Below are 72,089 nucleotides of genomic sequence, written 5' to 3' on the forward strand. Positions count from 1 at the left end.
GTGGGCGGGGCGGGGGGGGGGGTGGGCGGGCGGGTGTGTGTGGGAGGACGGGGGGGCGGGGGGTGGGCGGGGGGGAGGGCGGGGTGGGCGGGGCGGGGGCCGTGTGTGGAGGGCGGGCGGGCGGGGGTGGGCGGGGGGGGAGGGGGTGGGCGGGGCGGGTCGGGCGGGGGGGGTGGGCGGGGGGGAGGGCGGGGTGGGCGGGGCGGGTCGGGCGGGTGGGATGGGCGCGCCCATCCCACCCGCCCGCCCCGCCCCGCCCACCCCGCCCTCCCCCCCCGCCCACCCCGCCCGCCCGCCCTCCCACACCCCCGCCCACCCGGCCCCCCCCACCCGGCCCGCCCGCCCTCCCCACCCGGCCCTCCCCCCACCCGGCCCGCCCGCCCTCACCCGGCCCTCCCCCACCCGGCGCGCACCCCCCTCGCCCGCCCTCCCCCACCCGGCCCTCCCACCCGGCCCGCCCGCCCTCCCCACCCGGCCCTCCCACCCGCCCGCCCGCCCTCCCCCCACCCGGCCGCCCGCCCCCTCCCCACCCGGCCCTCCCCACCGGCCCGCCCACCCCCCTCGCCGCCCTCCCCCACCCGGCCCTCCCACCCGGCCCGCCCGCCCTCCCCACCCGGCCCTCCCACCCGGCCCGCCCGCCCTCCCCACCCGGCCGCCCGCCCCACCCGCCACCCGGCCCGCCCACCCGGCCCGCCCGCCCTCCCCACCCGGCCCGCCCCCCCCGCCCCCCCTCCCCACCCGGCCGCCCTCCCCACCCGGCCCGCCCGCCCACCCCGGCCCGCCCGCCCTCCCACCCGGCCCGCCCGCCCGCGCAGGCCACCCCCGGGCCGCCCCGCCCCGCCCGAGGGCGGAGCGTCGATTCCCGGAATCGACGCTCCGCCCTCGGGCGGGGCGGGGCGGCCCGGGGGTGGCCCTGCGCGGGCGGGCGGGCCGGGTGGGGAGGGCGGGCGGGCGGGGTGGGCGGGCGGGCCGGGTGGGGAGGGGGGGCGGGGGTGGGCGGGCCGGGTGGGGAGGGCGGGCGGGCCGGGTGGGGAGGGCGGGCGGGTGGGGTGGGCGGGCGGGGGGGGGCGGGTGGGGCGGGTGGGGCGGCGGGCCGGGTGGGGAGGGCGGGGGGCGGGTGGGAGGGCCGGGTGGGGAGGGCGGGCGGGCCGGGTGGGAGGGCCGGGTGGGGGAGGGCGCGGCGAGGGGGGTGGGGCGGGCCGGGTGGGGAGGGCCGGGTGGGGAGGGCGGGCGGGCCGGGTGGGAGGGCCGGGTGGGGAGGGCGGGCGGGCCGGGGTGGGAGGGCCGGGTGGGGGAGGGCGGGCGAGGGGGGTGCGCGGGCCGGGTGGGGAGGGCGGGGGTGGGGAGGGCGGGAGGGCGGGCGAGGGGGGTGCGCGGGCCGGGTGGGGAGGGCCGGGTGGGGAGGGGCGGGCGGGCCGGGAGGGCGGGCGGGCCGGGTGGGGGAGGGCCGGCCGGGTGGGAGGGGGCGGGCGGGCCGGGTGGGGAGGGCCGGGTGGGCGGGGGTGTGGGAGGGCGGGGCGGGCGGGGGGGGGGGCGGGGGGGGGAGGGCGGGGTGGGCGGGGCGGGGGGCGGGGCGGGTGGGAGGGGGGGGGGGCGGGGGGGCGTGGGCGGGGGGGGGGGAGGGGGGGTGGGTGGGCGGGGCGGGTCGGGCGGGTGGGATGGGCGCGCCCATCCCACCCGCCGACCCGCCCCGCCCACCCCGCCCTCCCCCCCCGCCCACCCCCGCCCGCCCGCCCTCCACACACGGCCCCCGCCCGCCCACCCGCCCTCCCCCCCGCCCACCCCGCCCGCCCGTCTCCCACACACCCGCCCGCCCACCCCCCCCCCCGCCCCGCCACCCCGCCCTCCCCCCGCGCCCACCCCCCCTCGCCCACCCCGCCCGCCCTCTCCCCACCCGGCCCGCCCACCCGGCCCACCCGGCCCGCCCACCGGCCCACCCCGTCCACCCGGCCCGCCCACCCGGCCCACCTACCCGGCCCGCCCGGCCGCCCGCCCGGCCCACCCGGCCCACCCACCCGGCCCGCCCGACCCGCCCACCGGCCGCACGGCCCGCCCGCCCGGCCCGCCCGGCCCGCCCGCCCGGCCCACCCGGCGCCCACCGGCCCACCCGACCCGCACGGCCCGCCTACCGGCTCACCCGGCCCACCCACCCGGCCCGCCCACACGGCCTGCCCGGCCCGCCCACCGGGCCCACCCGGCACACCCGGCCCCGCCCACCCGGCCGCCCAGCCCAGCCCAGCCCAGCCGGCCCGCCCGCCCAGCCCAGCCCAGCCCACTCGGCCCGCCCGGCCCACCCAGCCCACCCGGCCCGCCCGCCCCACACCCAGCCCGATTCACAGTTACCGATTCACCATGTGGTATAAAAAAAAAAAAATTGGCTTGGAAAATTTTCGGTTTTAAAAAAAATATATTTTTCATTAGCGTAATTTAATATGAAAATTTCAAAAAAATAATTGTACTTACTTTCAATTGCGACAATTCTTCGTTGTATATATTGTTCTAGCAATATCGCTGCCTCCACAAATTCACGAGTCTTTCAAGGAATTTCAGAAAACCTAGATGTGAGGCGAGTAATAGTGATAGCGAAATTTATTATATAAGTAAAATTACGAAGATGTTTTTCCATACGATTAATGTGGGATAATTAGTTTATGTTTTTCAATCAATTGTAGAATAAAATAATAAAGGTAAATAAATCTAACAAACTTTTGGAGGGAAATATTTTCGCGAAAATTTTTGGAGGGAAATATTTCGCGAAAATTTTTGGAGGGAATAATTTTGAGGGAATATTTCATTCTTTAAGCTATATAATACGCTCAGGAGACTCCATTTGTGTCATTCAACATTTTCTATTTGAAAGTGATGGATTGCTCTGATGGTGAAGTTTCGGTTTATACACCATCAACATCTTCATCGCGTAACAACTCTATTCATATTGATGAATATAGTGGGAATCCTTCCACTATGAATAGAAAGTCAATTCTTCCACTTAGTCCCGATTCTAAGGACTACGAGAGCAACACTGATGAAAGAGGGGATGGAGGAGAATTTAAAGAGTCACAGATTCCGCTTAGTCCAAATTCTAAGGACTATGAAAGCAGCGATGATGAGGAGCTTGATGGTGAAGTTTCAAAAGAATGGGGTGTCACAATGTCCACTCAGTCCTAATTCTGAAGACTATGAGAGCAGCAGTTTTGAGGTGCATGATGGAAAATTTCAAAATAATGGAGTGTCAAAGTGTCCACTTAGTCCTAATTCTAAGGACTATGAGAGCAACAGTGATGATGAGCATGATGATGAATTTCAAAAGTATGGATTGTCACAGTGTCCAGTTAGTCCTGATCTAAGGACTATGAGAGCAGCGGGTGATGAAGCGCGGATGGATGATAATTTTCAAAAGATTGGAGTATCACAATGTCCTCTTACTCCTAATTCTAAGGACTATGAGAGCAGCGGTGATGAAGCGCGGGATGATGATTTTCAAAAGATTGGAGTATCACAATGTCCTCTTAGCCCTAATTCTAAGGACTATGAGAGCAGCGGTGATGAAGCACGGGATGATGATTTTCAAAAGATTGGATTATCACAATGTCCTCTTAGTCCTAATTCTAAGGACTATGAAAGCAGCGGTGATGAAGGGATGATGATTTTCAAAAGATTGGAGTATCACAATGTCCTCTTAGCCCTGATTCTAAGGACTATGAGAGCAGCGGTGATGAAGCACGGGATGATGATTTTCAAAAGATTGGATTATCACAATGTCCTCTTAGTCCTAATTCTAAGGACTATGAAAGCAGCGGTGATGAAGCACGGGATGATGATTTTCAAAAGATTGGAGTATCACAATGTCCTCTTAGTCCTGATTCTAAGGACTATGAGAGCAGCGGTGATGAAGCGCAGGATGATGATTCTCAAAACATTGGAGTATCACAATGTCCTCTTAGTCCTGATTCTAAGGACTATGAGAGCAACAGTGATGAAGAACATGATGATGCAGTTTGTCCTAATTCTAATCAGTATAAAGGTAGCAGTGACAAAGGACAGGATGTAGCATCTTCAATAAGTAAACAGCCACATTTTCAACATAGTCCTAATTCTATGGACTATGAGAGCAGCACTGATAATGTACATGAGGAAGAATATCCATTAAACATCGAGTCAGATTTTCCATTTAGTCTGAATTCTAAGGACTATGATAGTAGCACTGAAGAAGGGGAAGATGAAGGGTATCCTCTCAGTCAAAATTTGAAAATCAGAGCAGATCATAGTGTGGATAACGTTCCTCTTAATGATGAAAGTCCTTATAAAAGTGAAGATCCAATGATGGAGATGTTGCCAAGAAATATTGTATCAAGGAGTAGGAGTAGACCTTTTCGTATCAATGCAAACTATTCTAGTTATACAAGGGGTAGAGCAGAATATCTGACGAGAAGAAGTTCTATCAGCGCTCTCATTTCAAGTGAATGTTGCCAAAAAAATTGCTTGAAACGTATGGATTTCACATTTGCATTAGAAAGAAGGAAGAGATATTTGTCAATGAATAAAAGCATGCAAAACTCATATTTAGTTGGCTGCATGCAATCTACATTGTCAGGTTATGATTATCATATTAGGAATTTTTTATTGTGTAGAAAAGCTTTCAAAATGTTTCATTCACTTGGGAATTTTCGTCTCTCGAGAATTCAAGAAAATTTGGAAAAGGATCCCACATTTTATTCAGAAGTACGTTATAAAAGACAGTTTGGGCCATTATCAAATACTGCAATGTCATGGATGAAAGATTTCTTTTCAAAGCATGGAGGAGTATGCCAAATAGAGAGACAATACATATTCCAGATAATTTTTCAAGACGAGAAATCTACAACTTATACAAAGAATATGCAGAAAGTGCTGAGGGACAGGGCCATTTTATTACATATCAATATTTTGTGAAGCTATGGAAGAAAGAATTCAATAATGTCCGTATTCCTAAGAAGACAAGGATGGGGATTTGCAGTACATGTGCTTCTCTTAAATCAAAAAGGGACAAATGTGAAGGCTCAGAAAAGGTAAGTGTTCATAACTTTTACTTTTAAAATTGTATAGTCATCAACTATGAAAACATATTTCTTAATGAATTTCTTTTATGTTGTGTAGATTTAATTGTCAAAGAACTTCAGGAGCATCGCGAACAACAAACAAATGAAAGGAAGAAGTTGTACAAGCATCGAAAGAAGTGTTATGATAATCCAAATAAATATTTGGGTTTGATAATTGATGGTATGGACCAGAAGAAAACACTTTTACCACATTTTGTTCGCACACCCAAAAATCTACAAGAGGAAAATTTTATTCAGTTTCACTTGGTCGGTTGTATGGTCTTCAATGGGAAAATGTTGCCAAGGGTGTACTTCACAGCTCCAAATATTCATAATGATGCAAATCTGACCATAACCATAATTCATGATGTCATTTCTCATTGGTCTGGTAATCTTCCTGAAGTTTTGTATCTACAATTGGACAACACTTGCCCTGAAAACAAAAATCAGATTGTTTTTGGGTATCTGAACATGCTTGTTGAATTGAGAATTTTTCAAAAGGTAAAGGTTGGTTTCCTTCTTGTTGGGCACACTCATGACCATATTGATCAGATGTTCAGTCGTTTTTCAGTCACATTGAGGAGGAAGGAAGTTGGGAGCTTGCCATCACTAATTCAATGTATTAAGAAATCATACATGCCAGAGCCTGCTTTTAAAGTGTTGGAAGAAACTGTTGACATGCGAAGGTTTATTCTGGGATCATATGGTGAGGGGAAATGCATTGAACAACTTAATGACATTAGCTTCCAACATCAATTTCGTATCAAAAAAATTGATGGGAAAACACTAATATGGGGCAAGAAGTATTCAACTACTACAGAGTGGGCACCGTCATCAGGATTGCAATTTTTGAAGTTCATTCCAGATCATCCAATATTTGCATCAAAAATATTGTCATTACAATCAGTTGGTGAAGTTCAGAATGCACGTAGACAGAACAGGGCTATAAATTATTCTGATTGCCTGGAAGAAATTAAAAAATGTATTAGATATACATATGAGTACTTTGACATTGCTGATTCAGTTTGGTGGGAGTCGTTTTTCAATAATCAAAGTGATCTCATTTCGACAACAATAAATGAAGATATACCTTTGAAAAATCCATTTATTTGGCCACAAAATGTGTCGAATGAACATGAGGAAGTAAACATTGTTGAACAACAACAATCTCAGGGTATTATTAATTCTTCACAGGCAGAGGAAAGAGAGATGTATATAGGTTCCAGAAGATCTCGTGCACAACGTGAAGCCATGGAAGACCTTTATAGGGGTTCAGTACAGGATATTAAGGAGGGTTGCATGATTGCAGTGCTAGCAGATGGAGATCCTAATGGATATCCATTTTGGGTTGCTAAAGTTTTAAAGGTCTTTACAGAAAATGAGGATGTTACAGGTGTTGAAGTACATTGGTATGCCACAAATACACACCCATTCAATGGTGTGTATAAGCCAGAGATGGTAGTTGACAAAAAAAATGGTGGAAAAAGAAAAAGAAAGGGTACAAATATAAATCGCCGCCGCACAGACATATTACAATTGAAGGATGTTGACATACTTGTTTATGACTTCAATTTAACAAAGAGAGGAACTCTTCGCTTCAAGACGACAGAGATTCTGAAAAGGTTGTTACCAGAAGGAACAGTGTTGACATGGGACTCTGCTGAAACCAGTCGTAGATCTAGAAGACTTTTGAAACCTGGAATCTTGGGCATGCATGTGGACTCAGATGGGGCACTAGTTGATGACAGAGAAGAATATGGAACATCTTCGTCAGCATCCAGTCACTCATCTGAAGATGTGAATTCTGATGGTGTGCAAGAAAATATGAGTGATTTTGAATAATTGTTTAAGACAGTTTATATAACTGATGTATGCATCGTATCTTCAAATAAAATGGATGTTTTCCATATTTTGTTAAATGAGAAGTTATGAAGCATTTTTATGTTGTTGGATTATGTCTTAAGTATGATAAATCTTATTGTTTAAATATCTACAATGCAATATCAAATTAGAGATATAATGTCTCTTTTATTCAGTGTACAAATAAAGACTTTTGAATTCATTCAGTGAAATAATTTGTTCATAATGTCATGTTTTTTTAGTTTTGTGGTTGAAAACATGTTAAATTTATACTTAAGAAAGAAAAATGATATTCTACCAGAAACATTAATGTGTTTTTCCTTAAAAGTTAACTTTGTTTGAGACATAAAAAATTGGTTTTATTAGCATTGTTTAAAAAGTATGAAAATTGACCCCTAAAAAAAAAAACATTATTCCAGAATCAACACTTTTTTTCTGAAGCTATATTTTGCAGGAAAATTTCGTAGAAAATTTCGTAGTCGCTGCCATTTTTAAAACAACCGCAAAATTGACACCTAAAAAAAAAAACCTTCGTTCCAGTATACACACTTTTCGTTTTGAGCACTGTTTTTGTGGTTTTTTTGGGGTTTTTGGGCCAGAGTTCTCGTTTTGAGTTTATAGTTCCCGTTTCAAAGTTTACATTGTTAAAAGCATTACCAAGTGAATGAGATTGCATCTAGAAAGAAATAATGAAATTGAAAATATGAGAGAAAAAATTAATTTAATCTTGTCTATTAGATGCATAATCCCATTGGTGTACAAAAAATTAGTCAAGCTAACATCAATATGTCTTCCATCAGGTGCCTGTTTAACATTGCTTATTTGACCAACATCATCATCAACTTTCAAGAGCTTAGGAGTTGTGCTCTTGGAGGCATTCCATAAATAAACCGTATTGTTGAGGGCTATCGATAAAACATTATTGGCACTCCAATCCAATAGGAGGCTGGCTAATCTTTGAGCTAGGCCTGAAAATCGTGAAGATAGGCAGTTTATTCTTATTTGTACGGAAGCTTATTAATGGAAGCAAAAGTAGTTAGTTTATGCCAAAAACTATGTAAGTGATTTGTGTTGAATGAGTTTATGTAACATGTTGTTACAGTATTTTGATCGATTAGTTTGTACATGATTTGACAATGAAATTGTGGGTACTTTGAGGTAATTAACTATATTGATTATGCATTGTAATTGGTTTTGGTTCATGCTTGAAAATGAATCCCAATCAGTATAAATAAGGGTGATTCTGTGTGTATGTGTTTGGACTCTATACAGAAGATAGAGTATGAGAATAATCATATGGTAAAACGTTTTGTGTGAATGCTGGAATAAGTTTGCTTTGGATAAGTAGAGGGTGTGTATTGTTTGTGGGAGAAATAGAAAAACATCATCGATTTGCCTAAATGTTATCATCAATTAGGACTAAACTATTACTAAACAAAGCAACTAAGCTATTTTAGAACAATTACATGGAATGAGACTACAGGGAAACAAAGATAATTGAATGATCTCATAATACATGGGAAACAATCCTCCACATAAGATTTCTAGCGCTTAAAAAAAACACAATTAGTTGATGGAACATTGATTTATTGGAGAAGCCATTAGTAACTATCCTTAGAGGTTCCAAACCATTTGGTTGGGGGGATTTTAGGTAGATTGGACCCTCAAAACAGCAAATAAGAAAAACATTAGTTTTCTACCCAACCAAAAACTTATGATAATCTGCACTTAGCAGCCTCAGATTTTGCTTTTGAAGGAAATAAATTCTGAAAATTGCATCTACATTCTCTTGAACTTTTGATTGCATAAAAATGAGAATCCTTAAATAAAACCTAGAAATTAAACTCAGAAATTAGCAAGGAAAATAAAGAAACTCTAGAATTGGAGATCTGAAATATTAGTTCAAATAACCCCTTGAAACTAGAAAATATTCGAAGAATCAGATTCTGAAGCAGGTTGGAGCAATTTAGGAAAGTTAGTAAACACTAAAAATAGCAAATGAGAAAAACATTAGCTTTCCATACAACCAAAAGCCTATGATAATCGACACTCTGAATCCTCAGACTTTGCTCTTGAAGAATACACAAAAAAATCACTCTCAAAAAATGCATATACATTTTCCAAGCCTTTTGATTTCATAAGAGCAAGAATCCTGAAACAAAACCTGGAAATTAAACTCACAAATTAACCAAGAAAGTAAAATTAGAATTAATCATCTCAAAAACTAATGCTAACAATCCCTTGAAACATTAATTTTCCCCTCACCCAAATTATACCTGGAAGCTAAACCCACAGAAACCACATAAGTTTCGATTGGGCATCTGAAAATTTAGTTCTAATAACCCCTCGAAACTAGAAACCCTTGATCGTATGCACTCAAATATTTATAGTAAAACCTTTAAGATAAATTCATCAGGAAAATTTTTAGAAATACTAAACTGTCAAACCCTACGAAGGACCTAAGAAGACAATGAAAACAAAACCTGTAGCACTACAAATGTGCCCAGAAAAACATCAATTAAATTGAAAGAAAACCATATAATTTGGGCACCTAGGAAAATAATTAAGTTAACCATTAAACATGAAAAACAAAATGTCTAAACTTTAAGTACAATCCAATTGAGCATATTGTCTCAAATATGGAAACCTTAACCAGAACCCAAAAAATTTCATTAAAAATATGTCCTTCAACAATATCCAGAACACAAGAAGTCCAATTAGGAGCAATGGAATAAGAGAACTATATTCTTTTGAAGAAATTAGGCCCAAAACTAAGCAAATACCAAAAATAAAGAAGCCTTAAATTGGGTGAATGAATGATATAAATGAAAAAAACACTCGAATCTAGTATTGAAAAGAAAAACTTCAAAAACCTTTTAATTCAAAAATCTGTCCAAATGGATTGCAAGAAACCTTGAAAATTTTCATAAAAGTCTCAAATTGCATGCCCCAAAATATCCATTAAAACTAAGCTCAAGATTATTAAACAATTCCAATATTTCAAAAACCCTGAGATATAATGCATAAAATAGGCCAGTAGTCCACAAACCATGCAAACGGTCCCAGAAATCCCCAATCATAGGTCCACAAGAGAAAATCTAGAAGGTAAACACAGAGAAAACTTGAAACCCTAATTAAATGGGTTTCTTGAGAGATAGCAAGCCACTGAATCCTGAAACATAGTAACAACAAGTGTGAGGTTGTTACTATGTTTGGGTTCAACCTTGTTGTGTATTCCATGTGATCCTATTCTGATTCATTTGAGTGAGCTTCAAGTTATTTTCATAGTCTTTCATGGATTGGATGTGTGGTATTTTGTGTTTTTGTAGTGTCTTATGCATACTTAGTAATATGGAGAGAATTTTATTGTTTTAATAGTTTTCATTATTTGTACATTTATGATTATTTTGATCTTAATATTTGTGTGCAAATTCTTGGTGGGAGCTTTAGCTGCACCTATTGCCCATTCATTGCTTCAACTTATGCTATGTGGGTTGAAAATGGTGAAGAGGAAATCTACTAGTCCGAGTAGGAATTCATGGCAGGTTTTTTTTTGGCAGGAAATTTGGTATCCTTCAAAAGTTGTATTCTTACTTTTGAAAATTCATGTTATTAAAGACATGATTTAGACATAGTCACAAACACAAATATATGTCATTGCAGGTTGTTTTTTTTTTGCAGGAAATTTTGTATCCCTCAAGAGTTGTATTCTTACTTTTGAAAATTCATGTTATTAAAGACACGATTTAGACATAGTCACAAAGACAAATATATGTCATTGAAGACCTCTTTCCCAGGATGGAAAGGGATAACCTTCCTTCACACATATAAATATCAATGAAGTCTTTGTTGCTCAACAAGAAAAGGGATAACATTCATGTCTCTCACACATATATTATTTCAAGGCCTCCTCCTCAACAAGGAAATAGAGAACCTTCATTAATTTGGCTACCTAAACTTTCAAGTGAAAGGATGGACTTATTCGTTAGAGATAGGTAAAATATCAATGTAAGAAATTTCTTCTTCTAGCTTAGAATTGACATGTTTTTGGTGTGAGTAATGTCTTTGTAACATGGAATTGATAGGATTGTGGTGTGAGTTGTTTTAGAGACTATTTCTGTTTTAGAATTGTTCATAATAATTGTTATTTCTGAACTTTTTCCATCTAGTGAGACAAAATATCAATTTAATAAGTCTCTTCTTCTAGCTTGAAATTAAAAAAAAATTGGTGTCAGTAATGCATAATGTGTTTCTAAGTTGGAGTTGACATGTTTTTGGTGTGAGTAATGTGTTTTTATCTTGGAATTAACAAGTTTTCAATGTGAGTTATATACTATAGACTATTTTTGTTTTAGAATGGTTTATAATAATTGTAAATTTTTGGACTATTTCTATCTGGGGAGAAAAAATATCAATGCAATAAGTTTCTTCTTCTAGCTTGGAATAGACAATTTTTTGTTGTGAATTATGTATAAGAGACTTTCCGTTTAGAAATGTTAAAAACAATGGTTATTTATGGACCTATTCTGTTTAGGGAGATAAAATCATCAATGCAATAAGTTTATTTGTCTAAGTCTCTTCATACAAATATTTAGTGTGATCATTGTGCTTCTAGCTTGGAATTGATGAATTTTTGGTGTGAGTAATGTGTTTCTATCATGGAATTGACAAGTTTTTGGTGTGAGTTAGTGTTATGAGACTATTTATCACTTCTATGGAGATAGAAACTTTTGTGATGTTAGCATAACATAATCCTATAGCATGATGTTATGTGATTCACAATTTCCATTTATTATAAGTTTAGTCTTTTAATTTTCAAAAGGTTTAGATACAGTGCATTCAATCTTGTTAATACTAGTGTATATCTCATGATCCAAAGCAATTCTAAAATATATACGTTGAAATCTATATTTTATTTTTAAATCCAATAATATTTATTAGATCATTTAAATCATAACATTCAATAGTTTTCATTGATAACATTCAATAGTTTTACTATGGTGGTCATCTTATATTTCCTATAAGATTTCTTTACTCATATATCATATATACAAATGCTATGGCATGTCAGGATCAAGGACTTTTGATTTCAGGTTCCAAAGATTTTATTGTTAGTCTTCCATGAAATTTCAAAACAATATTCAAAATTTAATAAGTCATTTGCATGTCATGGTCATTTTGTTTTTTAACATATGATAAATATGTAAAAAAAATTAACATAATTATGTTATTGTAGGTTAAAGTTTTTAATCAAATCTTTATTGATGAAAGGTTGATTTATTACGAGAATATCACTTTTAAAAAAAACATTTTTAAACATAACATTTCTAAACCCCCAAAAAATAACAAGAACAAAAATAAATCCAAATTCCAACCCTACTCTTACTTATGATAATAATAGATAAACTCCTATAATAATATAATAATACATAGCCTAAAAATGTATTCAGGTCTGTTTCGAAAGCATGAGGAAAGGCAGCGTTTGCTATGTCCGATATACATGGAGTTTTCAACATTTACTCTACAAAAATTAAATAGAGTTTTCAATCTGTATGGAAAATACAACAGATTAATGACATTTAGAGCTTGAACTCAAAAAGAATCGACTTTCCAACTCAAAAAGAATTAAATATTTATCAATTCAAAAATAGAAATAAATACTTATTAAGTTTCTAAGTGCCAATTAAGCTTGAACTCAGATTTGGAATCCTTTTCCTTTTACACTGGGTTGAGTTTGGGTTGACTTTAGCGTAAATGACTTGATGCAGGTATCCCGTAGCCAAGCTACTCTTAGACCCATTCCATCATTTCGAAAACCTGCATCATAATTGTCTGTACTAGGTTTCCCAATATTTTTGGATCATTGGCTTTCGTGTGATATTTCATTTGTTTTGGCAGAATACGGATTACTGTAATGCCTGTGCCTTAGGGCAGGGACTAATAAAATAAGAATATTATATAACAGTCTAATTTATAGTATAATAATTTAAGAAAAGTACATAATAATGCAGCAGCGACTATAGTAATTTAAATATAAGAATTACATTACATATATATGGTATAATAATTTAAGAAAAGTACATAATAATGCAGCAGCGACTATAGTATTTTACATAATAAGAATTAAATTACATATAAATATATAATGATGGATGCTTATTATGATTATCTCTTCCCATTATTTATTTGGTCAGCGAACATATCTTCAGTTTCATATGAATTAAAAGTAAATTAAAATTAAAAACAAGCGACCAATGAATAAAATCTCCAACGATTCAACCTGGAACCATATTTTCTTTCATACAAATGCATCCCTTTCACCATTTGTACTCCCATTCGATGTTATCGAATTTACATTTATATTCAAAGAGAAAACCCTAGTTGCCGCAACACCCTTCAATACTCCAATATGATTCCGGATTAAGAGGCCAGTACAGAGGATCCTGTCGGTCGTTGTTGTTCTCCAGCTCATCCTCTAACGCCTTCAACGTCAGACGACCCATTTCATCATCCAGCTGCATCAGAGATTTCTCCATTGTGGAATCGAAGCTCGTTTCACGACTGTAATTAGAAGATTTACAATGCAATACTGACTCGGGTGAGCCATAAAGCAGATGGTCACCAACTTTATTGGCTTCACTCAAAAAATCATGGAAACTTAATCCATCGGAGTCAAGCTCCGGCTCAGTCCCACCCAAATCTTGTGTCAAAACAGCGGAATGCGATGAGGTTCTATCCCACTCTTGATTTTGCCGTTGCAAAAAACAGAGCTTCTCACCTACGTAACTACTTAAGCAGTCATTTAGACGTACAGAAGGAGTACCAGTGGAAAATATACTGTTTGAGCCAATACTCTCCTTTGAAGGAGTGAAATATTTGTCTTCTGAATCTATACCCGTGAGACCTGTCTCCCGATTCACAGCCACATTTCCACATGACATATCTCCAGTGGCATCCAATGGACGAAGAACAAGTAGTGCCTCCTGAATTGGATTGTACCTGGATCCATCAATGGGAGACACAATTTCTGGTTTCTCCGGCTTAAAAACCGAGTAGGTCATAATCTTTCTTTCAGGTGACTGTTTCTGAGGCTGCAAATTCAACTCTGCCAATGCCTGGTCATAGTGCTGACCTTTGAAAAGATCCAAGTCAGGCTGATCATCATCCACAGCATTAACTGAGTCAACTGGTAAAATTGGATTGCATGAATCGAATTCTCGCTTAGGCAGGAACCCATTAGCGGTTTTGGACAAAACCCTTCCAGCAGCATCTCTTGCTTTTGTTCGAGAAACAGTGTTCCTAGAAGCCTTTGAATTAAGGTTTGTAGAATTCTCTTTTAATGGACGTTCCCCTGATCTTCCACGAGACGTTACAGATTTTGGAGCCACCGGAATTTTAACACTGCTCTTTGTGGATGAACTTTCAGATTTCGGACCCGCCTGCATTTTGACACTGCTCCTTGTGGATGCACTTTCACATTTAGGACCTACCGGCATTTTAACACTGCACCGTGTGGATGAACTTTCAGATTTAACACTGCGCTGTGTAAATGAACTTTCAGATTTAACACTGCGCTGTGTGAATGAATTTTCAGATTTAACACTGTGCTGTGTGTATGAACATTCAGATATAACACTGGTCTGTGTGGATGAAGTTTCAGACTTCGGACCCACCCGCATCGTGAGACAGCTCTGTGTGAATCGACTTTCAGATTTGGAACCCACTGGCATTTTAACACTGCTCTTTGTCGATAAAGTTGGCAATCTAGCTTTCGGTACTTTCAACTTTGTCTCTTGAGCAACCGCCATGTCATGTTGTTATCGGGACAGCCTTGTGCTTTTACCCTCAACCAAAACTAATAAATCCGATGATCGATCAAACTCAACTTATTTATCTCACGGCTTCGCGACAATTCTCGGAGACCTTTCTGCTCCTCTGTTTGTGATTTCACGGCTGCACATTGATGTAGATATAGCAAACATATGAAATTAGTGTATGCTTAAAATCAAGCTAGTCGGCTAACTGAGTAATATTTAAAATACTTTTATAACCAAAGAATCTGCAACCGTGTCACCTCCTCCTTTTTCTCATCTGTGTGTTTAGTTAAAATATTGATATCTTTTAAGCATTGTGATAATTAGATTGCATTATTATACGGGTAATTGTATTCCTGGATTTTATGGCACATCACAACGTTGTGCCATTTTTCATATATTGCATGTAGGGGTTATTAGCATGTTAGTGCAAGGCTTTTTTTTACAACTTATTATGGGCGTATGTCATGATGCATAATAATAGAAAAATATTAATAAAATAAAATATTTTAATATTAATTTTAAATAAGATATTTATATATTTATATAGAAATATTAAATTGATATCATATATTTCAACATAATATTAATTTTGTTTCTTTTAATATTGGTTTTCAATCAAATATTTTTAGGTTAACTTTATTTTATTTATAAAGGAAAAAATAGTTAGAAATTGAATTTCTCAATCAAAATAAAATGTTTCTCTTGGCTTGTGCTCCCTAATAGAATATTGACTTGGGATACATTCAGAAATCCAAGTTTCCAAGCGCCAGGAAGATGCCACCTCAGTAAATGTAAATCTGCATGAGAGGACATTAATCATCTCCCCATTCTATGTCCTTTTGTCTCCTCTATCTGGAAAAATGTGATCTGAATGACCAATCCCTTTGCATCCTAGGACCACTATGACATCCTTTCTTGCCTTGGTTGTTGGCCTAAGGACCACCCACACCACCTACCTTTGGCCTTTTTCATCATATGGGGAATTTGGATAACTAGAAATGGCATTACTTTTCAGAATATCCCTCCCAACATCTGGCAAACCAGCTGCAACATTTTCACTTTCTATCTAGAATTCTCTTGTGACAAACAATCGATTCCCAAAATCCCTTCTCCTCCTAGCAACATTTGGTCTTCCTTCACAATGGGTTTCATATGACTCTTGTGGATGCGGAATGCTTATCTACCTAAGTTCTGAGAGACACTACAGGTTCCATTGGTACTGCGGTTCCGGAACTAATTCTCAAGCAAAATTCCTTGCTCTTTGGGGGGTCCTATTTTGTGCATCTCAATTTGGAATATCATCTCTTACTATCTTTGGGGACTCGAAATCCATCATAGATTGGGCAAACAATAGAGGCTCTTTGAACTCTCTAAACCTAGATACACGGAAATGCCGAATCAAAATTTAGCTGGAGACTCTCAACATTGTCACCATTACCCACATTTATCGGAGATAGAATGGCACAGCAGATTGGCTATCAAAAGAAAGTTGCAACTCATATTTTGACAAGATCTTCTAGAAATATTTTTCCTCTGGTTCTCTCGAAGGATTGGGACACATTTTGGTTTAATTGTATGCACCTGCTAATGAACTCAAAAACTGCCATTGGAACATGTAATAGCAATGATCTTGTTAGACCAGGAGTAACTCCAAACTGGGCAGAAAAACTGATTCATTTATTTCATTAGGTAGCTATTGTTTATATACATGAATGTGACTGATCAATTCATCTTCTTGGTGACTGTTCACATTCCAGGTTCACCCAACCGCTGAGGATTAGGTGTCAACATTCCCCCCCTTAATCTGAAGGGATGTTGGTGAGTCCAAGCATCGTTCTGAATCTTTCAAGCTTTTCTCTTCCAAGCGCTTTGGTGAAGATGTCTACAATTTGCTCATTTGTGGAACAATGACAGAGATGGATTGTTTTGGCCTCAACATGATGTCGGATCAGATGATATTTAGTATTGATGTGCTTAGTACGATCATGGAACTTTGGGTTCTTGGCCAACTTTATTGCAGAGGTGTTATCAATCATGAGTGGAGTTGATTGTACTTGTTTTACCTGCAAATATTCAAGAATTTTCGTGAGCCACACAATTTCTTTCGTTGCTTCAGCTGCTGCCACGTATTCTGCTTCTGTTGTGGAATCTGCTGGAACTGATTGTTTGCGTGATCTCCAGGAGACATCTCCTGATCCAAGACTCATAGCATATCCTGAAGTAGATACCCCAGTTTCTTTGTCTCCATCGAAGTCTGAATCAGAGTATCCAATCAAGCTAAAGTCGTCCACCTGTGTATACTTGATTCCAAGGTCTTGAGTTCCCTTCAAGTACCTTAGAACTCTTTTTGCAGCAGACCAATGTCCCTCACAAGGCTTTTGCATAAACCTGGAGAGGATTCCAACAGTAAATGAAATGTCTGGTCTGGTAGTAGTGAGGTAGATGAGACTTCCTACAAGCTGTCTATACTTTGTTGCATCCTCAAATTCCTTTCCTTCAATAGATGTGAGGTTCAAGTTTTGTTCCATTGGAGTAGAAAGAGGATTGCACTCTGTCATGCCAAATCTGTTTAACAAATCTCCAATGTATTTCTTTTGAGAAAGAAATATGGATTTTGGATGTTGGGTTACTTCAATGCCAAGATAGTAATGAACATAGCCCAAATCAGTCATTTAAAAACTTTTTCCTAATTCTTTCTTTATGCATGCAATATAGCTTTCATTGTTCCCTGTCATTAAAAGATCATCTACATATACCACAAGATATACAACTGTTTCGCCAACTTTCTTGAAAAATAAAGTTGCATCATCAAGATCAAAATGATTGAAGTTGAGTTTCAGAAGATGCTCAGTTAGTTTTTCATACCAGGCTCGTGGTGCTTGTTTGAGGCCATACAAGGACTTCACAAGTTTGCATACTTTATTTTCATGTCCTTTCACAGCAAATCCTTCAGGCTAGGACATAAAAACATTCTCTTTTAGATCTTCATTCAAGAATGCAGTTTTTACATCCATTTGATGGACTTTCCAACCGTTCTGAGCAGCTAGTGCAAAGAGTGTCCGGATAGTGGCCCATTTTGCTGTGGGGGCAAAAGTTTCCTCATAATCGACCCCTTCCTTCTGTGCAAAACCTTTTGCCACAAGCCTAGATTTGTGCTTGTCAAGTGAGCCATCAGCTTTGTATTTGTTCTTGTAGACCCACTTGCAGCCAATTGGTTTGGTTCCAAATGGAGGATCAACCAACTTCCAAGTGCCATTCTTTATGAGGGAATCATACTCCTTTTGCATCACTTCTTTCCGTTCATCATGAGAAGTAGCTTCTTTGAAGGAAGTTGGTTCAAAATCTGTAGACAAGTTCAATTCACAATCATAGGTAACATCCATATCAACAGGTCAATTAGAGTTATCTACATCACCTCCATCTTATCAGTTTGTATTTCTGGTTCCTGTTTTTCCAATTTCATCAGGATGAACACTTTCAAGTGTCTTTGTCAGCCACTTTGGGGGACCTTTCTGAGATGGTCCAGGCTGCTCTGTTGATTGAGTTGGGACTGAATCAAGATTGAGTCTCCCAATTCTATCAATTACATCACTTAAAGGATCATCCGGTGTTGGAGTTTCATGCAAGGGAGATTGTTCTTCAGAAGAAGATTCCACATGTTGATCTAGTATAGGAATCCCCCCTTCAAGATGTGGAATCTGATTATCAAACTCTTGAAATGATTTCATTTTTGTGAATCTATCCAAGCGATCAAGTTGTCACTCAACAACACTGTCAGATTTGGATGATTCAAGAAAAATGACATCTCTAGATACAACAAACTTTTTATTTACTTCATCATAGAGAGGGTATGCTTTAGAGGTGTTTGAATACCCCAGGAAGATACACTTACGACTTCTAGCACCAAGTTTGTTTCTATGTACCTTTGGTATTAAAGCATAACAGGTGGAACCAAAAATCCTGAGATGTTTTACCGAAGGAACATGTCCATACCACAATTCATAAGGAGTCTTGCTTCTTATAGCACTAGATGGACATCTATTCTTTATATATGCAACACATAGAACAGCATCATCCCAAAACATTATCTTTACATTTTTGAAGAAAAGCATGGATCGTACCATATTCAAGATTGTTCTATTCATTCTTTCAGCTACACCATTCTGTTGGGGATTATAAGGCACAGTTGTTTGATGTTTGATCCCATGTTGGCGAAGATAGTTTTCAAATTCATTTGATGTATATTCTTTTCCATTATCAGTGCGAATAGACCCAATATGAGATTGTGCATCATTTTCAATCCACTTATGAAAATTCTTGAATGTTTGAAAAGCATTAGATTTGTTCTTCAATAAATAAACCCAACACATTTTGGTGTAATCGTCAATAAATTTCATGATATATTTATTTCCATTTGCAGAAGGAACAGGCATTGGACCACATAAATCTGAATGAATGAGTTCAAGCTTCCTATGTGCTCTTGAATCTGAATCATGAAAAGACTGTTTGCTATGCTTTCCTAGAATGCAAGCATCACATTGCTTATGTTTCCTAGGAATTGTAGGCAAACCAGCAACACCATTTTTCTTCAATAAGCGAAGACTGTCATAGTTTAAATGTCCAAATCTAGCATGCCATAATAAACTTGATGGAAGTGTACCTTATTCATGATGAGAAATATATGAGAAATGTTGTGCATGAGCAGAGGTTCCTTGCAGTTTAAGAAGTCTTTCTTCTTCTATTCCCCTCATGATAAGTGAGTGGTCAGATGCCTTTCTTACCTCAAGCTTTCCATCAAACATATGAATGGAGTGACCTTGCTGGCGGATGTGGACCAAGGACAACAAGTTTCTCTTGAGCTGTGGGAGGTATAGAATATGATCCAGAAGAAAGTCTGGAAGACCAGGCAGTTTAAGCCTGATTGTGCCAAGCCCTAATGGCTTGATTTTTGACTGATCTGCAAAGTATACTGCTCCATCAACATTGTTAGTGTAATCTTCAAAAAAATATTTCCTATGAGTCATATGACAGGTTGCTCCTGAATCAAGCAACCAATCATTTTTCGAAGAAGTAAGTGAAGCATTAAACAAATCTTCATTTACTCCAATGTTACATTGTGCCTCAATATAGTGAGCGGATTCAGGTGCTTTACCTTTGTCTGTATCATCAGTTTTACCTTTCTGCTGATTTCTTCTCTGCTCAATTTTGTCCCATGGTAGCTTGCATGTAGAAGCATCATGTGATCCATTTTGTTTGCAGCGAATGCAATGCAGATCTGCCTTTTCTCCTTGAGAATGTCTGCCCCCCTGCCTCTGAAGTATCTTCCTCTTCCTCTTCGTCCACCTCTTCCTCTTGTAGAATCTTGAGCAGGATGCTTTTCTTTATGAGCAAGGCAAACAGTCTCTTCAGAAGATTCAGGGACTGTCTTCTTTCCAAAGGCTTTCTCTCTTTCAGCAAACTTTTTCACAAGGGAGTCAAAGGTTATATCTTTAAGATTTCCATTTGCTTGTAATGACTCAAGATAATTGGAGTAGGTAGGATAGAGTGCCTTGAGAAAAGCAATAAGAGGGATATCCAGCTCTACCTTAGTGGATTTAATATCATGCATTATAGACTTTACTTCAGATGCAAGAGCAAGAGGATCATTATTTTTCAGTTCAAGAGTGAAGAGTTTAATCATGAGCTGAACAACTTCAAGTGCAGAATGTGAATCATAGAGTTCTTTGAGTTTTTGTAAAGCTTCAAAGGTAGTTGAATATGATGAAATATGGCGACTTACTTCTTCATTTACAGATGCTGCGATTAATGCATATGCTTTGCTGTTCTTGTTATCCCAAATGACGAGCTCTTTGTCTGATGTAGGTTGTACTGGGTCATTGTCTCCTTCTCCGACACACACTCCCTTCCACAACTCATTGTAGATGAGGGTGTGTTTTACCATCCGGGACCATTCAGGATAGTTCTCCTTGCCAGTGAGAACTATTCCTACCATAGAGATGATTGAATGCATTCTGTAAAAAAGTTACTTCTGCTGATATACAGTGAAAAAAAATCTCTGTGGGAAATAATCAATCAAATCACCATAAATCCCTTTGATTCTCTAGACAGTAATAAAATATGGCGGTGTTAAAGTTCAGACATTCTCTCCAAATTTCACAAGAAAGGATGACAGGCGGGAGCTCTGTTTTCTTGACTAATTGCTGCTATTAAATGATAAAATCTATGTTCAAAGAGTTTGAAGAGTATTTCATTCAAAAAGACTGAAACCAATCGGTCAGCACATCCATTATTCAAAAATTTGCTTTTGTAATGGCAGAAGCATGTCGCTCTTGGCAGAAAGATCACAAAAAAAAACTTTTCACAACGCTGACACAATGCACCCGTCTATTATCAATTCTGTCTGCAAGATGTAACTGTTTACTACCCACAGATCTACTTGAATCTCATGAATATTCTCAGCTGCTCCATAGCTCAACGCATGGTGCCAGAACTTTACGTAGTCAGATACAAAGAATTGATCACGCAAAAACAAAAAACTAGAATATCCCTGCTCGGGTTCGTGCTTCTGATCTCCACGAGCTTAGTTTCAAAGTCTCAAAAACTATACTCAGTTCACAAATCCGAATGTGAATTCACCTTAACTCCAGAAAATATATCAAAAAATTTTGCAATTAAACGTAAGAGCCAGGAGTTTAAATCATTTAAAAACACGTTAATTTACCAGGCCACATGCTTTAGCTTAGATTGTGAAAATTGAGCCTCGCTTAAACAAGGCCTGTTTGCTGATGTAGAGCGGAAAACTGCCGGGCTTGCCTTGAACCAGAGAGCTCTACTTGTTCCCCACGATGGGCGCCATGTCACCACCACGCTTCAAAACCACCAAAGTCTCGGCTCCACAACGATTAATCGACCTCCAAAGTCTCGGCTCTAGGCTACCATAAACCGAGGTAAAAAAACTCTGGCTCGAGCGTTTCTAAGTTCCAAGGGTATCTGAACATTAGTATAGTTAAAATGGCTCAGAACCAAGAAACATACGGGGACCACTTGTTTCAAACCACGTTTGGCAACGTATTTGAAGCATTCAAGCAATACGTTACGATACCAGATCTGATACCGACAGGATCAGGCTCATTCAGATGGCGGATGAGACAGTAAGGGCAGCGCACTGTATGGTGCAGGTAATAGAATATGAAGCAGAGCGCAGGTACAGCTCAGGTATGGCAGGAAGAATGTAGGTAATGGAATATGAAGCAGACCAGGAGTTACAAAGCCACAAAGGCTAAAAAAAGGAGCTGGCTCTGATACCATGTCAGACCAGGAGTAACTCCAAACTAGGCAGAAAAACTGATTCATTTATTTCATCAGGTAGCTATTGCTTATATACATGAATGTGACTGATCAGTTCATCTTCTTGATGACTGTTCACATTCCAGGTTCACCCAACCGCTGAGGATTAGGTGTCAACAGATCCATCTCGAAAAATTAGAGCAATGTCACTCAAGAATAGGTTCAAAGATTTTTAAAACAATACGGGAACATTCTCTATTTCAACATAGAAGATGAAACAGCGAGGTCCTAATCCCTTGTTTTAATTGTACTTTCTTATTGCTCATTAATATGAAGGATTTTTTATGTTCTTGGAAAAAAAATAAAAGGAATCTTATTCTATGTATTTTCTATTTCTCTCTAAAAAATTATTTAGTTTTTAAAAAATTTAAAAAAAAATTCTCATAGCTTAATTAGTGATCAATAATGTGAGTTTTAAGAAATCTTAAAAATCCAAAGTTCAAATCCCTTAAATTGTGACCAAATTCTTATAACTATAAGATCCAATACTCCATAAAAAATTCAATTAAAATTAATTGAAATTATAATATTTAAAAATATAAATAATATTTAAAATAATATATATATATATATATATATATATATATATATATATATATATATATATATATATATAATACAATTTAAATAATATAAATTATAATTTTATAAGAAAATTATATAACTAAATTTTTAATAAGGAAAACATAAAACTTTTAACTTTAGCATTTAATAAATAAAAACTTTATTGATTTTTTTTATTTTATAACTTTGTTGTTTTCGATATAAATAATTTTCAATATATTTAAATTAAGATATTAATTAATTTGGTTTATGGGGTAATTTTTTTTAAATTTACTTGTTATTATGTGTCAAGAGCATATTTAATTTTAAAGTTATTTTTGGAAATTTCATGAGTGAGACGATGGTTATAATTAATGATATTTTAGTAAATATTGTGTAGTCTTTGGAAATTTTGTTAGTGAGACCTATTAGCCGTGAGGTAGAGGGTTGTTATTTTTAGCAAAAATGTCCCATGTTTTAGCTCCAATGGCCACATCTCCTCTTACTCCTCTTTGGCCATAAGTCGTTTTAGCCCTGAAGTGCTAATCCAAATGGATCCAAGAGCTCTCTATGTCTTTAAAAATCATTTAAAAGATCAAAATAATCGCAAGAGAAAGCCCTCCAAAAGGCGGAAAAACACTAACAGGAAACGAAAAACATAGAGAAAATAGCGAAAAACAGAGCAACAGAGGCTTGAATAATGAGTGCACAGCAGCTGTCAAATCTGGCTGATCAATGGTCCAAATCTGATTAGCAAATCAAAATCGGCTAACACAACAGAGCGCTCACAAAACGGCCCGGGTTATCACAATATGCGGTTGCGATTAATCGCATCACAATATTGCAATCGGAAAGCGCAATGGAGCAGGGCCTATCCACATATATATATATGCACGATACAGTCAACCAAACTTGATAACATTATGAACCTTATGATATATATATATATATATATATATATAGATATATATGTATATAATATATATATATATATATATATATATATATATATATATATATATATATATATATATATATATATATATATATATATATATATATATATATATATAGATATAGATATATATATTGAAGTCCGGAAAACGCCTATTTTGTATTTGCATATTTCGTTTATTAAACGAAATACAAAGGATGAAGCACCAATGCGACATTACGCACCCGAAATGGTTTACTAATGCTGTTGAACACCATTTCAATTCCGATAAAGTGGGATTTTCACATTTTAATGTATTTTCCAATATAAGGGGAAATCACAAAACATGCAGGATTTCGGGAGAGCCAAATGCGATAAGTGGTTTGGGTCGGGCTCCACCTGATCCCATACAACGGCTGCCACATGTCCAGGTTAAGGAGAGAGAAAACCACCCTCATCGGGCGGTTAACTCCCGTACGAAAGAGCCACCCGAAATGGATCACAACCGTTGGATCTAGATCTCCCAGATCAACGGTGGAGATGTGATATAGCTACAAAGGCAGACCTGATAGGAAAATAGATCGTATTTAAGGACTTTTGAAGTCCGGAATAAACAAAGTTTTGGCAGAATTTCACAGTGTTGTAGCATTTCTCTGTGTTAATAAAAAACGGCCGTTTAAAGGACTTCAAAGGCCCGAAGCACTAATCCAGATAGAGGCCGAGAGATAGAGGCCGTGAGATAGATGGTTGGAAGGCGAAAAAGCCACAACATGATGCAACCCACAATAGAAGCGATCATGGAGTATCACTGGCACGAGCGAGCCACTTGACATCGCGACAAATTTACCAGAATTCGGTTACTCTTAGAAAGAGAGACCTCTGGCTCATGTTTGTCTAATCATGGCATCAAGCAGTTAGAAGCCAGAGGGGATAGATTAAGACACCTCGAGCCTCAGAGAGCCTGGGGGGCATTGTAAAAAGCCTATAAATGGCTGAAAGTTAGAAGTAACAGGGGTTCAACTTTTGGAGACTGTGAAGACTCTGCTCCTCTCAGTGTCTCATCTTCATTCCAGTAATACAAGCTTCTTTTGTTGTTATATGTTCAATCCCCATCGTTCCCTCTATTCTAAGCTTGCACTTGAATGGGTCATTCATGTTTTCTTCTGTGTCGAATGCCAGATAACTATCATCTTATCTCTGCATTGATAAATTAGATTTGTAAGCTTCATTTTCTTTCTGTAGCTAACCATTAATATGTGTTTATGTATGCATCTATTGGTACAGTCAGTATTCTCCATCTATCCATTGAATCTATAATCTATTGAGCATTAGTGGTTGAAAGCCTTGTCTAGCTGAGGGTGTTCATGCATGCTTTGAGTGAAATAGAGTTGAAACGGTCATCTGACTTGATCCAAACCCCAATCCATTCCAATAGTTCAGAGAACGATATTGAAGATTTATATGTTTCCAGGCATCTCCGAGCTACAACCTAGGAGAGCTTCCTAGAGTGCTAACATAATTGGCACTGTTGCCAGGGAGAGGAGACTAAAGCTCAGCTTCCCTGGGAGACGACACAAATCCAACTTTGATGATAGACAAAGTCTGGACACTTTTTCGGTTGTAATCATCTATTTGGCGACTCTACTGGAGGACGAACCTCTTGGTGACTCCACTTCATAGTTCTGGCTCAGTTTGTGAGGCATACTCAGAGAAATCCTCAGAAGCCACAAGCTGACCCAGTACCTGACCCTGAAAAAATCATCAAAGAAAGAAAGGTATTACAGAAAGGAGCATCAGGTTCAGGTAAATCTAAACAATATTCTATATCTCTTCAAGAAAATCTTGTAATAGAACAAATACATGTTGAGAGTATAGCATCTAATACTAGCAGTGAAGAAAAATCTCAAAGATTCATAGAGCTCCTTATTCTTTAGGTTCTCCTTTCATTGTAAGCCTAAAGGAAGCCTCTCCTCCTATCCATCATACTCCTTTAGTCTTATCAGTCACTCCTCAACCCTCTGTCATTTAGACTTCTAGTACCCTTATAGCCACCACAGCTATGGCAGGTCCACAAGCACCTACCAAAATGGAAAGAATCATAGCTGCTAGGTATGGACCTCTAGTACTGCCCACTCCTTTCAATGCCATGCCTACTAGAGAATATCAGAAGTATAGGCCTAAGTTCATTGGGACTGAAGGTGTTTCAGCTGAGGAACATATTGAATTATTCTATAGATATGTTGATAACCTGGACATTAGTGAAGATGATGTATGGATGAGAGTCTTCGTCCAAAGTCGAGATGGAGAGGCTAGAAAATGGTTCAGAGAATCAAACCCAAGGTCTATAGTAGATATTGAGGCTTTAGATGATGCATTCTTAAATCATTGGGGGGATAAGAAGGATCTACTCTACTACCACACCAACGTTGGGAACTTAAAGAGGTAAAATGGTGAGTTATTGTCTAATTTTAATAAGAGGTTTAACCGCATGTACAGCAAGATACCAGCGAAAGTAAAACCCACCACTACCTCTGACAAACTCACCTATGCCAGTGCATTTGATTTTGACTTCTGTCTACTATTGAGGGAGAGGTGATGTGATACCTTGGCTGATATGCAGGATGTAGCCTTGGAAGTAGAATCAAACATCATGGCTGTAGAGAAGCTCAAGGGGAATGTTGATAAAAGGAGACAGAGGGGGAATCTTCATCATCTTCAGATCCCAAGATAGATAAAATGACCAAGATGATAGAGTCATTTGCCTCTAAAATATCCAAATTAAAGGTTGAGCAGCACCCTGGGAAAGGAAGAGTTCCTAATCCCTTTTCTCCTAGAAATCCAAATCCATATAGAAGAACTAATGAGCAGTTGCAGATTTTGCAAAGGAGCAAAGATGCCAATGAAGACCAAAGGGTGAAGACCCCTTTCTAGAATGTAGTCATGGAAGAAGAGCAGTTTGAAGAAGATGATGAGATCCATTGTCTAGAAGATAAAGGTAGTGCCTCCTTTTTGACCTCAGCTACCTATGAAAAGTCATTATTCAATGACCAGATCAACCAAGAATGATATGGTGAAGCTGCTCTGCAAACTGAAGATCGACACAGATATGATCTGAGGTCAAAGATGAATAATTCCAAGGAAAATCCTATTCAAAGAGCTGTTGTCCCCGCAGTACAACAAGATAAAAAGCAAAAACGACCGACAGTTGATCCCATCATCCTCAAAGCTCCAGCTCACGAGGTAAGAGGCCTTGGCAAGTCTCCTTCTCCTTTCAGTTTTAAATCAGAAATTCGGAAGCTAAGCATACCTATACCTCTGAATGAACTAGTGAAAAATTAGTCCTTCAAGAGATCTATCCTGAGGCCCTTGAGCCTAAAGCCATCCAAGTCTCCAATGACTATGTAAATCTGCAAGACAACAAACCAGATGTTGTTCTCGGCCCAATGATTGAAAATTGTGATGACAACTCCCCATCATTCTATGTATCTTTGACTATCCATGATAAAATCCTTCACAACTACCTTCTGGACATAGGAGCCAGCCATAATCTAGTGCCCAAGGCTACCATGGATGAGTTGGGTCTTGACATTACCAAGTCTTATCATGACCTATTTTCTTTTGACTCTAGAAAAGTTAAATGTTTGGGATTAATTAAAGACCTAGCCATCACCTTGCCTCAGCTGCCCATCAAGAGCATGGTGATGGATATTGTGGTAGTAGATGTACCCCCCAAGTTTGGCATGTTGCTCTCCAGAGGTTGGATCAAGAGATTAGGTGGAACATTGCAAAAATGATATGTCTTGTGCTATTGTCCCATTTTTTAGAGGTGAGAGTAGGACATTATACAGAGAAGCTCAGTTGGCTTATATCATCAGTGATGAAAGGAATCCCACTAATCATCCCATCTCTGATGTCGACACTAATTTTGGAGCATGTATTCTTCAGATTGAAGAATCCCAGTTGGCCTCCACACAGCCTAAGAAACCAGTTTGCCAGATCACAGAAGAAGAAGCCCCACAAATTTGGGACATGTTCTTTGATGGAGCTTTCTCTAAGGACGCTGCAGGGGAAGGTGTGGTCCTTGTGTCCCCCACATAGGAATGCATTCATTTATCTTTCAAATTAACTTTTCAGGTCACAAATAACATAGCAGAGTACGAAGTCTTGATATTGGACTTAAACGCTGCTAAAGAAATGGGCATCAAAGGTTTGAAGGTGTTTGGAGATGCAGACCTTATCATTCAGCGGGTCAACAAAACTTTCCAAGCAAAGCATCTAAGGCTGAAAGCATACAGAGATGAGGCATGGAAGCTCAAGGATTCTTTTAATAGTTTCAGCATTTCTTACATCCCTATAATGAAGAACCAACTTGTTGATTCCCTTGCTGTGTCTGCTAGCATGTTTATTCCTCCTTTGCCTCCTAAATTGACTTATGAAGTTCAGGTGAAATATAGATCATCTCTGCCAGACAATGTCAAATGCTGGAGAGTTTTTGAAGATGATGATGAAATTAATAGGCTTTTACAAGTCATTGATGAATTTTCTAAAATGCACATTGACCAAGACAATGAAACCAATAAAGAATGCAACCAGTCTAAGATAAAGGATGAGATTGGCCAGGAAAGCATTATTCAGCTGCCTAGTAACTATATACCCAAAGGATTGGTGCCCCTAGAGAAGTTGTTTGATCATAATGATATACCTTATAAGCCTGCCAAAAAATAAAATGAGTCTGTTGTTCATAGACATAATGTAAGGAGTCCAACCCATCCAAAGTACATTAATCTATCCACTCACTTGTCTTCTGCCCAAAGTTCCGAGTATTGCACCCTGATGAAACAATTTGCTGATATTTTTTCTTGTGAATACAGTGATCTTAATACCTATGACACCAACATCATTCAGCATAATATTCCTCTAGAGAATAACACCATCCCTTTTAAGCATAAATTAATACCTATTAGCCCTCTCTTATTTCCTTTGATTGAAAAGGAAATCAAGAAGCTGTTGGATGCTAAGATCATAGTTCCCCTAAGGTATTCAAAGTGGATAGCTAACATTGTGGTATTATGAAAGAAGAATGGAGAAATCAAGGTTTGTGTTGACTTCAGGAATCTAAAAAAATGCTCTAAAAAATTCAACTACCCCCTACCTAAGATGGAACACTTGCTGCAAAAAGTTTCAAGGGCTAGAGTCATGTCTTTCCTAGATGGAATTTCAGGTTACAATTAGATTGTTGTACATCCAGAAGATCAGGAAAAGACAACCTTCACTACTCCTTGGGGCACTTTCATGTACTCCAAGATGCCTTTTGGACTAATGAATGCTAGGGCTACTTTTCAGAGGGCCATGGACATAGCCTTTGTGGGAGAGAAGGACAAGTTTGTCCTTATTTACCTTGATGACATAACAGTCTTTTCCAGCAGTCCCAACGACCATTTGCAGCATTTGAAGAAGGTGTTTCTAAAGTGCAGATGGTTTAAAATTTCTGTGAACCCAAAGAAGTCACAATTTTCTCTAGAAGAAGGCAAACTGCTAGGACATATTGTTTCTGCTGAAGGTGTGAAGATTGATCCAACAAGAGTTCAAGCAATTCAGACATTGTCCATCCCAAGGTCAAAAAGGGACATTCAATCCTTCCTGGGTAAGATTAACTTTATCAGGAGGTTTATTCCAATCTTCGCAGAGCTAGTGAAGCACATCTCTTCCATGCTGAAGAAAGGATGAGAAATAAAATGGACAGATGGTGCAAGAAGCTCTTTTGAAGCCATCAAACAAGCTATCATGGAAGCTCCCACTCTAATCAGCCTAGATTATACTATGTAGTTTTATATCTTCTCTTTTTCCTCTTATGATACACTTGCAATAGTTCTATTGCAGAAAAATGATGAAGGTGTAGAGCACCCTATGGCCTTTTTTAGCAAAACTCTAAGGGATGTTGAACTAAGGTATGACCTTATTGGAAAACAAGCTTATGCTCTCATAAAATCTTTAAAGGAATTTAGAATTTATATTCTACATTCCAAAGTGACTACATATGTCCCATTAGCCTCAGTAAAAGATGTTCTAACTCAGCCAGATATTGATGGAGAGAGAGCTAAATGGATTGCAAAATTCATAGAGTTCAACATAGAGGTGAAGCCGATCAAGCTTGTCAAAGGCTAGGGCTTGGCTAAGCTTATGGCTGAGGAAATTTACAGTTTGTTAGACATCAATTGTATGGGTTCAAATTCAGGTGGTGAGTGGACAGAGGAAGTAGCAGAAGAGGAAGAGCAGAATTAGTCTTTGGCTGAAAATCTAGCCACCTGTTAATGGTATTCCAATGTAGTTCATTTTTTGCAGAAGCTAGAAGTCCCTCCAGGACATAGCTAAAGTCAAGCCCAAGCCATTAAGGTAAAATCAACCAAATTCTGCATTACTAAAAACCTACTCTATTGGAAAGACCCATCAGGGATCCTCTTGAGATGGCTAGACAAAGGAAAATCTATGGAAGTCACACACCAGTTCCATTCTAGGATCTGTGGAGGGCATCATTATTGCAAAACTATGGCCCACAAGATCCTGAGAGCTGGGTATTATTGGCCTACTATGTTCTCTTATGTGTTTTCTTTTGTGAAATCTTGTGAAAAATTCCAGAGGTTTGCAAGAAGACAACTAAAATCTCTGCCCTTGAAGCGAGTATAGGTCAATGGTCCCTTCCAGTAGTGGAGCTTGGACTTCATAGGTGAGATAAATCCACATTCCAATGGCCATCACAAATGGATCTTGGTAGCCACTGATTATTTCACCAAATGGATTGAGGCCATACCCACTAAAAATGCTAATCATCAGGTTATCATAAAGTTCTTGAATGAGAATATTTTCACTAGATTTGGTTGCCCAACCAAACTAGTCACTGATAATGTAGCAGCTTTCAGGGTAGAAGAATTGGTGGACATGTGTGAATCCATAGGCATTCAATTAGTGAATTCTACCTCATATTACCCTCAAGGCAATGGCCTGGAAGAATCATCTAATAAGAGTCTTGTAAGGATAATCAAAAAACTACTGCAGGACATCAAAAAGAACTGGGATTCCAAGTTGAAGTTTGCACTATGGGCTGACAGAGTTACCAACAAGAAGTCCATAGGAAATTCTCTATTTAAGTTGGTTTATGGCACTGATGTTGCTTTTCCTATCTAGTTGATTCTTCCTGTGGCCAAATTCTTGCAAGAAGAATAGGACAAAGAGAATGACATAGCGAGGAGAATAAGTAACTTGGTTGAATTACAACAGATCAGAGGAAAACTAGTTGAGAAGTCAAGAATTCATCAGAAGAAGATCAAAGAAACCTTAGATAGAAAGGAAAAAATGGACAGTTTTCAAGTTGGTGATTGGGTTCTCAAATGGTATGTATTGAAGGAAAAGAAGGGAAACCATGGTAAATTTGATGCCTTATGGACAAGATCATTTGTCATTGCTCAAGTTCAAATGAGCAATACTTTCATTTTGCACAATTTGGAGGGGGAAGGTGTTTTCGATGGCCCAATCAATGGGCGGTTTTTGAAACTTTACCTCATATGAAGCCTTAAGGCCTTAATATTGTAATAGGTTTTTTTTTGCTTTTGTTTTCTATGCAAATAAACTCCATGCCCGATGGAACACTAGGAAATAAGTTGTTTTGGTTGTTACTAGAAAGGCAGTAGTTTGCAGTTCTTGAAACCTCACAGCGAGGCTTTCATCCCCAGAAGGAGCCAGTGTTAGCCCCTGAGGTAGAGGGATGCTATTTTTAGCAGAAATGTCCCCTGTTTTAGCTCCGACAGCCACATCTCCTCTTGCTCTGCTTTGGCCATAATCTGTGTTAGCCCTGAAGTGCTGATCCAAATGGATCCAAGAGCTCTCTAAGTCTTTAAAAATCATTTAAAAGATGAAAATAATCGGAGGAGAAATCCCTCCAAAAGGAAAAAAGACACTATTGGGAAACGAAAAACATAGAGAAAACAGTGAAAAACAGAGCAGCGGAGGCTTGAAAAATGAGTGCACAACAGCCGTCAGATCTAGCCGATCAATGGTCCAGATTTGATCAGCAAATCACAATCAGCCAACACAACAGAGCACTCACCAAACAGCCTGGGGTTATCGTGATATGCGATTGCAATTAAATTACATCGCGATATTGCAATCGGCAAACACAACGAAGTGGGGCCTATAAACACATATATATGCACGATACAGTCAATCGGACCTGATAACATTATGAACCATATATCTATATATATATATATATATATATATATATATATATATATATATATATATATATATATATACATACATACATACATACATACATACATACATACATACATACATATATATATATATATATATATATATATATATATATATATATATATACATATATATTGAAGTCTTGGAAATGCCTATTTCCTTTGTATTTGCGTATTTCGTTTATTAAACGAAATACAAAGGATGAAGTGTCGATGGGACATTACGGACTCGATAGGGTTTATTAATGTTGTTGAACACCATTTCAAGTCTGATAAAGCAGGATTTTCACATTTTAATGTATTTTCCATTATAAAGGGGAAATCATAAAACAGGCAGGATTTCAGGAGAGCCAAAGGCAATAAGTGGTTTGGCCCAGGCTCTGTCTGATCCCATACAATGGCTGCCACGTTTCAGGCTGAGGAGAGAGAAAACCACCCTCATTGGGTGATTAACTCCAGTACGAAAGAGCCGCCCAAAATGGATCACAACTGTTGGATCTAGATCTCCCAAGTCAACAGTGGAGATGTGATATAGCTACAAAGGCAGACCCGATAGGAAAATAGACCATATTTAAGGACTTTTGAAGTCTGGAATAAACAGAGTTTTGGCAGAATTTCACAGTGTTGCAGCATTTCTCTGTGTTAACAGAAAGCGACCATTTAAAGGATTTCAAAGACCTGAAGCACTCGTCCAGACAGAGGCCAGGAGACAGAGCTTGGGAGATAGATGGCCAGAACGGGAAAAATCCATAGCATGATGCAGCCCACAAGAGAAGCGATCATGGAGCATCGCTGGCACGAGCGAGCCACCTGACAGCGCGACAAATTTACTAGAATTCGGTTACTATGTTGTTAGAAAAAGAGACCTCTGGCTCATGTCTGTCTAATCATGGCATCAAGTAGTTAGAAGCCAGAGGTGATAGATTAAGACACTTCGATCCTCAGAGAGACCGGGGGGCATTGTAAAAAGCCTATAAATGGCTTAAAGTTAGAAGTAATAGGGGTTCAACTTTTGGAGACTGTCGAGACCCTGCCCCTCTCAGTGTCTTATCTTCAGTTCAGTAATACAGGCTTCTTTTGTTGTTATATATTCAATCCCCATCTTTCCCTTTGTTCTAAGCTTGCAATTGAATGGGCCATTCATGTTCTCTTCTGTATCGAATGCCAGATAACTGTCATCTTATCTCTACATTGATAAATTATATTTGTAAGCTTCATTTTCTTTCTGTAGCTATCCATTCATATGTGTTTATGTATGCATCTGCTAGTACAGTCATTATTCTCCATCTATCCATTGAATCTATAATCTATTGAGAATTAGTGGTTGAAAGCCTTGTCTAGCTAAGGGTGTTCATACATGTTTTGAGTGAAATATAGTTGAAACAGTCATCTAACTTGATCCAAACCCCAATCCATTCCAATTGTTCAGAGAACGATATTGAAGATTTATATGTTTCCAAGCATATCCGAGCTACAACCTAGGAGAGCTTCTTGGAGTGCTAACAAGACCTATCATGACCCTGAGAACATTAAGTGATTACAATTAATGATATTATAATGAAGGTTGTGTCGTGGATAGTAAGTAATAGTTAATGTTGTAGCTTATTTGTGTTACGTTTTAAAATGTTTTCTAGTGTATTTTCTTGTTTAAATTGTTTAGAATGTGGTAGGTATTTATTTGAATCCCAAGTTTGAGTTGTAAATTTTACACAATACAAGTGCCCCAAAGACTTTTCAGGTTGTCGAATCCATATATGTAGTCAAAAACCTATTTTAAACAACAAAAGTTAAGATTTGACCCAAAAAAATCATAGGATTGTAGCCAAAATTCCAAAATTTAGCATGTTCAAACAATACTTGTAGGCCTTACAATAGCTACATGTGTACCTTCCATAAGATCAATTCACATACTTCTACCGATTTTTGAGCACTTAAAAATATGTGTAGCAACAAGAATCTTTTTACCAAGGTTGAGCAACTAAATTACCCTCCTCTTCGTATAGTTGTTTCTCTCAATAATCCTATTGAAGCCAACCCCTCTCTCATCCTCATGGCATATAATGAACCTCTACTTCACCTCTTTTTACCCATAATTTTCAGATCAAGCATGAATTGGCTCCTCTTTTCCCCGACATCGGGAGTCAAAATAATGTTGTGGCCCAGGACTTGGTTCAACACTTTAACCTTCTAGACACTCCACACCTAGCCATGTATTAGCTTCGTTGGGTGAAAAAGGAAAGCACTCATATTATTGTCTCCCAACATTGTGAAATGACCTTTAATATTGGCCCTTTTCGAGATACTACAGTGTGTGATGTTTCTCCTCTTGCTAATGTCAATCTATTACTAAGAATTCCATATCAATCAAATAGGCATGATATTTTTCATACTAAATATCACCAATATCACTTGTAGCATGAGGGTTGCACCTATGTAATTACATCATCCTCTTCACTTAAACCAACACAACCTCCTACTAAAAAAGCTCCCATTAATAACATTATTTTGAACCAATGTGTCTCTTTGCATTTGATTCACCCTGTCAAACGTCTATATAACCTCACTAATCTAGTACCCCCTGATATGGTTGCCCTGCTTCAACAATTCATATATTTATTCATACAACCCATGGGGCTACCCCCAACATGCTCTATTGAACATAAAATCAATCTTATTCCTCGTGTTTCTTTTCTGAATTTCCCATCGTATCAACTCACTTCTTGAGAGGCAGCATATACAATATCTAAATAATGTTTTTATGTTTCCATGCAAAACTATTTGTAATCAAGTTAATAAGAAGGTTCCTTGATTATAAAGGGCTACCTCTCCCTAATAATAGAATGGTGGTATTCCTTTTAGGATATTATTGTTTATCTTTGTGTTGTTTCATTGTGTCATGTATGATTAATAATTTTTAGATCTATATGTAGATCAATTGGTATTAGAGAAAATGATCTCAGCGTTTTGTTTCTCATTATCAGGGATTATACAGGAACCATCCATTTATTCAAATACTATTTGTTTCATAGACTTGTAGCTCAACAATTCCACACCCTTCTGAGTGCACCTTTCTCTAGGCAATTAGAGCCATATCATCACTAAGATATACATTTTGTTCATTCCGATGGATGAAAAATTGTGTCACATAAGAAACCACATTAGAGGACCCAACTGAGGACTTGCCAATCAAATATTTAACCATGTCTCTCCATGATCTAATCAATTTGCAACAAAAAATTTCCCTGCAAGATACATGTGGCTAGGTACATGCTTTAGATTTCCTAAATATTTAGGCCAAATGAATGGAGACGCTATCACTTCTTGGGTCTGTAGTCTCTTAATCTATTTCAAAACATGTCCTGATATGGATGAGGACATGAAGCTTCAAATCGCTAGCCAACAGTTTGAAGAAATGGCACAAGCATGGTGAGGTACCCACTTGGAGAATATATCCTTGGACATTGAGCTTGGAGAGCTAGAAATGACTGAATTTTGTGATAAACTAAGATAACACTTCTATATGTTAAGAATTTACTGTAGAGATAATAATTAAACCAAAAACAAGCATAAACATTATACATAATGCATAATTTACACAATTTTTTCCCTTGGAAAACCTAATCCAATGAAATTTCTAACAATTCCCCCATTAAAATTGACATTAAGATAACACTTCTATATGTTAAGAATTTACTGTAGAGATAATAATTAATTTACCAAAGTTAAAGAGAATAAAACCTCAAACCAAAAACAAGCATAAACATTATACATAATGCACAATTCACACAATTTTTTCCATGGGAAAACCTAATTCAATGAAATTTTTAACAATTCCCCAATTAAACTTGACATGGGCTCCTTGACTACCTCTAACCAAAACTGCTAAGTGAGACAACCCCCCTCACTCTAACCCTTATCCCCGTCACAATTTTTACCCAACATAATTTTTAACCTGATATATTACCTATACTACCTACTACATAGGTCTAACCAATTACCTAGCATGCCTTACCAGGACTTACAACATTATGCTAATTTACATGCAATAATAGACTCTATTATAGTAAAAAAAAAAAATCATCCCTGGTTTCTATTCTTTTCCATTCTCTAGCTAAATCTGAGTGCTCTTGATCCAATTTAATCCCTCTACAAAGATTTCTACCCATTCGGTCTCCATTGAATTACCCAACATTCCCAAGGCCAACATAGCATCCTCTAAAGGCTACTATGATATTCATGTCTTGCATGACCACTAACTCATCCATGGGATGACCACCAGCTTGTCCATCAATGCCAATAATTCCCTCTGCTGGTTTCAATTAATCAAGCCATAGACCACAGTCAAGTTTTCATGGTTTCCCTTGTTGAGGTTTGAACATTCAATACATGTGGTTATATTAGCCACGTCTATTTACTGCCCGACTTGTGCTCCACCATGAAACATTATCCCATCCCTCCAGTCACACATGATCCAGTGCATGAATATTACCTTACCCAGTGGCACAATTTATGTTGCGTAGTAATTATCGGTCATACCTAACACAATAACCACTGCATATTTGCTCTCGACAAATTGACTTTACCCAATGGCACAATTTATTTTGGGTAGTAATTCTCGGTCATACCTAATCCAACAGCCACTGCAGATTTGCTCTCGACAAATGGTCATGTGTTCCATACGATGTTATTCAGAATGTGCACCCAATATAACATGCTCCCTTTCACCATGCAATGAAAATCATGTTTGTTGCATCTCTGACCTGACGTCAATTTCTCTTGCAGATATGAACATTGATTTCCACCATCTTTCTCTCGACCACTTCTAGGTGGAACGATCAACAAAATTTCTTATCCTGTATTGAGCTTCAAAGACAACATTCTAAATCTCATTTATTTGGACAGAGGCGTGGTGATCTACTCTGCTTGCCCCTCCAGACCTATTTCTTCATTACAAAACTCTCATTGTTGTTCATTTTTTCTGTTTTCAGCAGCTCCATCCAACTTATGCGTCTTTGAAATCAACCAAAAAAAAAACATTTGAAACTCTAGATTAGTGGTAGAATCTAGATTTTGCACCTTCTTAGTCTTGGAAAACTCTACATTGCATCCTTCTCTTGGATCGACAACATTATATCATCGCTTTCGTCGACCATCTAATCATGGCCATAGACTGGACCCCATTTTGGTTCACCATGAATACTCCTACAGACACCTTTCAAAGCGAACACCACAACACTGTTGCAGGAAATAGTCATGAAGATGTGATCCTGAGTGGAGAAGACTGTTGCGGGAGCGCTCTCACACCTTGAAACCTGGATGAATCATCAAAAACTTACTACGGCTACCACCTCGGCCACTTCAAGCTTCATACTGTCTACCAAATCTTACATTTCTTCACGGGTTAACGAGCCCACTTTCTGGCCATCTGTTCGCACTCCTAACAGAATCACCTAAGGTTTTCCCTTGACGTAGAGCAACCTATAGCCTCATGTCAAATAAAAGTTACCTCTACAGTCTCAACCTCACAACGTATTCATACAGGATTACTCCCATTGTTCACGCTACCTTTTCTCGACAATAGGATACACTTTTCAGTTCTTCTAACCATTACGTTCCAGATCTAGATCTAGATCTGCATTAGTACATTAGATCAGATTTTCTTCATTTACCCAGCCAATAAAGTAATTGGTAATAAAAGTGTCCTTCTGAAGCCAACATTGGGCTCTGATATTAACTGTTAAGAATTTACTGCGGAGATAATAATTTATTTACTGAAATTTACTTAGAAGAAAAATTAAAACCAATAACAAGAATTGATATTAAACTTAATGCACAATTTGCACAACATTTTGTCATTGGAAAATCCAATGAAATTTCATTAGCTTTTTCCAAAACCTAGCCAACCCAGCCAGGTGAGCCTTCCCTTCTCACTTCCTTGGTCTACATTACAATGAAGTTTTCCTAGCCTTTTATAGGCTCCATTACATTCAATACCATGAGTATAAAACCATGGGTACACAATACCACATGCCCCAAAACCACTATTATTTGACTCAATCAATTTCGACTCTTTTCCCTAGTCAAGTTTACCTAACATTATCCCCCAAAATCCACCAACTACCAAATCAATCAATGCAAGCCTACATCTAACATCTAGGTCTTCTGCAAGTTGCATATTCAACTACATATCTCTAATATAAAAGGGTCAATTTAATTAATGCACTACTACATGTAGGGGGGTTTTAAGACAATATTTGAGTCAATTGTCTTAACTTAAGATGAAAAGAAACTTGTGTATTGTCTTAGATATTGTCTTTAAGCAGGTGTCTCAAAATTTAATGTCTCAAAATTATTGTCTTAAAAATTTGTCTCTATAAAGACAAGAATTATTGTCTATTAAGAGGCAATTTCATTTGTCTCTCTAGAGACCATTTCATTTGTCTTTGGAGAGACACATTCATTTTTGTCTCTTTAAAGACAATTACATTTTTGTCTTTTCAGATTAAAAGCATATTGTCTCTATAGAGACTACATGTCCATAATTCAAGCTAATGTCTCTCTAAAGGCAATATAAAAAAATATTTAAAAATAAATAAATAAAATCATTTTAAATGTTATTTTAAGGTGGTTTCAACATTCAAAGCTCCCAAATAGTGATTTTAATTACCTTAAATCTTTGTTGTTTATGGATACCAACATAATAAAAAATAAATAAATCCATTATTTCTAAAACTAACAACAAAGTCATTTTAAATCTAAATGAAAAAACAATTCTCGAAAGCAACATTAAAAATAATAAGGCAACACACTTATATTTTCTGAAAATACATTCATGTCATTTGAACATGTAGGATCCTCAGTTGGAACTTCATTTTAAGACATACTATGAGGCAAAAGAAAAATGTTCTAGATTTCTCCATCCCACAAGAGGGTTTACTCTATAACATATAAATTCAAAGCTTCAATCACATTAAATAGTGGAAATTAAATTCATATCCAGTTGTTAAACCACAATTTCAAGACCCTTGTATAATTGGAATTGGCTTCCTTGATAACAAATAATTGTAATAATGTATATGCATTTGAATCTACAGTTGATTGGCAATTCTGTCTTCATGAAGGTTTTAAAAAATATGGAAAATTAACATAGGTCCTCGCAACATGACATAGGTCAATTCTCAATCTATTGGTGACCTACAAACTTATCTTCTCCACTACTCACTTTCACAATTCGAGTTGGCTCCATCTCTTGTTTGCAGCCCTAGAATTGCTGCAATAGGTATCCAAATTGGTGGTGATCTAGTTCCTGAGGAAGCTTCATATCCAATTAATCTAATTCAGGCAATGAACTATTATGATTGATTTCATAGCAAGCTGAGCCTGCAAAGAAGTCTCTATCACTAGTTTCTAGGCAGTTAATCATTTCCTGAAGGCACACCAAACTACCCATCCTTCTTCCTGTTAAGAATAAAATAATAAATTATTGTAAGACAAGTTTTATACCATTGCTCAACCATTTCCAAGGGAGCTACTTAATGAAATAAAATAAAATAAATGTAGTGCATACCTGAAATAGAAATGTGTGCACTCTTAGTTTTTCTTCATTATCACTTGCCTTTCCTTGCCTGATTCCCCGGAGCACCTACAAATGCAATAGTAGAGTCATTTTACTTTCCATATAATAAAAGCCCTACCATCTTTATAATAATTAATAATTTAAATAGAATTAAAATTCTGCAAACTTATTAAACTCTCAATATAAAAATGGCTCAAAAACAAAATCAATCTACTCTTTAATATAAACATAATTTTTAATGATGATAACATCTCTATTTTTGGTTGGTAGCATCGTTTGTTCCCATTCAAAGCCAAAAAATGCCATGAATACTAATGAAAATACAAGGTAAGTTTCAAAACCTGAATCAAGTTCTCATAGGCTATTGTCATTCACACAGCCATGGCGAGTAGACTCATTGTCATTGGGATAACATTGCACAACCTCGTAATATCATCTCCATTTGATAATGTTCTTTTTAGTGGTACTTGTAATGTTTCTTTATAAAATTAGTAATGATCATTTACTCACTATAAATGGTATAAATATGTATGGTTTTAGCTTATTGACTGGGTTTAATTGTTAAGAACATTATTTTTCTCTTATGAAGAAAAGGAAATTAAAAAAATAGAATAAGATAAAACTTTAATATATATATATATATATATATGTGTGTGTGTGTGTGTGTGTGTGTGTGTCTATATATATATATATATATATATATATATATATATATATATATATATATAATACTTTAACATTTTCGCAGTCAAATCTATGTATCAAAGTGAATCTCTTGTCCCATAAACAAATGAACATTAAGCAGCAAAGTACACAATCATAATCTTCAAACCCAATCAAAGCTAAATGAAAAGAGAGCACTCAATACCTAGAGATTTCTTATAGTGACTTACACATTTCTTTACTATGAGAGAAAAAATAAAATGGCCCTTCTCGGGATCAAAATATCTATCTTTTGATAAAAAAAATTAAAGATAAACTAGGACAAGGACCTTCTGGACCAACTTGTGGATACTTAGAAATTTCATGGTTTTCTTCTTGGAAAAGAGAAAAAAGATGAATAAAGAGCAATTATAGAGACAGCGGAGAGAAAAATGACTCTCACGATTATTTGGAAGTTGGCCAAAAGACTGGGAGAAAGTTTTGAACAACCTCAATTGTTGGCTATTTGAGTAGGGTGAAAAATAATTTGCAGTCGGGTTGTTGCTATCCCTAGTCGAGATTTAAATTTCCAAAAGACATGTTCAACGTACCCATGTATACGGGCTAGGCTATATGTTCTAGTTAGAGCCAAATACAGATCCTGTGGAAATAGATATATCCAGTAACAGTTTCTTAGCCAACACTGAACAATTTTCAGAACATCACATTCACTCTTCTTACGTGAGAAGTAGTCCTTTACTCAAATAAAAAGAAAAAATGGTCAAATTATTCAATGCAATCCTTCACTACTATACCTAATACATGAACATGTTTTTGGTTGTTTAATATGCCCCTTTGTACAAACCTCTAAATAAACTAAATCAATTCATGAATGGTCAGAGAACTAGAATAAAAAGGAAAAACATATATGATAAGCAAGATAGACATACAATATCTTCAATATAACATAAGTCCATGCCTATTTGAATTGCAAGGAATGTAATAATTTATTCATACAATCAAATCACTATGTTACAGAGTATATTCGCTACTCTTACGTGAGAATATTACCCTTTCCATGTCAAACTTGTATATGTCTGGAACGACATCTCCATGTACAAATCACAAACGTCTTTATACACTAAAAATGAATTCATGAATGGCTAGAGAACAGGTATAAAGAAGGAAAAGTGGTTATGTTAAACAAGATAGGCTTACAGTATCTTCTTTATTTCTAATATTTTGAATGCAAGAAATTATTATTATACCGCAGATAATACCCATGTGCTCATTCCTGAAGCCAAAACTATGCTTAACGAATTTTCTTGAAATACATGTGTAAAGCACCAGTTGCATCTTTACTATTGGTCCTCTTTAAGGTATCTAGAGCTCCAAAGAATTACCAAATACAAAGGAAAAATTGTCATTGTGTCAACACAAAAACAAAGGAAATATTGTCAGCACAAAAACAAAGACTTTGAACACAAAATCCATTTAGCAATAGACTAATAGAATGAATACCTCTACGAGATGTAGCACTCTAGACATGTGACCTGTAAAGCTCTCTTATCTTAACCATATATGGATATTTCCATAAGGTCAGCTGGTTTTGGCTAAATCCATGTGAGAAGATAATACCCTTGTGCTCATTCTTGAAGGAGGAAAATATGCTCAATGGATATGCGTGAGATACATGTTAAAAGCACCAGCTGCATCTTTACTCTTAGTCCTCTTTAAGGTATCAGGAGCTCCAAAGACTTCCCAAAACCTAAGAGTCTCATCTCCTGCATCCGATGCAATAATGTACCCATCTAGACTCTGAAAATACAAAACAAAGGAAAGATTGTTAGCACAAACCCATTTAGCGATAGATCAATAAAATGAATACCTCTGCTAGATGCAGTACTGTAGACGTGTGACCAGTAGGCTCTTCTACCTCAACCATAGATGGATATTTCCACAAGGTCAGCTCGTTCTGGCTAAATCCATGTGAACTCAATAGCTCACGCTCATGTTTATTCCATAATAATCGGAAAACTTGAGAGTGAGCGTCAACGGTATTTAGGCAAGCTCCTGTATGAGTATTCCAAAATTTAATGCAGCGATGAGCACTTCCACCACCAGATGCCAAAAGATTGCTCTGGAAAGGACACCATGCCAAGGCTTTTACTACAGCACAATGCTCATCAAGCCGATGAAGATATTGAGTTGCACAATTAGAGGATGACATGTTCTTGTCCCATACATGAAGTAAATTGTCATTCCCCCCACTTGCATGGTGTTGGCGAGACATAGACCATCTCAAACCACACACTTCTTGCACATGTCCTCTCTATGTTTGAACAATTGAATCACGGATTCGGACATCATGATTCAATATTAAACCATCAAGGCCACCAGTTGTAAGAATATGACCACTCCAAGAAAGTGCGCCTACACGGGATTGGTGACCTTTAAAGGCTCTCACCTGTGTTCATTGAAAAACATTACCAAGTGAATGAGATTGCATCTAGAAATAGATAATGAAACTGAAAATATGAGAACAAAAAATAGTTTAATCTACCTGTCTATTAGATGTAGAATCCCATAGCTATACAATAAAATTAGTCAAACCAACACAAATATGTCTTCCATCAAGTGCCCATTTAACACTAGTTATTTGACCAACATCATCATCGATTATCAGGAGCTCAGAAGTTGTGCTCTTGGAGGCATCCCATAAATACACCGTATTACTGAGGGTTATCGATAAAGCCTTATTGGCACTCCAGTCCAATAGATTCAAGTAATAAGCATCCACAAGCTCAAGGGCATCCAAAGTCTGCTCCACAGACTGCAAATAAGGATAGAAAGTTAAAAAAAAAATACAAATGTTAAAATCAACAACTGTTAATTTTTAATTATCTACGTAACATCCTAACATCCCACATGAGGGAGGTCTTGGGGCAAGCAGTGAGGAACTCAGGGCTTGGGCTTGAATTAAGGCGGAGACCAGTGTTCCATGACTGAGGCCACTTGCAAGTCCTAAGTGATTGACAACATAGATATATCCTAGGGCATCAGCTTTTCTGGAAGCAATATTTATTAAAAGAAAAATTATCTAGCTGACAAAAAGGTAGAACCCATGCAGAGATAGATACAACAGTGGATCTCAATCATCTTAACTCCAAGAGAAACCCATTCATAGACAAGGGAGGATTTGTAACTTGTCCAATTCTCAATCCAAACCTGGGCCGTTTGCTCAAATATCAAAATCTATCCATTATAAACATTAAGAGACAAAATCCCCAAAAACAAAACATGAAACTAAAATGGAAGTGTAACATTGTAAGTTCAATATACGAAGATAGAGCCATAAACTGGGGTTGGTTGAAGGATTTATCCAACACTAAATAGTTTTCATAACATCACATTCACTCTTCTTACCTAATAAGTAGTCCTTTACTCAACTGAAAAGAGAAAATGGTCAAATTCTTCAATGCAATCCTTCACTACTATACCTAATACATGAACATGATTTTGGTTGTTTAATATGTCACTCTGTACAAACCTCTAAATAAACTAAATGAATTCATGAGCGGTTAGAGAACTAGAATAAAAATGAAAAACAGATATGGTAAGCAAGATAGGCTTACATTATCTTCAATATAACATAAGTCCATGCCTATTTGAATTGCAAGGAATGTAACAATTTATTCCAACAACAAAATCAGTATGTTACAGAGTATATTCGCTGCTCTTACCTGAGAATATTACCCTTTCCATGTCAGAATTGTACATGTCCATAACGAAATCTCCATGTACAAATCACAAACCTCTTGATACACTAAAAATGAATTCATGAATGGTCAGAGAACTGGTATAAAGAAGGAAAAACAATTATGTTAAACAAGATAGTCTTACAGTATCTTATTTATTTATAATATTTTGAATGTAAGAAATTATTATTATACCGCAGATAATACCCATGTGCTGATTCTTGAAGCGGAAAATCTTCTTAGCGAATCTGCTTGAAATACATGTTTAAAATACCAGCCACATCTTTACTCTTGGTCCTCTTTAAGGTATCAAGAGCTTCAAATACTTACCAAATACAAAAGAAAAATTGTCACTATGTCAACACAAAAAGAAGGAAAGACTATCAGCATAAAAACAAAGACTTTCAACACAAAATCAATTTATCAATAGATCAATAGAATGAATACCTCTGGTAGATGCAGCATTCTAGACATGTTACCTGTAAATCTCTCTTATCTTAACCATATATGGATATTTCCATAACGTCAGCTAGTTCTGGTTAAATCCATGTAAGCAGATAATACCCCTGTGCTCATCCCTGAAGGAGGAAAATTTGCTTAACGGATATGCGTCAAATACATGTTAAAAGCACCAGCCGCATCTTTACTATTGTTCCTCTTTAAGGTATCAGGAGATCCAAAGACTTGCCAAAACATAGAGTCTCATCTCCTGCAGCTGATGCAACAGTGTACCCATCTAGACTCTGAAAATACAAAACAAAGGAACAATTGTCAGCAAAAAGGCTAAGACTATCAGCAAAAACCCATTTAGCGATAGATCAATAGAATGAATGCCTCTGCCAGATGCAATAATCTAGACGTGTGACCAGTAAGCTCTTCTATCTTAACCATAGATGGACATTTCCATAAGGTCAGTTGGTTCTGGCTAAATCCATGTGAACTCAATAGCTCAAGATAATGCTTATTCCATAATAATGAGAAAACTTGAGAGTGAGTGTCAATGGTATTTATGCAAGCTCCTGTATCAGTATTCCAAAACTTAATGCAACGGTCAGCACTACCAACACCAGATGCCAAAATATTGCTCTGGAAAGGGAACCATGCCAAGGATTTTACTGCAGCACAATGCTCATCAAGTCGATGAAGATACTGAGTTGCAGCATTAGAGGATGACATGCTCTTATCCCATACATGAAGTAAATTGTCATTCATCCTAGTTGCAAGTTGACAGCCAGACATAGACCCTTTCAAACCACATGCTTCTTGTACATGTCCTCTGTATGTTTGAACAATGGAATCACAGATGTGAACATCGTGATTAAATATTAAACCATCAAGGCCACCAGTTGTAAGAATATGACCATTCCAAGCAAGCGCACCTACACGGGATTGGTAACCTTTCAAGGCTCTCAGTTGTTTTCATTGAAAAACATTACCAATTGAATGAGATTGCATCTAGAAACAAATAATGAAATTGAAAATATGAGAGCAAAAATTAATTTAATCCTGTCTATTAGATGCATAATCCCATTGGTGTACAACAAAATTAGTCAAACTAACACCAATATGTCTTCCATCAGGTGCCCATTTAACATTGCTTATTTGACCAACATCATCATCAACTTTCAAGAGCTTAGGAATTGTGCTCTTGGAGGCATTCCATAAATAAACCGTATTGCTGGGGGCTATCGATAAAACATTATTGGCACTCTAGTCCAATAGGAGGCTGGCTAAGCTCTGAGCCAGGCCTGAAAATCCTGGCGATAGGCAGTTTATTCTTATTTGTACGAAATCTTATTAATGGAAGCAAAGGCAGTTAGTTTATGCCAAAAACTATGTAAGTGATTTTTGTTGAATGAGTTTATGTAACATGTTTTTACAGTACTTTGATTGCTTATTTTGTACATGATTTGACAATGAAATTATGGGTACTTTGAGGCAATTAACTGTATTGCTTATGCGTTGTAATTGGTTTTGGTTCATGCTTGAAAATGAATCCCAATTGATATAAATAAGGGTGATTCTGTGTGTATGTTATTGGACTCTATACAGAAGATAGAGTATGAGAATAATCATATGGTAAAACGTTTTGTGTGAATGATGGAAGAAGTTTGCTTTGGATAAGTAGAGGGTGTGTATTGTTTGTGGGAGAAATAAAAAAACATCATCGATTTGCCTAAATGTTATCATCAATTAGGACTAAACTATTACTAAACAAAGCAACTAAGCTATTGTAGAACAATTACATGGAATGAGGCTACAGGGAAACAAAGATAATTGAACGATCTCATAATACATGGGAAACAATCCTCCACATAAGATTTCTAGCGCTTAAAAAAAACACAATTAGTTGATGGAACATTGATTTATTGGAGAAGCCATTGGTAACTATCCTAAGAGGTTCCAAACCATTTGGTTGGGGGAAATTCAGGTAGATTGGACCCTCAAAACAACAAATAAGAAAAAAATTAGTTTTCTACCCAACCAAAACCCTATGATAATCTACACTTATCAGCCTCAAATTTTTCTTTTTCAAGAATACGCGGGAAATACATTTGGAAAATTGCATGTACATTCTCTGAAACTTTTGATTGCATTGAAATGAGAATCCTGAAACAAAACCTAGAAATTAAACTCAAAAATTAGCAAGGAAAATAAAGAAACTCTAGAATTGGAGATCTGAAATATTAGTTCGAATAACCCCTTGAAACCAGAAAATATTCAGAGAAGTAGATTCTGAAGCAGGTTGGAGCATTTTAGGAAAATTAGTAAACACTAAAAATAGCAAATGAGAAAAACATTAGTTTTCCATACAACCAAAAGCCTATGATAATCAACACTCTGAATCCTCAGTCTTTTCTCTTCAAGAATACACAAAAAAATCACTCTCAAAAATTTCATATACATTTTCCAAGCCTTTTGATTTCATAAGAGCAAGAATCCTGAAACAAAACCTAGAAATTAAACTCACAAATTAACCAAGAAAATAAAATTAGAATTGGACATCTGAAAAACTAATGCTAACAATCCCTCGAAACATTAATTTTCCCCTCACCCAAAATATACCTGGAAAGTAAACCCACAGAAACCACATAAGTTTTGATTGGGAATCTAAAATTTAGTTCTAATAACCCCTCGAAACTAGAAACCCTTGACCATATGCACTCAAATATTTATAGTAAAACCTTTAATATAAATTCATCAGGAAAAAATTTTAGAAATACTAAACTGTCAAACCCTATGAAGGACCTAAGAAGACAATGAAAACAAAACCTGTAGCACTACAAATGTGCCTAGAAAAGCATCAATTAAATTAAAATAAAACCATATAATTTGGGCACCCAAGAAAATAATTAAGTTAACCATTAAACATGAAAAACAAAATGTCTAAACTTTAAATACAATCCAATTGAGCATATTGTCTCAGATATGGAAACATTAACTAGAACCCAAAAAATTTCATTAAAAATATGTCCTTCAACAATATCCAGAAGACAAGAAGTCCAATTAGGAGCAATGGAATAAGAGAACTATATTCTTTCGAAGAAATTAGGCCCAAAACTAAGAAAATACCAAAAATAAAGAAGCCCTAAATTGGGTGAATGAAAGATATAAATGAAAAAAACACTCGAATCTAGTATTGAAAAGAAAAACTCCAAGAACCTTTTAATACAATCACTCAAAGAAGGAACCTCTTAAAAATCTGTCCAAATGGATTGAAAGAAACCTTGAAAATTTCATAAAAGTCTCAAATTGCATGCCCCAAAATATCCATTAAAAATAAGCTCAAGATTATTAAACAATTCCAATATTTCAAAAACCCTCAGATAGAATGCATCAAATAGGCCAGTAGTCCACAAACCGTGCAAACGGTCCCAGAAAACCCCAATCGCAGGTCCACAAGAGAAAATCTAGAAGGTAAATATAGAGAAAACTTGAAACCCTAATTAAATGGGTTTCTTGAGAGATAGCAAGCCGTTGAATCTTGAAACATAGTAACAACAAGTGTGAGGTTGTTACTATGTTTAGGTTCAAGCTTGTTGTGTATTCCATGTGATCCTATTCTGATTCATTTGAGTGAGCTTCAAGCTATTTTCATAGTCTTTCATGGCTTGGATTTGGAATTTCAGGAAGTGGATGTGTGGTATTTTGTGTTTTTGTAGTGTCTTATGCATACTTAGTAATATGGACAGCATTTTGTTGTTTTAATAGTTTTCATTATTTGTACATTTATGATTATTTTGATCTTAATATTTGTGGGTTGAAAATGGTGAAAATTCATGTTATTAAAGACACGATTTAGACATAGTCACAAAGACAAATATATGTCATTGAAGACCTCTTTCCCAGGATGGAAAGGGATAACCTTCCTTCACACATATAAATATCATTGAAGTCTTTGTTGCTCAACAAGAAAAGGGATAACATTCATGTCTCCCACACATATATTATTTCAAGGCCTCCTCCTCAACAAGGAAATAGAGAACCTTCATTAATTTTGCTACCTAAACTTTTGAGTGAAAGGATGGACTTATTCGTTAGAGATAGGTAAAATATCAATGTAAGAAATTTCTTCTTCTAGCTTAGAATTGACATGTTTTTGGTGTGAGTAATGTCTTTGTAACATGGAATTGACAGGATTGTGGTGTGAGTTGTTTTAGAGACTATTTCTGTTTTAGAATTGTTCATAATAATTGTTATTTCTGAACTTTTTCCATCTAGTGAGACAAAATATCAATTTAATAAGTCTCTTCTTCTAGCTTGAAATTAAATTTTTTTTGGTGTGAGTAATGCATAATGTGTTTCTAAGTTGGAGTTGACATGTTTTTGGTGTGAGTAATGTGTTTTTATCTTGGAATTAACAAGTTTTCAATGTGAGTTATGTACTATAGACTATTTTTGTTTTAGAATGGTTTATAATTGTTGTAAATTTTTGGACTATTTCTATCCAGGGAGAAAAAATATCAATGCAATAAGTCTCTTCTTCTAGCTTAGAATTGACAATTTTTTGTTGTGAATTATGTATAAGAGACTTTCTGTTTAGAAATGTTAAAAACAATGGTTATTTATGGACCTATTCTGTTCAGGGAGATAAAATCATCAATGCAATAAGTTTATTTGTCTAAGTCTCTTCATACAAATATTTGGTGTGATTATTGTGCTTCTAGCTTGGAATTGATGAATTTTTGGTGTGAGTAATCTGTTTCTATCATGAAATTGACAAGTTTTTGGTGTGAGTTAGTGTTATGAGACTATTTTTATCACTTGTATGGAGATAGAAACTTTTGTGATGTTAACATAACATAATCCTATAGCATGATGTTATGTGATTCACAATTTCCATTTATTATAAGTTTAGTCTTTTAATTTTCAAAAGGTTTAGATACTGTGCATTCAATCTTGTTAATACTAGTGTATATCTCATGATCCAAAGCAATTCTTAAATATATACGGTGAAATCTATATTTGATTTTTAAATCCAATAATATTTATTAAATCATTTAAATCAAAATATAAACGATATTAATGAATCTATTTTTAAGTTTTCATTGATAACATTCAATAGTTTTACTATGTTGGTCATCTTATATGTCCAATAAGATTTCTTTAGTCATATATCATATATGCAAATGCTATGGCATGTCAAGGTCAAGGTCAAGGACTTTTGATTTCAGGTTCCAAAGCTTTTATTGTTAGTGTTCCATGAAATTTCAATACAATATTCAAAATTTAATAAGTCATTTGCATGTCATGGTCATTTTGTTTTTTAACATATGATAAATATGTAAAAAAAATTAACATAATTATGTTATTGTAGGTTAAATTTTTTAATCAAATCTTTATTGATGAAGGGTTGATTTATTACGAGAATATCACTTTTTAAGAAAACATTTTTAAACCTAACATTTCTAAAACCCCAGACAAAAATACCAAGAATAAAAATAAATCCAAATTCCAACAGTACTCTTACTTATGATAATAATATAATAATAGATAAACGCCTATAATAATATAATAATACATAGCCTAAAAACGTATTCAGGTCTGTTTCGAAAGCATGAGGAAAGGCAGCGTTTGCTATGTCTGATATAGATGGAGTTTTCACCATTTACTCTACAAAAATTAAATAGAGTCTTCAATCTGTATGGAAAATACAACAGATTAACGACTACAACAGATTAATGACATTTAGAGCTTGAACTCAAAAAGAATCGACTTTCCAACTCAAAAGGAATTAAATATTTATCAATTCAAAAATAGAAATAAATACTTGTTAAGTTTCTAGGTGCCAATTAAGCTTGAACTCAGATTTGGAATCCTTTTCCTTTTACACTGGGTTGAGTTTGGGTTGACTTTAGGGTAAATGACTTCATTCAGGTATCCCGTAGCCAAGCTACTCTTAGACCCATTCCATCATTTCGAAAACATGCATCATAATTGTCTGTACTAGGTTTCCCAATATTTTTTGGATCATTGGCTTTCGTGTGATATTTCATTTGTTTTGGCAGCATACCGATTACTGTAATGCATGTGCCTTATATAACAGTCTAATTTATAGAATAATAATTTAAGAAAAGTACATGATAATGCAGCAGCGACTATAGCATTTTACATATAAGAATTAAATTACATATAAATATATAATGATGGATGCTTATTATGATTATCTCTTCCCATTATTTATTTGGTCAGCGAACATATTTACAGTTTCATATGAATTAAAAGTAAATTAAAATTAAAAACAAGCGACCAATGAATAAAATCTCCAACGATTCAACCTGGAACCATATTTTCTTTCATACAAAGGCATCCCTTTCGCCATTTGTACTCCCATTCGATGTTATCGAATTTACATTTATATTCAAAGAGAAAACCCTAGTTGCCGCAACACCCTTCAATACTCCAATATGATTCCGGATTAAGAGGCCAGTACAGAGGATCCTGTCGTTCGTTGTTGTTCTCCAGCTCATCCTCTAAAGCCTTCAATGTCAGACGACCCATTTCATCATCCAGCTGCATCAGAGATTTCTCCATTGTGGAATCGAAGCTCGTTTCATGACTGTAATTAGAAGATTTACAATGCAATACTGACTCGGCTGAGCCAAAAAGCAGATGGTCACCAACTTTATTGGCTTCACTCAAAAAATCATGGAAACTTAATCCATCGGAGTCAAGCTCCGGCTCAGTCCCACCCAAATCTTGTGTCAAAACAGAGGAATGCGATGAGGTTCTATCCCACTCTTGATTTTGCCGTTGCAAAAAACAGAGCTTCTCACCTACGTAACTACTTAAGCAGTCATTTAGACGTACAGAAGGAGTACCAGTGGAAAATATACTGTTTGGGCCAATACTCTCCTTTGAAGGAGTGAAACATTTGTCTTCTGAATCTATACCCGTGAGACCTGTCTCCCGATTCACAGCCACATTTCCACATGACATATCTCCAGTGGAATCCAATGGACGAAGAACAAGTAGTGCCTCTTGAATTGGATTGTACCTGGATCCATCAATGGGCGACACAATATCTGGTTTCTCCGGCTTAAAAACCGAGTAGGTCATAATCTTTCTTTCAGGTGACTGTTTCTGAGGCTGCAAATTCAACTCTGCCAATGCCCGGTCATAGTGCTGACCTTTGAAAAGATCCAAGTCAGGCTGATCATCATCCACAGCATTAACTGAGTCAACTGGTAAAATTGGATTGCATGAATTAAATTCTCGCTTAGGTATGAACCCATTAGCAGTTTTGGACAAAACCCTCCCAGCAGCATCTCTTGCTTTTGTTCGAGAAACAGTGTTCCTAGAAGCCTTTGAATTAAGGTTTGTAAAATTCTCTTTTAATGGACGTTCCCCTGATCTTCCGCGAGATGTTACAGAATTTGGAGCCACTGGAATTTTAATACTGCTCTTTGTGGATGAACTTTCAGATTTCGGACCCGCCTGCATTTTGACACTGCTCCTTGTGGATGCACTTTCACATTTAGGACCTACCGGCATTTTAACACTGCACCGTGTGGATGAACTTTCAGATTTAACACTGCGCTGTGGAAATGAACTTTCAGATTTAACACTGCGCTGTGTGAATGAATTTTCAGATTTAACACTGTGCTGTGTGTATGAACATTCAGATATAACACTGCTCTGTGTGGATGAAGTTTCAGATTTCGGACCCACCCGCATCTTGAGACTGCTTTGTGTCAATTGACTTTCAGATTTCGAACCCACTGACATCTTAACACTGCTCTTTGTCGATAAAGTTGGCAATCTAGCTTTCGGTACTTTCAACTTTGTCTCTTGAGCAACCGCCATGTTGTTATCGGGACGGTCTTGTGATTTTACCCTCGACCAAAACTAATAAATCCGATGATCGATCAAACTTAAGTTATTTATCTCAAGGCTTCGCGTCGGAGACCTTTCTGCAACTCCGTTTGTGATTTCACGGCTGCACAATGATGTAGATATAGCAAACATATGAAATTAGTGTATGCTTAAAATCAAGCTAGTCGGCTAACTGAATAATATTTAAAATACTTTTATAACCAAAGAATCTGCAACCGTGTCACCTCCTCCTTTTTCTCATGTGTGTTTAGTTAAAATATTAGTATCTTTTAAGCATTGTGTTAATTAGATTGCATTGTTATATGGGTAATTTTATTCCTCGATTTTATGGCACATCACAACCTTGTGGCATTTTTCATATATTGCCTGTAGGGGTTATTAGCAAGTTTGTTCAAGGCTTTTTTGACGACTTATAATGGGCGTATATAATGATGCATAATAATAGAAAAATAAAATATTTTAATATTAATTTTAAATAAGATATTTATATATTGATATAGAAATATTAAATTGATATCATATATTTCAAGATAATATTAATTTTGTTTTTTTAATATTGGTTATCAATAAAATATTTTTATGCATATTAAATAAAATAATTTTAGGTCAACTTTATTTTATTTATAAAAGAAAAAATAGTTGGAAATGGAATCTCCCAATTAAAATAAAATGTTTTTCTTGGCTTGTGCTCCTTAATAGAATATTGATTTGGGATACATTCAGAGAGCCAAGTTTTCAAGGGCTAGGAAGATTCTGCCTCAATAAATGTAAATCTGCATGAGAGGACATTAACCATCTCCCCATTCTATGTCATTTTGCCTCCTCTAACTGGAAAAATGTGATCTAAATGACCAATCTCTCTGCACCCTAAGACCACTATGACATCCTTTCCTGCCTTGGTTATTGGCCTACGGACCACCCACACCACCTACCTTTGGCCTTTTTCATCATATGGGGAATTTCGATAGCTAGAAATTGCTTTACTTTTGAGAATATACTTCCCAACATGGCAAACCAGCTGCAACATTTTCACTTTCTATCTGGAATTCTCTTGTGACAAACAATCAATTCCCAAAATCCCTTCTCCTCCTAGCAACATCTTGTCTTCCTTCCAAGTGGGTTTTTTTGATGGGGCCTCTTCATATGACTCTTGTGGATGTGGAATGGTTATCTACCTAAGTTCTGAGAGACGCTATAGGTTCCACTGGCACTGTGGTTCCGGAACTAATTCTCGAGCAAAACTCCTTGCTCTTTGGGGGGTCATATTTTCTGCATCTTGGTTTGGAATCTCATCCCTTACTATCTTTGAGGACTCCAAATCCATCATAGATTGGAAAACAATAGAGGCTCTTTGAACTCTCCAAACCTAGATACACCGAAATGCCGAATCAAAATTCCGCTGGAGACTCTCAACATTGTCACCATTACCCACATTTATCGGAGACAGAATGGCGCAACAGATTGACTATCAAATGAAAGTTGCAACTCATATTTTGACAAGATCTTCTACAAATATTTTTCCTCTAGTTCTCTCGAAGGATTGGGACACATTTTAGTTTAATTGTATGCACCTGCTAATGAACTCAAAAACTGTCATTGGAACATGTAATAGGAATGATTCATCTCGGAAAATTAGAGCAATGTCAATCAAGAATAGGTTCAAAGATTTTTAAAACAATATGGGAAGGTCCTTTGTTTCAACACAGAAGATGAATCAGCGAGATCCTAATCCATTGTTTTAATTGTACTTTCTTATTGCTCATTAATATGAAATATCTCATATTCTTGGAAAAAAATTAAAAAGAATCTTATTCTATGTATTTTCTATTTCTCTATAAGAAATTATTTAGTTTTTAAGAAATTTAAAAAAAGTTTCACATAGTTAAATTAGTGATCAATAAAGTGAGTTTTAAGAAATCTTAAAGATCCAACGTTCAAATTCCTTAAATTGTGACCAAATTATTATAACTATAAGATCCAATACTCCATAAAAAAAATTCAATTAAAATTGATTGAAATTATAGGAATTAAAAATATATATAATATTTAAATTATATATATATATATATATATATATATATATAATACTTATTGCCAAAAAATTTACAAATTAATTTATTTATATATAATTTAAACAATATAAATTATAATTTTATAAAAAATTATATAACTAAATTTTTAATACGGAAAACATAAAACTTTTAACTTTAGCATTTAATAAATAAAAAATTGATGGAATTTTTTAATTTTATAACTTTTTTATTTTCTATATAAATAATCTTCAATATATTTAAATTAAGATATTAATTTTCAATATATTTAAATTGAGATATTAATTAATTTGGTTTATGGGGTAAAATTCTTTTTAAATTTACTTGTTATTATGTGTCAAGAACATATTTAATTTATAGGTAGAACTTCGGCATAAATCACATAAAGAGAGACATTTGTCGACGCATTTCGAACCAACCAGTGTGGTTCATTGTCAGGACAAGTTGAAGAAACAAATCCAGCTATGCATGCTAAATAGTCTGCTCTGCTAAATAGTCTGAGCAGAGCTTCCAACGGCTATCTTGATCAACAACTATTTTTGACTCCAGGCCTAAAAAGTCAAAAAGATCAAGAAATAATTATGTATGATAATTCTGTTAATAGTTTAATAAAATTAGTTAGATTAAGGACCTGATTTATATATATATATATATATATATATATATATATATATATATATATATATATATATATATATATATATAGATATAGATATAGATATAGATATAGATATATATATATATATATATAAAATAAATAATTATATATGCTAATTCTGTTAATAGTTAAATAAGAATTGGTTAGATTAAGGACCTGATTTATATATATATATATATATATAAATATATATATATAATATAATTATATGTGAGGCAATTCTAGTTAGTTATCGTAACTAAATTCTATTAGAGAAAATGTTTATAAAAATAATACAAGATAGTTGAAAGGTATAATGTAACGGGTATAAGTAAAATATAAAGGGTCTAGTTAGTTATAATAACTAGTAACTAACATCTCAACAGCCAGTCCTCTGCCATTAAGTTCACCATGGAAAAAGAGGTCAAGGGTTGCCTCCCTTTCCTGGATATTCTTATATCCAAGAATAAGGATGGCTATCTCTCCCTCTCTGTGTTCCGAAAGGCAACACATACTGAGCAGTATCTTCATGCAGATTCCCATCATTTCCCTACTCAGAAGATGGGTGTTCTTAACACCCTCGCTACTCATGCCCTGAGGATTTCTGATAGTGAGAGCTTTGATAAGGAGAAATCCCATCTCCTTGATGTCTTTGTGGAAAATGGATATAGTAGACACCTAGGTCAGAAGGCTTTCAGTAAAGCCTCTAAAAATGCGTTAATTAAGAAGGACCCTAAAGAACGCCGACTAGGTGTCAATCTTCCCTATGTCCAAGGAACCACGGACCAGATTGCTCGGATCCTTAAGAGGTACGAGATTCCCTCAACCTTTAGGCCCCTCAGCACCATCCGCAATTCCCTCCAATTGGTGAAAGATCCCATTAACCCTAAGGACATGAAGGGTGTTTTCTTGATCCCTTGTTCTTGTGGGACCCCCTATATTGGGGAGACAGGGCGTTCCATCCATTAGAGGATTAGTGAACATGCAGCTAACCTAAGACATGGGAGATCCAAGTCATCAACTTTGGCTGAGCATGTAGAAAAGACCAAGCATCAGGTGTGTATAGAGGAGGCCAGGGTTGTCACCAAAGTTGCTCAGTTCCATCATCGTAAATTCAGGGAAGCTATTGAGATTGAAAGAAGGCCAATCAATCTCAATAGAGATGACGGGTGGAAGATCAGTAGATGTTGGATCCCTGCCCTTTCATCCTAGTCTCTCTCTCTCTCTCTTTCTCTCTCCCCCCTTTCTCATCTTCTTTGCTTTCGTTTGGGTCTATCCTTCTTTTTTAGGTGCTCTTCTTCTTGATAGATTTTAATAAATATGATCTTATCGATATCAGAACTATTATATATTATTATATACTATTTAATTAACTAATTGATTAATTAATTAATTAATTATTCTATTTATTTATTTATTTTAATTTTCATTTATGTAATTTATTTTCATTTATTTACTTTTATATATATATGTATATAGATATCTATAGTTATATTATTATTATTATAGGATTAATACTATATAATTACTATATCTAATTACCTTCTGAATAATTTATAAAGTAATATCCTTTATCTAATTAATTTCCTTTAAATGTATATATAACTTTTTAACCGACCAATAAGTTACCACCATATTAAAACTATTTCTTTTATTAGTTACTAGTTATTATAACTAACTAGCCCCTTTATATTTTACTTATACCCGTTATATTATACCTTTCAACTATCTTGTATTATTTTTATAAATATTTTATCTAATAAAATTTAGTTACGATAACTAACTAGAATTGCCTCACATATAATTATATTTTATATTTGTATAAATATTATATATATATATATATATATATATATATATATATATATATATATATATGTATGTAAATCAGGTCCTTAAACTAACCAATTCTTATTTAACTATTAACATAATTAACATATATAATTATTTATTTTATAAATATATATATTTATATAAATCAGGTCCTTAATCTAACTAATTTTATTTAACTGTTAACAGAATTAGCATATATAATTATTTCTTGATCTTTTTGACTTTTTAGGCCTGGAGTCAAAAATAGTTGTTGATCAAGATAGTCTTTGGAAGCTCTGCTCAGACTATTTAGCATGCATAGCTAGAACTGTTTCTTCAACTTGTCTTGACGATGAACCACACTGGTTGGTTCGAAACGCGTCGACAAATGTCTCTCTTTATGTGATTTATGTCGAAGATCTACTTATAAATGATATGGATCACAAAAGCCTCAATTCAACAAGCATATTTAATTTTAAAGTTATTTTTGGAAATTTCATGAGTGAGACATGTCATGATGGTTACAATTAATGATATTTTAGTAAATCTTGTGTAGTCTTTGGAAATTTTGTGAGTGAGACCTATCATGACCATGAGAACATTAAGTGATTACAATCAGTGATGTGATAATGAAGGTTGTGTCGTGGATAATAAATAATATTTAATGTTGTAGCTTATTTGTGCTACGTTTTAAAATGTTTTGTAGTGTATTTTCTTGTTTAAATTGTTTAGAATTTGGTAGGGATGTTATCGGAATCCCAAGTTTGAGCTATAAATTTTACACAATACAAGTTCCCCAATGACTTTTCATGGTGTTGAATCCATATATGCAGTAAAAAACCTATTTTAAACAACAAAAGTTAAGATTTGACCAAAAAAATCATCGTATTGCAGCTAAACTTCCAAAATTTAACATGTTTAGACAATACTTGTATGCCTCACAATACCTACATGTGTACCTTCCATAAGATCAATTCACATACTTCCACCGTTTTTGAGCGCTTAAAAATATGTGTAGCAACAAGACTCTTTTTACCAAGGTTGAGCAAGAAAATTCCCCTCCTCTTCCTATAGTTGTTTCTCTCAATAATCCTATTGAAGCCAACCCCTCTCTCATCCTTATGACAGATAATGAATCTCTGTTGCACCTCTTTTTACCCATCATTTTCAGATCAAGCATGAATTGGCTCCTCTTTTCCTCAACATTGGGAGTCAAAATAATATTGTGGCCCAGGACTTGGTTCAACACTTTAACCTTCTAGCCACTCCACACCTAGCCACGTATTAGCTTGGTTGGGTGAAAAAGGAAAGCCCTCGCCTTATTGTCTCCCAACGTTGTGAAACGACCTCTAATATTGGCCCTTTTCAAGATACTACAGTGTGTGATGTTTCTCCTCTTGCTAATGTCAATCTATTACTAAGAATTCCATATCAATCAAATAGGCATGATATTTTTCATACTAAATATCACCAATATGACTTGTAGCATGAGGGTTGCACCTATGTAATTACGTCATCCTCTTCACTTAAACCAACATAGCCTCCTACTAAAAAATCTCCCATTAATAAAGTTATTTTGAACCAATGTGTCTCTTTGTATTTGATTCACCCTATCAAACATCTATATAACCTCACTAATCTAGTACCCCCTGATATGGTTTCCTTGCTTCAATAATTCACAGATGTATTCATAAAACCCATGGGGCTACCCCCAACATGCTCTATTGAACATACAATCAATCTTATTCCTCGTGCTTCTTTTCTGAATTTCCCATTGTATCTGCTCGCTCCTTCAGAGGCAACATAGATAGAACAAAAACTTGCACAACTGCTGACTTTAGGTCATATTCAACCTGCATCCTCCCCAAGTGCACCTCTTGCTTTCATTATTCCCAAAAACAATGATTCTAAATGGAATCTAGTTTTTACTTTTTATTTTTTACTTGTGTTGAGGCATGTGTGCAGTCCATGGTGTAAGACAGAGTACACTTTTGCATTGAATTTAATGGTTTAGTCTACATATGCGTAGAAACTATCTAGGGAACTGTGAAGACAATCAAAAATAGGTTTTTTGGCCTTGTAATATTCTAAAAATTTCATTCTCTTTGGGATTGTTTAGGTTCTATCCTTGTAGGGGAATGCTTTGGAACACTTTGATGGATAGTGAAAGAACCACACTAATGTTCATTTGCATAATGACGACAAAATGATGTGTAAAAATCCTAGGCTACAAAAGCCCAGTTTCTTTCCTACATAGCCGCTCACCAAAAGAAGGATCTTTATATAATCTTGATGGATCTACATATTCCTTTAAATTCCTAAATTATGTTGGTATTAATTGTAAAAATATTCTGATAAAGTATTCCTAAATATAAAATTAAGTTAGATAAATTTTAATAATTTTGTATTGTGAAACTATAAAATGTTCCTTAATGTAAAATTTAAGGAAAAAAATTTAGAAAAAATTTGTATATGTCCAAGCAGTGGGATAAGATTATTCTTGGTATATTTGGGAAACCAAGAAAGGCATACCCTTATGATGAAATACATAATGAGGAAGGAAACATCTAAAACATGCATTTGATGTTTCTAAAATATGTATTTTATTTTTCCCATGCAAACTACTTGGGACATTTAAAAAGGAAGACAATATCTAAATAATGTTTTGTTGTTTCCATCAAAAACTATTTGTAATCATGTTAATAAGAAGGTTACTTGATTATAGAAGGCTACCTCTCCTTGATAATAGAATGGTGGTATTCCTTTTAGGATATTATTGTTTATCTCTGTGTTGTTTCATTATTTCATGTATGATTAATAATTTTTAGATCTACATGTCGATCAATTGGTATTAGAGAAAATGATCCCAACATGTTGTTTCTCATTATCAAGGATTAGACAGGAGCCATCCATCTATTCAAATAATATTTTTTTCATAGACTTGTAGCTCAACAATTCCACACCCTTCTAAGTGCACCTTTCTCTAGGCAATTAGAGCCATCTCATCACTAAGATATACATTTTTTTCATTTCAGTGGATGAAAAATGGTGTCACATAAGAAACAACATTGGAGGACCCAACTGAGGACTCGCCAATCAAATATTTTACCATGTATCTCCATGAGCTAATCAAGCTGCAACAAAAAATTGCCCCGCAAAATACATGCAGCTAGGTACATGATTTAAATTTCCTAAATATTTAGGCCAAATGAATGGAGACGCTATCAATTCTTGGGTTCGTAGTCCCTTAATCTATTTCAAAACATGTCCTGAGATGGATGAGGACATGAAGCTTCAAATCACTAGCCAAAAGTTAGAAGGAATGGCACAAGCATGGTGAGGTACACATTTGGAGAATATATCCTTGGTCATTGAACTTGGAGAGCTAGAAGTGACTGAATTTTGTGAGAAATTAAGATAACACTTCTGTATGTTAAGAATTTACCATATAGATAATAATTAAACCAAAAACAAGCATAAAAATTATACATAATGCATAATTTACACAATTTTTTCCCTAGGAAAACCCAATCTAGTGAAATTTCTAACAATTCCCCCATTAAACTTGACATTAGGTTAACACTTCTATCTGTTAAGAATTTACTGTAGGGATAATAATTAATTTGCCAAATTTAAAGAGAATAAAACTTATAACCAAAAATAAGCATAAACATTATACATAATTCACAATTTAAAAAAAAAAATCCGTGGGAAAACCCAATCCAATGAAATTTCTAACAATTCCCCCATTAAACTTGACATGGGCTCCTTAACTACATCCAGCCAAAACTACTAATTGAGACAACCCCGTCACTCTAGCCCTTATTCCCGTCAAAGTTTTTACCCAACTTATTTTTTAACCTATATATTACCTACTACTTAGATCTAACCCATTACCCAGAGGTAGCATGCCCTATGAGGACTTACAACATTATGCTCATTTACATGCAATAATAGACTCCATTATAATTTAAAAAAAAATCATCCCTGATCTCTATTCTTTTCCATTGAATAGCTAAATCTGAGTGCTCTTGATCCAAGTTAATCCCTCTACAAAGAGTTCTACCCATTCGGTCTCCATTTCTATTCTTTTCCATTCTCTGGCTAAATCTGAGTGCTCTTGATCCAATTTAATCCCTCTACAAAGAGTTCTACCCATTCGGTATCCATTAAATTACCTAACATTTCCAAGGCCAAGATAGCTTCCTCTAAAGGCTACTATGATATTTGTGTCTTGGAGGACCACTAACTCATCCATGGGATGACCACTAGCTTGTCCATCAATGCCAATAATTCCCTCTACTCGCTTGAATTAATCAAGCCATAGACCACAATCAAGTTTTCATGGTTTCCCTCGTTGATGTTTGAACATTCAATACATGCGATTATATCAGCTGCATCTATTTATTGCCCGAGTTGTGCAGCACCATGAAACATTATCCCATCCCTCCAGTCACACATGATCCACTTCATGAATATTACCTTACCCAGCGGCACAATTTATTTTGTGTAGTAATTCTTGGTCATACCTAATCCAACAGCCACTATAGATTTGCTCTCGAAAAATTGTCATGTGTTCCATACAATGTTATTCAACATGTGCACCCAATATAACGTGCTCCCTTTCACCATGCAATGAAAATCATGTTTGTTGCATCTCTGACCTGACATCAATTTCTCTCTCGCAGATATGAACGTTGATGTCCACCATCTTTCTCTCGACCACTTGTACGTGGAACGATCAACAAAATTTATTATCATGTATTGAGCTTCAAAAACAACAGCCTAAATCTCATTTCTTTGGATAGAGGCATGGTGATCTACTCTGCTTGCCCCACCAAACCTATTTCTTCATTGCAAAACTGTCGTTGTTGTTCATTTTTTCTGTTTTCAATAGCTCCATCCAACTTATGCATCTCTAACATCAAGAAAAAAAAAACATTTGAAAGTCCGTATTAGTGGTAGAATCTAGATTTTGCACCTTCTTGGTCTTGGAAAAATCTACCTTGCATCCTTCTCATGGATCGACAACATTATATCATCACTTTCATCGACCATCTAAACATGGCCATAACCTAGACCCCATTTTGGTGCACCACGAATACTCCTGCAAACAACTTTGAAAGCGAACACTGCAACACTATTGTAGGAAATAGTCATGAAAATGTGGTCCTGAGTGGAGAATACTATTGCAGGAGCACTCTCACACCTTGAAACCTGGATGAATCAACAAACCCTTACTGTGGCTACCACCTCGGCCACTTTGAGTTTCATATCGTCCATCTAATCTTACTTTCCTTCACAAGTTCACAAGCCCACTTTCTGGCCATCCATTCGCGCTCCTAACAGAATCACTTAAGGTTTTCCCTTGACGTAGATCTTTAAGTTGATTGCAAATTCCCAAAATATTTTGGGATCGGACATGGGCACGGTCAATTATTTTTGACTGCACCCATGTCCATCGGATCCTGAATATTCTGGAAATCTGCAATCGATTTAAGCCCATTGGTGGGCCCCAGTATTGTAGCAATAATGCTACAACTCCTGGGGCTTCCTATCTCTAATTTTATCAACCCGGTAGTTCGTACAAACTTGGAATCAACGGTGCTGTATGCACAAGTACTAGCTCTTGTCGCAACTGTCACTTGGTCAGCTGGCACAAGTCTGCTAGGGCTCAAGCCAAATTCTATATGCCCTCAGAAGAAGCTTTCTAAATGATGGATGAAGGCTATCTCAAGGGAAATTGATCTACTTTGCAAAAATGAACTGAAAGCCAACCAAAGCATGGAAACCCTAGTAAACCCTAATCTGACTAGTTTAACCTCTATGGTGCAATAGTGAGAGTGCAAATGTCTAAAAATGATGCCATTACTTCTAATGATGTGAAATGCATGAACTCAAACTACTTCTATGAAAAAGAACATTGTTTTTGTATTTTTGCTTAAGTGGATGGAGTGATTATGAATTTGCTTCTTATTAGGGTTTGGCTGTGCAGAGGTGGTGCGAAGGGAGAGAAATCTTGGGAAAGGTCAGGAGGGCTAGGAGAGGTCCCAGAGGGTCCCTAGCATCGGTCCACAGAAGTCTACAACATTCAGGTGCTCGGCAACCAAGTTTGCAGGCTTCTACAGGATGTCTGCAGGGGATCCTACAGGAAACTAAGGAATTCTACAGGAAATCTGCTAACTTCTAAAGGATGTTCTACCATGGGATTTTTGGGTGATGGTGAGGTGATGGAGCGGTATGGGTGGATAGGTAAGGTGGAGATGGAGCTTGTGATGACTCAGGGGCAGAGAAATGAGATGGAGAGAGAGTGCACGGAGTTGGTTGGTGAATAGAAGGATGGAAACAACGAAAGGTCAAAAAGATGGAGCTACGTGGGCAATGGAAGAGTTGGAAGGTGAACGAGCTGAACAAAGGTCGAGTAGGTGTATTTAGGCGTGGTTAAGAAGAAGAAGAAGGAAGTGGAATGATATTAAGCAGTGTAAATAAAACAAATTACTTATGTCTTGCACCAAAAACGAGAATCCATTAACTTGTGCTACCTGTGCTATTAAACCAATGAACAGCAATGTAAATCATGAAGAAAAGGCATGCATGGAATTGTAATGAAGAAGTATGGCTCAAGAGCAAAATGCATGGAAGGATCCACGATTAAAACGACTGTGTTGCAGCTTGCATAAAAGTGGAAAAAGACTGCGTTTTTTTTGGTGGTTGGTATAGACTGCACCCCAATCCCTAAACAGAGATGGCAGTGGAGGCACTAACAACCTTTTCTTGGAGCTCCAGTGAATTACAAACCTCCTATCCTAATCTAAGCAACTGAAAGTAATTTAACCATAAGCTAATCCTACTCAATCTCATTAAAGAAATCAAATCAGCAGACTGTGTTATTGCAATGCACATCAAACAAGGAAACAAAGTGCTGGAAAGAAAGGCAAATAACACTACAAGAAGAGGAGATCTATTGCTCTTAGGTTGGGCCCTAACCTGAGAGCTATAGCTCCCTTAAAAGCTCAGAATTAGATCCAAATCTGCTTGCCTTTATTCATAATCAAAAGTCTAATGTCATGCCAAAACTGGCTTACAAAAACAAACACCGAGCTGTGCTTAGAAATTACAATATCAGTCCAAAAGTTCAAAAAGCTCCTAACAAAGGCTACGTCATTCATATTTATACAAAATGAAGATCAAGCTGGATTCCTCCATTCGTGGAGCTTGGCTGTCCAACTGAAAGTCAAACTGCTGTAAAACTGTTGATCCTGTAGAATGTGTTGGCTGCCTTTAAGCTCGGTGGGGAGAGTTGTTGGAGCTCGGAGTTAAGGTGAAAATCACGAGGAAGGTCACCAAGACCATGGACAACCTCCCTATGAACCCGCAATGTCACCTTTGTTGTCTCCTTGTCTCCTTTTGCATGGTCTTTTGCTCTCTTTAATGCCAGAAACCTGAAATCATCATGTATTAGCCACATAGATATAATGCCTGCCCTTCTTCCTACAAACAACACGAATATACTAAGAAATGAATGCATAAGTGATAAAAGATGAATGGTTGAACAAGGTAAGTAGGCCAATATGAGCCCAAATTGTACCAAAAATTTGGGCTCATCATCACCCCCCAGCTAAAATATTTGCTCATCCTTGAGCAACTTTGCTCCAGCTCCTTGTTCTTGGATGAGAACTACGGCCCGGAGCATGCTCTTCCTTTCCTGTTCTTGGTGGCCCTGCCTCTTCTGCCCCTGGTGGTGACGAGGGTGGCGCCTCCTCCCCCTTTCCTGTTTCCTTAAGCCGGGCTTCGGAAGCTGATTGGCCTATCCTTCGTGTCCAGGAAGTTATTTTTGGGCTTCCCCTCTCGGGGGTGGCCGATGTTTTAGAGGGGGATCTTTCACTAGGTGAAGTAGGGACACCCCCTAAAATGGTTTGGCTGCTGGGTGGAGGCTGCGGCTTGCCCGTGTTTATTCTCTTACTTCTCCTGGCTTCAAAAGGTAGAGGGATCTCCCTCTCTCTCTTCTCCTTCGGCTTTGGAGGTGTACTGAGGGCGGCCAGCGCAGCTGCTGCCTCCTTTTCGAGAATGCCAGCCTTCTCTTTCTTGCGTTTTGCTTTCTCAGGGCTCCTTGTAGAGGGCCCCTTCTTTTCTGATTTCGGGCTTCTTGTAGAAGACCCTGCTTTACCCACTTCCAGGCCTTCTGTAGAAGACCCTTTCTTTACCAATTTTGGGCTTCATGTAGAAGACCCTGTTTTAGCCACTCACGGGCTTCCTGTAGAAGCCCCTATTTTGGTAATTTTCAGGCTTCCTGTAGAAGCCTCTTTTTCAATGATTTTCGGGCTTCCTGTAGAAGCCCCTTTTGCCAATTTCGGGCTTCCTGTAGAAGCCCCTTTTGCCAATTTCGGGCTTCCTGTAGAAGCCCCTGTCTCTGTTTTCGGGCTTCCTGTAGAAGCCTGTTTCTGCTTTCCTGTAGACACGGGTGTCACCACCTTTGCTTGCTTTGCTGCATGGGTTTTGCTTTTTGGTTTGGTTGCAGGTGCTGATGAGGTACTTGGGCTGATGTGGACCACCTCAGCTTTGTCCATTCTGCTCTTCAACCTCTTTTCTCTTGCTGACAAGATGGGTGTGCCACATTTTTCTTTGTCATCCTTTTCCTCATGCTTCTTCTTTTGTTCTTTCTTCTGCACTGTGGTCGGGGTCTTCTGGCCTTTTCCTTTCTTTCCCTCGGCCACTGCTTCTTTTTCCTCACTGCTGGAGGAACCCGTTTCTTCAATCAACATTTTTATGTCTCCATCTCTTGTCAAATTCTTGAATGATTCCCATGAGAGGGGAACCTTATATGAATGAAGCGCATCCTCCACAAGAAGTTTGATCAACCCATGGTGGGATACCTGATCTGGTATGCCTTCTTTTAACTTTGTGGCACACTCAATTAGGGACTGTAGCAGGAAATAAGGGATGCTCAGTTTCTGTTCTACAGGAAGATCAATCCGGTGCCTCAATTCAGTGAGCAACCGAAAGTGATATGCGTACACGATGCTAAAACGACCTTCACAGGTTATATACTTCATGATTTGCAGGCTGACTTCATTCCATGGTGGCAGCAAGCTGGTTCTTCGCACCCCATTTTTGTCCTCCGAGAATTCCTCCTCAGGTGGAAAGAATTATTTCTTGGCCTGCTGGCTCAACTTCCTTTCTTCCTTATCCCATGGTAAACCCATCGGAAGTTCAGTAATTCGACTGATATATTGCGCGGTGAGCTTGAGGCTTAGACCCCTGAAGTTCACTATCGCCAGTGTCTTGGATTTCGGCTTCAGAGCCTGCAAAAATTCTTCTGCCACTTCATCATCGTAACCCTACAATTTGTCACAAAAAGATATCCATTGAACCCGTGTGAAGAGCTCCACCACTTCCTGGTTTTCTCTCAACTTGGTTGAATTAGTGGGTTCTCGTCTAATAAACCCACCCGGCATGATAAAACAGCCTCCTTAACCAGAGGTGGTGATTGTGGAAGAAATTTGGTTTACTGAGACAGAGTGTAGAATGTCATGCACATAATCCACAAAACTTATCCCTGAGGAGCTTAACACAGTTTAATTACTCGACATCCTGTAGAATGACAGTATAGGCACAGCAGACAACAATTTCACCGTTTTTCTATGACCAGACTGTGGACGAAAATCCTGCCACCTTTAATAACCAGTGCATGAAGAGTTCAGGGTTACCTTTTTAATTGGCCACCTTTTTACGTGAGGCACCCGCTTTCCTGTAGAAACTGCGTTCCTGTAGGATGACAGCGTTCCTGTAGAATGACAGCGTTCCTGTAGAATGCAGCGCGCGATTTTCGGGAGAGACTGCAGTCAGTCTGCGCCTTGGGTGTGCTTCTCGATCGTTCTGATAACCAAAGGCTCGGCGTATCACACTGCAGAAGGATCAGGATAGCCACTCGAGTTCAAAACGGTGGTTGATAAATGCATGAGTGCAATCTAGCCGATTAGATTTTGAATTCGGCGGAATCCGTGGTGCGGGGGTGAGCTGTCCCCGCCGGACCATTGGGTGACGTCATCCCATCATTCAACTGCGCGTTCACTTGCTGCCGCATCAATTCCCGCAGATCTGTCGCCGCCTCTTCGGTTAAACTCGTTTTTTTCGACGGGATTGCTCTCACGTGCGTGCTGCTATTCTTTTTGTCATGGCTGCCACCCACACATCCACTAGACCATTAACTGGCCGACGTGGCCGGCCAAATGGCCATACGGCCGCTCAACCCATTCACCTTTACACTTAGCAATCAATCAAAGTAACATTCATGCAATCTGATGGAAGGAAGGGTCGAGACACTTACCTGCGTGGCTGCACACGATGTTTCGGTCTTTTGGACGCTGATGAGTCGATTTACCTGCTGCTGGCGAACTTACACAGGCCCGGAGGTCCATGTTCACGAGCTGCCGATGATGGATGGGATGCTTTAGTTGCATGCGCCCACGTTTCATTGCATATGGCCTGCGCTGTGAATGGTATCCACTCTAGCAGGCTTAACTGTTACAAGACTCCTGCGGGATGTCTTGGAACAGTTCTTCCTCCTTGGGTGCATGCTACACGACGATGGATGGCCTCACGATCACGCTCTCGGAGCTTCTGGATGACTGGGATGCACATGGTGGGAGATCTCTAGCGTTTTTTCCATTTACAATTTGCTTTTTCTCGAGACTCATCGATCTGCTTTGCTGATGCAGGTAACTTTGTTGCATGCCGATAAGGATGGTGGAACAAGATAATAGCAATGTGCAAGGGTGACAACAGTGGCTTGCATGCGTCCAAACCGATCCTTAGCCGTTAGATCTCCTCATGAAATGAATTCTGGCCCGTTCTGAGCTTCTACAGGAAGTTTCCTGTAGAAATACAGAGCTTCCTATAGAAAGGTTGCGTTCCTGTAGAGAGTCTGCACCTTCCTGTAGAAAATCTGCATCTTCCTATAGAAACTTTGCATTTTCCTGTAGAAAATCTGCGTCTTCCTGTAGAAGACTCAAGCTGTAATAAAATTGCACATGCCTTGGAGAAAATGAGTATTCTTGGAGGAGGTGCTGGTGAGGTGTCCTGACTGCATGATGAGGACCCTTGGCTTTGAATTGAGAGGCTTCCTCTCCTCCATAGAACACCTGCATGCAATTTTACAAAATGAATCTGCTGACCTTGTTTTTTCTTGTGTTTTTTTTTCTTCTTTTTTCTTTTTTCTCTTTTTTTTTTGAAAGATAACAGGGGCGCCTCATTGAGGTTTTCACCCTTGCCATCTGCCTTAAGCGCCCCAAAGAGGTTTTCACTCAAGGATCTTTTTCCAATCTTTTTTTTTTTTTTTTTGAAAAGACAATAGGGGCGCCTCAATGAGGTTTTCACCCCTACCACCTGCCTTGGGCGCCTCAGAAAGGTTTTCACCCAAGGATCTTTATTATTTCTTTATTGTTTTCCCTTTTTTTTTTTTTTTTAGATTCTTCAAGGTATGCCCAAAGCAGAGGCAGAACCCTTCTCTATGACCAACACTACCTTCTCCATAGTTTTGATGAACTCTTGTCTTGAGGGAGGCTTCCTGTAGATCTTCAATCGATGCCCATTGAGAAGCATGGGGATGGCTTCCTCATCAATGGTTCGAATAAGAACAGATCCATTGTCATGACATTTTTCCACTGAATATGGCCCTAGCCATCTGGTTCTCAGCTTTCCCTTGAAATCTTTGTATCTGGAGTCATACAACAAAGCCCAATCTCCTGGCTGAAATTGCTTGTCATGGAGATGTTGGTCATGCCACACCTTTCTCTGAAGTTGAACCACTTCCGAGTGAAGGAGGGCCTACATTCGGTGCTCATCCAGTCCATTCAACTGCAATAACCTTTCTTGTTGTGCATGGCTGAGATCTAGGTCTAGTTGAGCTGCCATCCTCAAAGTGTTGTATTCAAACTCAATGGACAGCAAAGCTTTCTTCCCATAGACCAGCTCATAAGGTGTGAAGCCGGTGGTGGTCTTCCAAGTGGTGTTGTAAGCCCATGTGGCTTCAACCAGGTGATCTGCCCAGTCCTTTCTGCTTCTGCTCACCACCTTAGTCAAGATCCCCTCTAATGCTCTATTGGTGACTTCCACCTGCCCATTTGCTTGAGGGTGATAGGGGGTGGAAGTCCTATGCTTGATCTTGTGATGAGCTAGTAGATCTTCAACCAGGTTGGAGGTGAACCGGCTCCCTTGATCAGTGACCAGCTCTCTTGGATAGCCAAACTTATAGAAGATGTTTTCTCTTAGGAATTCGGCCACCTTTTCTTCTGTTGCTACTTTGATTGCTTTGGTATCTACCCACTTTGTCAGGTAGTCAGTGCATACAATGATGTAAGACCTTTGCCTCGAAGCAGGGTTGATTGGACCCAAAAAGTCCATACCCCACTTCTCAAATGGCTCAAGAGTCACCTGAGGTTGGAGAGGCATCTCATCCCTTTGGGTCGGTTTCCCCATTCGTTGGCATTGGTCACACTGGCTGATATATCTTCTTACATCTTGATGAAGTGTGGGCCAATAGTAGCCTGCTTGCAGGATTTTGAAGGCAGTTCTCTTTGCTGCAAAATGTCCTCCACAAGGCCCATCATGACAAGTGAGGAGGATATCAAAGACTTCCTCCTCCCTTACACAACGCCTTAAGATCTGATCGGGGCCAAGCTTGAACAGATTGCCCCCGATCCAAGTAAATGAGGCACTTTTTCTGATGATTCTTCTCTTCTCTCTTGAAGATAGGTGCGGAGGGAACTGTGCTGAAACAAGGTAGTTTGCTATATCAGCAAACCATGGAGAGAGTACTAAAATAGCAAACAGATGTTCATCGGGCATCTGGTCTCCCACCGTTCCATCCTCATCTGCAGACAAATCCAATCTAGATAAAAAGTCAGCAACAACATTTTCTCTACCTGGTTTTTCAACAATGGTCAAATCAAACTGCTGCAATAAAAGTAACCATCTAATAATACGAGCATTCACATCTGGTTTATTCATTAAATATCTAATTGCAGCATGGTCTGTATGTACAAAGGTTTGATAGCCAGTAATATAATGTCGGAACTTGTTCAGTGCATGGACCACAGCCAAGAATTCTTTCTCAGTTACAGTGTAATTTAGCTCAGCTTTGGACAAGTTTTTGCTAACAAAGTAAATGGCATATGGAAGTTTTTGCTCAACTTGTCCTAAAGCTGCACCTATGGCTTTGTTCGAGGCATCAGTGTGGATGTGGAAAGGTAGGGCCCAGTTTGGACCTCTCAGGATCGGGGCTGACACCAACTTGTCCTTCAATTCAATTAAAGCCCTCTGACAATCGTCAGTCCATTTAAACTCCACATCTTTTGCCAACAGGCCAAACAATGGCGAGGCTAGCTTGCTGAAATCTTTAATGAATCTCCGGTAGTATCCTGCTAATCCCAAGAAACTCCGAACATCCCTTACCTTTTGAAGAGGTGGAACCTTCTTGATGAGAGCAATTTTGTTAGGATCCACCTGCAACCCTTGGCAAGAAATGGTATGGCCTAGCACGGTCCCTTCAGTGATTAGGAATTCACATTTTTCAGGACTAAGGGACAAGTTCATCTCAATGCATTTGGTTAGGACTTTTCCCAGATTGGACAATGCTTCCTGAAAGTTGGCCCCATAAGGAGTGAAGTCATCCATATAGATCTCCACTGCATCATGGACCAGCTCCGAGAAGATGCTTAAGACAGCTCTCTGGAAGGTAGCAGGAGCATTGCATAGCCCAAAGGGAAGGACTCGGTAGGCAAAGGTGCCCCAAGGACAAGTGAAGGTGGTCTTATCTTGGTCTTCCGAGCTGATTTGGATTTGGTTGTACCCGCTAAACCCATCCAGGAAAGAGAAGAACTTCTTTCCTGCCAGTCCATCCAACACTTGGTCTATGAAAGGTAGAGGGAAATGGTCTTTCTTGGTAGCTTTGTTCAGTTCTCGGTAGTCCACACAGATTCTCCATTTCCCATTTTTCTTGGGAACCAACACCAGAGGGGACACCCATTCACTATCTGAGATGGGGTAGATGAATCTGACATCCAACAGTTTTTGCAATTCTTCCTTGACAATGTCCTTAAGAGCTGGATTCATTCTCCTCTGGGGTTGCCTAACCGGCTTACAATCCTCTTTGATGTATATGTGATGGGTACAGACCGAAGGATGGACTCCTTTCATCTCCTTATAGCTCCAAGCAAAAGCATCTAGGTGATTGGCCAACAGGCTACACAGCTCCTTTTCCTGGGAAGGAGATAGGGAGGAGCTGATCTTCAACATTCTCTCAGGGCTGAACTCCACATTCTTGACTCTGGGAGTGATAGGGTTGGTTGTACAGAGATCCACTAAGGCGCCATCTTGGGCATCCTCCACCAATTTCTCTAAGGATAGAGCACTGGAAGGTGGATTCTGGATCAAGGTCTCGATCAACTCATCCTCGGTTGGGGGGTCTCTTCTAGTGGTATCTAAGGTGCACAGAGGTGCTGAGCACACCTCGTCTTCCTCTCCTTCCTCTAACCAGAGTGGTAAGTCATGCTCTAAGGAGGGTTGGGCAGGAGGGTATAGGACTAGCTGTTTGGACATAGGACCGTTTTTGATGGTCATATTTCCTACGCGGCAACTTATGTAAGCATCTGCAATGGCTAACCAAGGCCTTCCCAAAATGAGAGGATATCCAGTGAGCTTTGCCTTGGGTTGCAGAACCAAGAAATCTGCAGGGTATTCCCAAGAGTCGATAGAGACCAAGACATCCTCCACAATCCCTTCGGGAGTCACAGTGGAGCGATCTGCTAATTGCAGTACTGTCGAGGTCTTCCTCAAGGAACCCTGAAGATTGAGTTTGAGCATGGTGTCCCTGGTCATCACATTAATGGCAGCCCCCAGATCAATCAAGGTGTGAGGTATGATGGTGCCATTGATGTGGACATCTACTACAGGACTTCCAGGATCTAGGTACTTTGGGCAGATGACTTGTCCTAACATAAGGTCAGACAGTTGTCCTATGACATTGATGGTTGAAGCATCTTTCTTCCGCCTGCCTGGGTGTTTGAAACACTTTTCCTTAACCAGTTTGTTGTATATTGGCACATCCTTGATGGCTTGGAGAAGTGGTATTTTTACACACAACTGCTTGAGCTCACCCAGAAGCTCATCCTCCTCTGGGTTGGGTTGTGTGGTGGCTGTTAGTCTCTCAGGAAAGGGTGGAATAGCCTTTGGTTCACTTTCCTGTTTATCTTCCTCATCCTCTGGGGGAGGAGGTTGGCGATCTGGTAGAGTCTTTCCAGATCGAAGATTGATCTCCTGGATCTCCACAGCATAGGTAGGGCATGAGGTTTCCCCAGTGTATACCTGTTGGGCCTATCTATTGTTGGGGTTTGGGTTCGGTTGAGCAGGCATTTGAGGTTGCCTTGGA

General features: G+C 38.2%; 1 pseudogene; it reads right to left on the bottom strand.

Moving 5' to 3' along the window:
• Positions 1–14,833: 14,833 nt before the first annotated feature.
• LOC149179920 (cell division cycle 20.2, cofactor of APC complex-like) lies at positions 14,834–43,853 on the bottom strand (annotated as a pseudogene).
• Between the last annotated feature and the right edge of the window lie 28,236 nt (positions 43,854–72,089).

The sequence above is a fragment of the Pinus tabuliformis genome, chromosome 3_2 (assembly GCF_031772625.1).
Source record: "Pinus tabuliformis cultivar Carrire ecotype Pingquan chromosome 3_2, CPIR1, whole genome shotgun sequence".
NCBI lineage: Eukaryota > Viridiplantae > Streptophyta > Pinopsida > Pinales > Pinaceae > Pinus > Pinus tabuliformis.